At 38.0% G+C, this 70,918-nt stretch overlaps 3 protein-coding genes across 6 annotated transcripts in view; 2 read left to right on the top strand and 1 right to left on the bottom strand.

Annotated features, from left to right (window-relative positions):
- Positions 1–4,007, top strand: part of GRAMD2B (GRAM domain containing 2B) — a 72,121-nt gene extending 68,114 nt beyond the window's left edge. For all 4 annotated transcript variants that reach the window (XM_072416018.1, XM_072416019.1, XM_072416020.1 and 1 more), the window contains 3 exons: positions 761–841; positions 1,643–1,733; positions 1,952–4,007. In XM_072416018.1, coding sequence (XP_072272119.1) covers positions 761–841; positions 1,643–1,733; positions 1,952–1,993 — 214 coding nt within the window. In that variant the 3' untranslated portion in view covers positions 1,994–4,007. The remainder of the gene's footprint in view (positions 1–760; positions 842–1,642; positions 1,734–1,951) is intronic.
- Positions 4,008–13,921: 9,914 nt separating this feature from the next.
- ALDH7A1 (aldehyde dehydrogenase 7 family member A1) lies at positions 13,922–34,815 on the bottom strand. The gene is made up of 18 exons (XM_072416017.1): positions 34,604–34,815; positions 30,389–30,442; positions 28,430–28,495; positions 27,595–27,675; positions 25,742–25,865; positions 24,325–24,457; positions 23,822–23,866; positions 22,834–22,911; positions 22,428–22,525; positions 22,091–22,132; positions 20,210–20,304; positions 20,043–20,127; positions 18,884–18,990; positions 18,670–18,786; positions 16,633–16,730; positions 15,542–15,615; positions 15,343–15,418; positions 13,922–14,403 (listed from the first exon to the last, which is right to left on the bottom strand). Exons 1-18 carry the CDS (start codon positions 34,793–34,795, stop codon positions 14,349–14,351), a joined length of 1,620 nt encoding a protein of 539 aa, XP_072272118.1. The 5' UTR covers positions 34,796–34,815; the 3' UTR covers positions 13,922–14,348.
- A 7,951-nt stretch (positions 34,816–42,766) lies between these two features.
- On the top strand, positions 42,767–52,808 carry PHAX (phosphorylated adaptor for RNA export). The gene is made up of 5 exons (XM_072416016.1): positions 42,767–42,928; positions 44,661–45,259; positions 46,703–46,823; positions 48,399–48,482; positions 50,404–52,808. The coding sequence occupies exons 1-5, from the start codon at positions 42,818–42,820 to the stop codon at positions 50,671–50,673; spliced, it is 1,185 nt and encodes a 394-aa protein (XP_072272117.1). The 5' UTR covers positions 42,767–42,817; the 3' UTR covers positions 50,674–52,808.
- The last annotated feature ends 18,110 nt before the right edge of the window (positions 52,809–70,918 follow it).

Here is a 70,918-nt window from a genome sequence, read left to right as displayed (position 1 = left end):
AGGGGGATGTCATTGTACACACCCATTTGTACACGCCCCGTGGTAGATTTATTTCACTGGTAGATTTTTTTCATTAGAACACCGGATAGGGAATCCCCCTCCTCCGCAGTGTCTTGGGAGGAGGGGGATCCCCCATCAGAGATCTTCCCGCGGCAGCCGAAGGGAGCCACAACAAGGAGGCTGAAGAGCCGCAGGTTGCAGACCCCTGCCCTAGACCACTCATACACTCTGAAGTTTTTTCAGGAATTGGTCAACTTATCTGCTAGACCAACCAACAAAATACAATACTAGTGAAGAGAAGTTCTTGCAGAAGGCTTTCCTTTTAAATCTTTTTGTTAGCTTTTATATAACGCCTAAGGAAAAAAAATGTTTGGCTTTAAAGTTACTACAGGCATTAGATTCGTCTTCTAATTTATCATTTGTTTGGCTTGTATGGGTAATGTTTCATTATTTATGGATGGTAGCATGCAACAGACCAAACAAAATTGTGCCTGATTCACTTCCCTAGCACAAGAATTGTCTGTACTCCCAAAACAAGCGCAGAAATTGCACATGAAAGCCTAACTCTTTGTGCTCACCTCTAATTGGGGGACCATCTTGTGTATTTTTTTCCTTTCCTACATACTCGGATTAGCTGTACAGTGAGTGTTGTATAGTAGTCTGTAGTAGTATTAGTATATACCGTGCCTGTCACCTGAATATTAGTAGATTTGTACTGTGCAATGTTCATGTTATTGATGATGCCTTTCTCTCTACATAGTGTATGTCTGCTGATTATCTCCACCCTATATATGCAGTCAAGGATTGTGTATCTAGAAGAGCGACTTTCTGTCCAGACTACGTAAGTATTTTTTACAGAAAGGGATTGTTAGTGGTGGAATATTTGCCAAAGAAATGTAGTAGCCCTCAAAGAACCAGTCAGCCATTGGCATTTGTGGTAGACTAAATCTACAATATCTAACCTATCGCCATAGTTCTGGGCTAATAAATTACACTGTCATGGCTGCAAAAGCAGACTAAACTTTTTGTTGTCTTGCATGTGATGCTGACAACACTTGTGCCATATTGCAGTGTTGCAAGTGTCTTATCAGCACAAAGTACAGCAGGAGATAAGATGGGCATACAACCTGGCATTCAGGCTGACGCATGTAGCGTAGAAATAGATAATAAAGTCAAGCAAACTGAGCAATGTCAAAAATTCTAGTGCCACAACTTCAATAATCCCCCCCCCCATTATGGACAGTGGCCTTGGTAAACATAACTTTGTCCTACATAGGAACAATCTTGTAAAATATGATACTGCTACAATCACATGAGCAGTGGCATGATCATAATGTGTGATTAAACTATGAATGCAAATGTTCCTCCGACCTGAACCTGAACTGCTTTAGTTGTCTAACAGTAGAACAAAAGCGCAAAGCCTGCCTAACATCAACAGAAAGAATGCCAAGTGCATATATTGCTATGGTGACCAGTAGGTGGCATTTTATAAATGGAACACCGGTGAACCACTGTGTTTTGATTGCATAGTATATTAAAATGGTGGCAAATATGGAGTGCACATATACAGTGCAAGAAATGTTCTATTTGTCTAACCTTGCATTTATTAGTAAACTGCTGTTAATCCACTTCTCTTTTCTAGGTTGTCTGCGGAGCAAGGAATGAACAATTGGCACATTAACACAAACTTAATATGTGAAGAGCTAACGGCCAACCTGGAGAAGCTGGACAAGGTAAAGCTTTCTTGTTCTTTTAGTTCTAGGCAGTCTAAAAGTGAATATAACCTAACCCCAGTGACATGCCTAGGCTATATGGCACCTTGAACATGATGGATAGGTCTTAGAAGTATTCATTTATAATTAAATGGTACTATGACTTTAAAATCCTGTGTGTCCTGTCCTGCCCCCCCCCATCTTTACAATACTTATAAGCTAATTTTTATTTCTTGCAGATTCAGAGAAGCTTACAGAGGCTACTGGAAGAGGCAGAATAAATAGTAGCATGCTTACTTGGATGGTACACCTGTCTCTGCTGGACAGAGGAATTATATTACTGAACTGCATGGAAAGCCAGGAATTTCATCTCAGGAAAGCCTTTTTTTTTTTTAGTCCTGTCTACTTGTTTTCTTTTGTAGCGTAAGCAATATGATGGGAAATGCCTCCTTACATTCCTTTCTTCTGACTTTTCAGAGAGAAATATTCTTACATTTCACTGTGAAAGACTGTTTTGCACACGTTTCTTTAACTTTGTATTAGAAGCACTCCTCTCATTACTGTTTCATGTATATCAAGGGCTTTGTTTGCTGGAACTGTAAACCAGCATGGCGGAGACTGAATGTTTCCAACATAATGCTGCCACCTTAGATCAAGATACCAAGCATTGTTTAGGCCTTCTTGACTATTAAAAAAAACTGTGGGGATCGGCCATCTTGCTGCCTACGTTAACGTGAAACACGCGTACTCAGGCAGGCACCAAACTAACTTGTCTTTAACCAACAATAAACATTGTGCTATCAGACAGGTTCTGTATCCTATTCATCCTAAAACATGCTTAAGCATTGTTCCTTTTATAGGAGCTGTCCTGGACAGCATGATTGGGGAAGATCAATAAAGGTTACAGAATCGATTTCTCTTGAAGCAAGTCTAAATTGGGGGTTTATGCCATTATGGTTGTTGCAGTTATGTTTTAAAGTGAACCTGTCAATCACTTTGATATAACTGTATTACCTAGTAAACACTTTACAGTGCTCCTTTTTTGTTTTGTTTTTTTCTTCTCAAGAAGTCTGACTTCTTTGTGCCTTAAATGTCTACTGATGTACTCTCAATGGGGGAAAAAAAATGTTAGTTGGGCAGTGCTTAGGTAGAAAGTCAGGCCTCTACTCTAGTTACTAGTAAATTGTGCACAGAGGATTGTTTTCTGGACATGGACATAAAGGCATGGCACTTTATCTGCTCGGAGACAGATCTTTTTAGTAATATATGGTTGACAGGTTTTATAAAAGCATGTCCTCGCCAAGCTCCCACAGATAACTACAGATTTCTACTTTCCCGAGACCCCTCTTTTAATAGGACTATTTGGCCTGCTCACTGGCAGTCAAAGGGGCTGATCACACCACAAACACTTGTTATGGTTCCCATAAAGGTAATTAGGAAAGTGACAATGTACTGTGATCACACTGATGCAAAAACACATTGGTACTTTTTTTTTTTTTTTTTTTTTTTTTAGTAGGTTTTATCTTTAAATCCACCCAAGTAATAATGTATATGATGATTTAATCCTCTTACATAAATTGACTTGTTTATAATGCTTTGGCCAATATACTGGCAGACAAAATCATTAACATAATCCCCAGCTGGTTTATAGTTTTCCAATTTTCTTGGTCAAGCTCATATCATAAACTTATACACAATGAAAATGAAGATCCTTTCATTGAGGCACAGTTACTCATTTTTTATTAATCCACTTGCCTTATTTCTATTGTGTGGATTTGACACTTGTTTTTTTTTTTTTTTTTTGGGAGGACTTATACCTAATATTATTTTAAACTAATCACAAACACTTTTTGTTTACCTGACATTGGCCAGGATTTGGTAAAGAGCAGAGTTAGACCAAAGAGTATTTGTGTAATAGTTTTCAATGAATGTAGCAGTTCTACTGTGACTTTAGTAATTAGTGTTGGTTGGCATGTTGTGTACCTGTGAGTGAAAGTCTTTGCTCTTTACTGAATTACTGTCGATGTATTTTCAAGATTACTAGAAGAACTTTAATACCTGGATTTTTTTCTTTCTTGTTTGGGGGGTGTTGTGTGTGTATATTGCATCAGTTATGCCATAACCTTTACCATTCGTCTTACAAAACGGGTTGAATTGTTCTGAAATGTTTGACTTGTTCTGCATCTAAGCTATGTTTATATGGTATAACTATATGTGAACTGTAGTTTTTAATCATTTCTATGAAATGTTTGTCATATTGCTAAAATATTAAATAAACTTAACTTATACTATGCACCTCAAGGAAATGTTTGACTTTTCTTTTGGTTTTAAAAGTAATTACAAAAAAAAAAAAAGAACATTGGCAGAAACACCATCCCTTTGGGATGAAATGCAGAATGATGACATTAATTGCGTTTTAAGTGCAAAAATGTTCACTAGGCCTAAGAAATGTACCCGCTCAACCCTGGGTCCGCGAGATTGCCATTATCCTGTGCAGTCCCCATGGCCCAGGCAGCGTGGCTGTCACAGGAAGTCATCATGAGAAACTCAAACTTGACATAAAATTGCGGCTTTTAGGCAAAGCAGAGCATCCAGAAAAAAATGCACAGGTTTTACAAAGATCAGTGGATTTCTTTATTGCCGTGTTTGTTGTCATGTTTTGCCTTTAGTCTAATAGAAGGTTTGTGGTTTACAGAACAAATAATAATATTTAAACCCTTCAGCTTACATCTTTTAAGCCACAATGCAAATCTTGAACATAACTTAGACTCTGCACCTTCGGGATGTTTGCTTAGCAGGATACTTCATGTTTTGTATGTACTAAGCAATAATATCTGATTTGCTTCAACAATGTAGCCAAGCTAAAGCTGTCATTTTACAGCTATAGTCAGTATAAAGGTAAAAGTTTCTAGATTAGTAGGCAGTGCACCGGAGTTAAAACAGTTATCGTTGTGTAACTTGTCTGGCAGACGTGAAAGCCTTTGTAGGTATTGCAGGAAAAAATATTACACATGCCACACCTCTCAGGCAAAGCTATAGCATCAAAAATGAAATAGAACTGGTTTTTAAACAAAGCAAACCACTTCCAAGTGGACATTTTTTCAGAGTCTACACCCATTCCCATATGACATGTCGCGGAAGTTTGTTAGAAATGTCTGGTTTTAGTGCATGAATCGATGTTTCAGTAAATTGGAATATATCCCTGCCATGCATTCTTGCATTGTATACATGGCTTGTTTTGAGGAAGATATTTCCAGCCACTGTTGTGTCACTAACAAACTCATTTTTTAATTTGGTTCTGAATGCGCTTTTTTATTTGATATGTTGTATTAGATCTATAGTCATGAAAAATTCTGTGGCTGCTACAGAATGTTAAAAATGTGTCATTGTCTGGGCTAGGAATAAACACAAGAAAGCAGCTACTGAACATAACAATATGCAAGATTTTGTTTTACGTTTTCAAAGCTGAACTTCAGGCAAACGGCTTTCACAGATGAAATGCATGTATTGGAGCTTTTACCTGGGGAAAAAAGGTTTTGTCTTTCTGAAGCTTTGACAGTACTGACCCACATCACAGACCAGTCTACCATGGGTGAGGAACTGACCTTTTGTAGAGTATTATTTAAGCTGCATAACACATGTGTAGTTTTCAGGAAAGATCATTTTCGGCGACAAAGATCGACCGATAAATGAAGGAGCACTGTACACACAGCTCCATTCTGTTCTATGGAGGATAGGAAGCTGTACCCCACTAACTGAACATCCCAAACAGTCGTTCATGGATCCATCCTGACAGATCCCTGAATGATGTTCAGCGACTGCTGTACACATATCCGATTTTAACTCGAGACTAGCACGACTGTTCTCATCAATGATCATCCTCTGACGTGTACATAGTCTTACACTTAAAGTCCCTCACCCATCCTGTGCCTGGACAGGGAAATGAGATGTAGGAGACATAAGGTAATCTGTCACTAAGGCTGTGTATACACACACACACACACTCAATAGTTGTCGTTGGAATGGATCTTTCACAATCCTTTTTAACAACAAAAAACTGAACGAGTACTGTACATACAGCAATAGAACGGCACCCCACTGCGCACTTTTTTTCCCTTCGATTATCGGCGTTCGTGGATCCGCCAGGTCGGATCTATGAATGATTGACTACGAGCGCTGTAAACACCCCAGATTCTCCACCCTGAGGCAAATATAGGACAAGAATCATCTGACCCCTCCCACAAAAATAGGCAAACCTAAGTAGCACAAACATTTTAAAACTGTATGCTGTGGAAGTAGAATCGTACAGTTGTAGATGTGTGTAAGTATATATTTATTACACACACACACAAAGTTGTGGTGTGTTGTCGACAAAGGACAATAATACAGTAATGGCTTGAGTTGGCATGTTAGTTCATGGTAAATAGAACAGACTGACCATGGTGTTAAAGTGGGTGTGACTTCTTTAAAGAGTTTAAACTAGTAAACCTTTATGGCTTAGTCATTCTGACCCTGGTAAAATACAAAAGGTAAAAATTGTAATGTGTTCCATAGAAAAAAAATTAAAGTGCATCTGTGACAGAGGTAGACACAGCTAAAAACAAGCCCTGTGGACTTAATCAGCAGATGGAAGTACAAGGTCTGGTTTGCTATGCAGAGTGGCCAAACCAGACACTCCACATAGCACACAAGTTAGAAATAGATGGCGGTTGTGTAAAAAAAAAAAAAAAAAAAAAACACGCACTGTCTAGTGCAAACTGGATAGGTGTCAGCCATCCCTTTTATCCTCCATAAAGCTCAAGAAGCAAAATTGCCAACTGTTATTTTTTTACTGCTTGGCAGCTGTAGGGTTGCACACAAAATGTTCAACTGTGTTGGTGATAATTCTATGACCTCTTACAGTATGACAAATGCTCTTCCTGCTGCCTACCTTACCTACCACTCCACATATATCCATAATATCTCCGCTTTAAGGAGCTCCAAGTGTAAAGTGCAGGTAATAATTTAGTGAAATTGAGTCACAAACTTGTTTACGGTGGGTCGCAAGTCAAACGGCTGCAAACCCAGCTATCTGCAGATGGCAGGAAGAAAGATATTGCAGCAATAAACTATTACTGTAGTGTATGCTGGTAGCAGTGTCACCTAGTGGTACCATACTGCACTAACACTCCTGCTACTTTTTTAATTGTCATATTTCTTCATCTTTCAGAAGAATAAAGTACATCATCTTTCAATCCCAAGGTTTTACATATCAAGACATAAAAAAAATCATCTCTTTTTTTATTAGATTCCAAATTTATTTAAATCTAACCTCAGGCATAAAGCAACATACAACAGATTACTTTACAAAAATGAAGCCCAAATGGGAAAAGCCACGTGTGAAAAACATCTCATGATTCAATAGCTTGTAGAACCACCTTCAGCTCATTTTTCTTTAACCTTCCTGGCGGTATTTCCAAGTGGCTCAGGGTGGATTTTCCATACCAAAAGCAGTAACCCCAAGCCACACACGCCATTCCAGCGGCGTCCTTCAGCGATGCCAGGCATCTTCTTCCCCTGGTGCTTGGATCCTGTGACTGTAAAACAAAGCTAGATCACCACTCCTCCACCACAGTGCTTTAAAATTGGTATAAACTATTGGTGCTGATGCCGTTGATGCTTTGGATTTTTGCCAAATGTGGCATTCTAGCCAAACATCCCCGCTCTGGTCTCCTTTGTCTAAAAGACATTGGTCCAGAAGTCTTGTGAGTTGTTCAGAAGCAGCTTTGCAAGCCTAAGCTGTAGCACCAAGAGAGAAGTTTTTTTTTTTTCTGAGCATTGCACAGTCTGACCTTGGGGTGAATTTTTGGAATGTCCACTCTTGAGAAGAATGCCTTAAATATTTTCCACTTGTGAATAATCTTTCCCTGTAATAATTTTGAACTGTAGAATGATGTTTGGAAATAGCCCTATAACCTTTCCCAGATTAAAGGGCAGTAACAATTGCTTACCTGGCATCATCACTAATGTCTTTCAACACCTGCATGCTCCAGCACAACAAATTGCCAAAATTTCAGTTTTTATAGAGGTGATTACGCTGTTGAGCAATTAATCAACTGCATTTTCTTATCCTGGCTGCTACTTACCCTCTTAAGTTCTATAAAGGTGGTAAGGGTGTACTTTTTTACACTCACTAATTAACCACATTTTCACACACTGTTTCTTTATTTTGTTCAATTAAATAATGATAAATAATAGTGGTGTAGTATGTCATGAAGTGTTGCTCAACTAAAGTTGTATTTACCTAATTTTAGAACATGCTAAGGACCAGTTGATTTTTTTTGTCCTGAGATGTAAAACCATAGAAATGGAAGAGTGTACTTTCTTTTTTCTGTGTGTGTGTGAACTCTGCATTCTTTGTGTTATTCTTGGGTCAGGATTTATCCTGATCCCTTTAAAGTAGAACTGTCAGAAAAAATATAAAACACCACTTACCTTGATTTTCACAGAGCCTCCGATCCCTCCACTCATGGCCTTCAGTTAATCCCACTCCGTCCTTATATTCTCTTTTGTCTCAGCGTGGAGTAAGCGCTGGGCGCCGCCATCTTTTTAGTCTTCTTCTGCCTACATCACTCGATCATGCACTGTGCAGGCGTGATAGGTGACGTAGCCTGCTGTAAATGGGAAAAAAAAGTGTGCATGCATGAGATCTCATTGTAAGATAAAGCCCCTTCATGCTCACAAGGAGCAGCCCAACGCCTCTTAGGATACGTCCTACAACCTCTTAGGTATCCCAGGAGGCTCGGCACTCCCATTCAGTTTTAACCACTGTGGTGGTAAAGACAGAAGAGGAAGGGCTTCCTCTATTACAAAAAAAAAAACATAATTTATTTTTTTTAAAAGGTTTATCTACTTTTTTATATAAAGTAAAAATTCCAGTGATCAGCTTTAGGCCTCTACCAGTGACTTTATTCAATTTGTTCACTCTCGTCGTTTGTGATTACACTCAACACATTGTTGCTTCTCCCAGCAAGCCTAACGGTGCCCTGGAACTTTAACAAATCTAGCAATAGCCTTTAGGGGTGCATCCAGTTTCTCACAGCCCCCAAACAAACTCCTGGTGAAACAGGAAGCTGTGACAGAGGATATTACAAAGCATTTATTGAATACTCTCCCAGAGACTGTTACTAAAGTGGTGGCCAGAATCCAGAAGTCAGATTAGGTTATCGGAGTGAACCTAGACGATCAACCTAAACACTACACTGTGTCCTTTCCCTAGGGGAACTAGGGTTGGGTATGCTCTTTTAACCAGGGTTAGCTAGGGTTAATGGATATGAACGAGTGCACAGTAATGCACCGCATGTCTTCTGTGTGAAGAGACGCTTAGATTTTATCACAGTGATGGTGTTTAGAAGCTCACTTGTTGCCAGGAATTTATTTAATCCTGGAACATTCAGGCATACATACTGAATACACAGAAGAAAGATTATTAGATGTATATACAATATCATGTTCCATCAAATGATCCCTATTTACCTTCCATCTGTTGTATTTAAAACTGTTTTCTATGGAGATTATCAAAAGAAACCAAACTGATTTGATGCCTAGATACTGAATGCTTGTACCCGATTTCCTCATAGGTAGTCTACATGCAATGACTTTATTTCGCAAGTTGGTCCTCATATCTTTTTTTCTTGTTTTTTTTAAAGCTGAGAGCACCATGTGGGGCAAGGTTTGTGAGCTTCAGGTAGCAGGCGCACCTGGGAATATGGCGTACATTTATCTCATCCAGAATATCGGAATGCAAACCTTCACTCAATTCCAAACTTGTAAAAGTTATGAATGAGGAAATACATCACAATATGCCTGCTGTTGGTGTTATCAGATAGAAAATACTCCTCCATGGCCCTTCCAAACCAAGTTTCACTTTTATGGCCCTACCAACAGTCATTACACATTCTAATAGAGATCTTTTACTGATCACCATGTCTAACTGCACAGGAGGATTGTGGCTGATGAAAGAAACTAGATCACAAGAGGAGTACAAGTACTGGGTCACAGTCTTTTTTTTAACTAATAAAGGTAATAGCAGGCTTCCTGTAGTGTCTGCTTTTTGACATTGCAACAGATAAATGTTTTCATGGTAAGTTCAGCATGCTACATAATGTGTTTATTACCTTAGTCAGCTGGCACAGCGTTAATACAGTCAAGTAAATCCTACCTGGTGCATGTGCTGTTCTTGACTGTGTTCATGAATCTCTGATACAGATAATCCATTATAATCTTTATGAGAATATATTAGTTAAAAAAAACACATTTGGTACACAAGGAGGACTTTCCTAAACCTTCCCCAGCTGTGATAAAACAAAATAAAAGTTCCTCTTAGTTATTTGCATCCAGAATCGGTGATTGATGAACTTTAAATACAAACTACTGCCCATCACTCATTCTGTAGCAAACACTCACAAAGCAGGTTTTACAGTAGAAGAAATATCTAATTTGATTAAAACTCACATATGTGAAATAGGGAAACATAGTCATGACACATGTAAACAATTCCAGGAAGAGTTTATAATTTCAAGTAAATGTGCAGGTGTTGTGTGCATTCCATTTTCAACTGCTCTTGCTGGCTTAAAGCACTTCCCCTAAACTGGCAGTACATAAAGCTAGGGTAATCTGTCAATAGCTGGACCTCATGGAAAATCATGATATGTGTATCACAAAATGTTTTTTTTTTTTCATGGGTGGGTTATACACAGTCGGTAAACAAGACTCCTTAAGCTATGGCTATAGGTTTAAACAAACACTATCGGTATAAAAGACAATTAGATATCCTTCAGCAAATTGCTGCAAGCAAAAAATTGCCTCATTCCCAGGGAGCATATGTTTATTTTATTTAATTTTTAAGGTCAGGTCTTTTAGAGGCCAAAAAACATTTTTTTTTCTTATAGTTAAAAAAAATGGTTGACAACAATTTATTTTGCATAAATATACATATAAAAAAACAACATATTGCATTGATCTCTCTAAATTGTCAAAAAGTCTTTTGTCTTTCCTCAACACGGAATCAGACCACTTCATCAGGAGGAGACTTGAGAGCTGCAAATCATACATATTACTACCAATAAGGCAAAAAACATATAAATATAATAGAATCAAACATATTTCAAAACATGATAGTCAACCCCATGAATGTGTAGTCCCCTCAGGAACTTGGCAGCAGGGATCAAAAGGAAAGCGGTAGCTAAGCAAGATCTTTGGTACAATAAGGCAAAAGGCAGATAGATACAAATAACCTTGCAAATATTCTTACATTCTGGCATTCATTCCTATTCTCTATCTATACCAGAGCAATTATTGGCAAGCTCTGTCAATTGGCAAGCTTTTCCACCAAAATGTGTATATATATATATATATATATATATATATATATATATATATATATATATTGTAGTAACTTAAAGATCCATACATCTAATATATACATGTCTTTTAAAACAGATAATATAATGCAGTATTCTCTTTGCAACTAATTTCCTACTAATTAATAAATTACAAAATAATACTTATTGGGTTTTTTAAATGAAACCCAATTATCTTAAAATCACTAACCACATTGTAATATGTTGTAAACAAACACTGTGTAATGCTCGTTGAAAGTGTGAAAGTATACCCGAGGTCAGGATGTCCCTTTTAAATATTAGGTATGTGAGAAGGAGTATAAACATTAATCTGGTAGCTCCATATATCAAATTATCTAATTTCCTTTCTTCTTTGTTTGGCTCCTAACTCCAAGGTGATCTCACACCTAGGCTACGTAAACACGTGCAATAATTATTGTTGGAAACGAACAACTTAAGACCAATCGACCGATAAACAAAAAAGTGCACAATGATGCCGATGAACAAGGAATGTCACTGGAAACGAATGACTGTCCTGGAGGATCTGATTGGGCAATGATCGTTCGGTATCTATTGTGTGTACGGTCGTTCAGTGATCATGGATTGTTCTGTGATACACTTTCTCCTGTACATGTCACTTCCTGCATCGTTCAATTGTATCTAGTGTGTGTACAGTATTGGTGGATTATATTTGAACAATCGTATCGTTTCAGTACAGAATCGTGCACTATATGATCATTCAAAAAATTCATGAATAATTGTTGATCGGTTGTTAATCGTTCGTTTTCTAACAATTATTGCACGTGTGTACATAGCCTTGCTGGCAGTTAATAGGACAGGGTGGTAGGTTCAGATTTATTTCATGTGAAAGAGACCGGCCATTTAGACTTTAGGTCTGCTTTAGGACCAGGGTCCAGCCAGGGAAGCTATCCTGCATTGATGGAAAAAAAAAAAAAACAATGTAAATGGTCCAATTGCTTAGTTGAAGTCACATGGAGTATGGAGTCTTTCCGCCTCTGCCCAGCAAAGAGAGAGAGAGAGAGGCTCCTTCTTCATGTCACTGCCTGGTGAGGTAGACATTTCTTATTGAATTCATCAGTCCTAAAAACTCCAGCGATGACAAAATACTTGATTCAACTGAAAGTCTGAAGTGACTTCGCCCAAAAATACAACAAGAACAATTCTGTTCAGAAAAAAAAAATGGTAAAGGGTTCAACCTTTTCAGATCGGCAGACCACTAAATTTTACGGCTCCAGACTGGCATGCGCAGGGAGCCAGGTGTCACTTCCCCTTTAGTGACGTCATGATACCAGAACCCACCTACTCTCCCATCACATGTTTGAGCCAGAGACACAGCCCACCGACCGCCCTGACCCTGCGAGGTCTCTGGAAGACATGGTCCGCGGCTCTGGCCGGTGCATCCCCCCCAGCAGGGTCCTTCCCCTAACCCCACTCAGGGATGCACCGGCCAGAGCCACAGACCACCAAAATTTTCCTGCAGACCACTGGTTGGCAACCGCTGGTTTAAAGACAACTTTTACTAAATGAATGTCACATTTCAGCTGTGAGAGCAAACTTGATAGTAGCAAATTAACCTTGTCTTATCAATAAGCTGTATAACACAGATTCAAATAGGATGTTAAAACAGAACCCTTAATAGGAAGTTTAGTAAATCTTTTTAAATGGCCTGTTTTTTGAAAGAGACTTTGTCTGCAGATGAAATTAGATACAGCTGACTCAAGCAATAGGATTAAAAATGTAAAAAGATAATCTTATTTTCAGAAAAAATCTGTTTTGTTCTATCCTTTACATAACATTCTTTATGCAAAATACAGGAACTTTATAATAATATTTCGCTCTTGTATTTCCACTTTTTTAGTTCCAAAAGCATCTCCAAGAACGATATCCTACTCATAATGCGTTAATAAACATAATTCCTAAAGGTCTTATGGTATTTAAGATATAAACGCAAAAATTTCCCATTTGCAATGCCAGCACCAATCTCTATTCCAGTTATATCCGTACATTCCCGTATGCCCAAGAATCTGCTCACTAGCAGATATGAAAATTATGTAGTTATTTACAAATGGTGGTAGCAAGTTACAATTTCCTTCTCCTCTTCCATCAGTACACACTGTGTGCTAATCCCTACTACCCCCACTAGGTATAATCAAAATGTGCAGTACTGTAGATTTGATCAATGAATTCCAAAATGTCCTCCTACCATTTGGATATTTAAAGGATTAGCCAAGCTGGGTGCATTGTTTTCTTTGCATTTTCCCCCATGGGGTAGGATATAAATGGAGGAAGGTATTCTTGTGCAGGGTTTTCTAAACTGCACACCAATGAGATCTAGTGGGAAGAGTATGGTTAAACCATGTATATGTATGACTAGGGAGAGGATAAAGGCATTGGGATGCATACATACAAAAGTGAATGTCACTATTACAGGTTGTGAGAAAGTTCATGTGATTAAAACATGGGAAAAATAATGTCTCCTAATGTTGATAACATTGTTATTGCACATTGATTATTTGCATTCAGTACGTGGTTCACCTGTTAAAACAATTTAGCACAATATATTTGGCTTTTAGCATTGGGCATTATTATTCAATTAAAATGTGTATGTGTGTTCCTGCCTGTTCACTACCCAGCTGTCAAATTTTGCCAAGCTGCAGATGCTCAACTTTGGCTGCCAGGTCAATCCCAGCACACAAGAGTGGCATTGCCTATCAAGATGGGCAAAGATTTCCCCTTCGGGAAATGCAGATAGTCAAGAAAACCTATCGATATACAATTCTGTAAAACATTTAAACATGCACAAGCATATTTTTTTTAAAAAGATTTTTTAATTTTTTTTATCCCTTTACGAAATAGGCAGAAGTTTTACTAAACATATAAAGTACAAACTGTGTGTCAGCCTCAGAGCATAAGGCTTTGTTTCCATATCCAGTGTTCAGATGCTAAAACATTAATGACCACAGACACAGGAGATGGTGATTTTCAGGAGCCCAACAAGATACTCTGAATGTCTGCTTTAGAAAGGCAGACACAACGGTCTTCTGTAGTGAAAAGGACTACAAATTATCTTTTTTCTGCAAAAGTTTGAGTCATGAACACTTTTGCCACATTTTATTAGGAACATTTTTTACTCTGAAGGGATCAAATAGTCTTTCCCATAATTGTCTGCAATGATTGACCTTGAAGCTTTTCACCACATTGTTGTAGAACTAGAAGACTGCCACCCAGTGGCCATTTATTGGAACTTTATGCCTTGTGCCAGCGGCAATTCCTTGCTGTAGTTGATGGTACTGAAAATGAGAAAATAAAAATTGAGCTTTAGCAAAAATGACCTTTTATAGATTTAAAACTTTATATACATTAGAACAGCACAAAGGACTGGGGCAGTTGGGGGGGGGGTTCAAGAAAAAAACACACACAGCAAGGTTATACTCTAACACTGAAGCTGTAGAGGATTGTGTCAACAACCCAAAAGAAAGAGGCTACCTAGATTCAACAATCTGGGGTATTTATGACTAGTAAAACACTGACATGGATATAATGCATCCCTCATAAGAGTAGTTCACCAAAACTGCTGCTGAATATTATGATCATGTCAGTGGTGTTCAGCTCCTCAGTTTCTTCCAGCGGAGACATTTTAGCCAACAGTGAAAATGCCATTTATTACTGAACATGCTTATAACACAGAACTAAAATAAAAAGAATAAGCGACTTCTGCAGACCCCTCTGGAGCAGTCTTCCATACGGTCCCATGTTGTTCTGGTTTCATGCTTTGTCCCAGCGCTGTGCATGTGTGAGATTAGCGCACCCTATGACTGAAAGCTCTTTTTGCGCATTATAACTGTGGTGGTGAGACCAAATGGGAGCTCAAAACCTCCTGGGATATGTCTTGAATCCAGAGAGGCTCTGAGCTCCCATTCAGTCTTTACCATCACAGTGGTAAAAGAAGGTTGGGTTTTTTTTTTTAAAAGAATAAAAGTAAAAATGGTTTTTGTTTTTTCAATTTAGAAGTTCACTACCAAAAAGCCCTTTAGAAACAGTGCAGTTGTGTATAGCCGCTTTATTTCCTGCTAAGTGATGAAGCACATTGTTGGCATTTTACACTAACAAGATCAGACATTTTATGTTTTTTATCATTTGCAAAAGAGGTTTTGTATTATTTGTCAATGCATAACAAGGGTTCCCAAATGTAGTGCAGAGAAAGACAAAATCGCACATGGTTTACTCACCATGTTGACCTTCTCATATATTGTTTCCAGGAATCGCTTCCAGACTCTCTCCCACCACCTGTATGTTTCTCACCACCTTAATTTAAAAAAAGAAAAAAACATCCCTTTGGTAAAAAAGGAAAAGAAACCAAGCAGGATATGTTCAAATGGAACAAATTAGATTCCTGTCGAAATCAGACTATACAGAACTGACACTTACCAAAAGCACCACCAATTTCAGCTCCACTTGTTGGAATATTGACATTTACTATGCCACAGTCTGATCCCTTTGGCCTAGGAAGAAATAAAAGGCAATTAAAAAAAAATGTTGATAACATGATCCAATTCAATCTGGATTTCCACTGCTTATAGAAGTTTTGGAAGCTGTTAAATTTGTAACAATGTATTCTGTTGCAGATTAGTGAATCAATGCACTGTATTGACCAAGACAAGTAACATCTATCCCAGGGGTGGGTAAACTTTTTTAGTCAGGGGCCACAATCTGAAAAAAATTTGCCACAGGGGCCGGGTCGATGGTAGAGTAGGCATGGTTATGCCATTGTGACGCCATGATGGCATAACCCCACCCACTCTCCCATCGCAGATCTGAGCCTGCGATGGGAGAGTGGGCAGGTTGTGTGCAGTTACACAGCCCACTCACTCTCCCATCGCAGCCTCAGATCCTGGGACGTGTTCCGCGGCTCTGGCCGATGCACCCAAAGGGCTGGAGAAACAATCCCATTTAGCCGTATACGACCTGCGGGCTGTAGTTTGCCCATGCCTGATCTATCCTGAACTGGACTAAAATGCCATTGAACAAATGTCTAGTTATGTTAAAAATTCTAGTTTTTTTTTTTTTTTTTTTTAAACTAGGTTCAAATTTTTAAAGAGAGCTGCAGTACAATATACCATCTTACCAAAACACAATAAAATTTCACAATCTCATTTAGGGGATATTTTATGTTTATTTAGGGTTAAGACTGAATTTACGGGGTTATTGGCATTTATCTGGTGTTTAAGTCAAGTTACCTTTGCTAAACCATCCAACTTAAAACCCAACTCCCTAAAGCAAAGGTTAGGTTCTTGACACCCTGTGCTCATAGGCAGTGGGTTAATACGTTTGGGGCATCTTTTACAACTCAAAGTTGTAAGATGGTGAATTTGCAGGAGATTTTTTTTTTCTTAAATCACCCTAAATTTAGAATGAGCACAGCCAAGCACAATTCCAAGAATGAACCCTTGGCACCATTTATACGAGTAATTTTTTTTTTTTTTTTTTACACAAAGACACAACAAAATATGAACTTGTACCCAAGCCAGCGGAAAATTCTTCCCAGGTCCTTTGTAAAAATGCTGCTTGACAGACCTTGTTTAACTTCATTGTTCCACGCAAAGGCTTCTTCTTCAGTCTAACAAAGAAGGCAAATGTAAGAGATCAAAAAGGGCAGAAGAAAACATTTTGAAGCCCTGAATTGTAGACTAGTTGCATGTGCAGATCAGTACGGGATGGTCTAGCATTCAGCTTGTGTCCCACACTGGTTGGTAGATGGCAAGGTAATAGACAACCAATATCAAAATGGCATATACACAGCCACATCAATAACCTCAACTGAGATTAGTTTTAAAAAGTATGTGTATATTATGTGAAGGTTTTCACCCATTCAGAAAAATAAAAGTTTTGCAGTGGACCGAAGTGTCCAATTATCAAGTCTCCCACCCTAAGGCAGACCAGCTAAAGAAGGGATCAACTTGCTCACTCTGCCCTATGCAACTATGCAGTTTCTAAATATGCAAACACAACAAATATAAAATAATTTTGTCAGTTGCTCTTTTCTAGCTCTAAAACCCCATACTTTATTAGAAACATATTACTAGTATTTTAGGACAAGTGTGCAGCCTTTGTGTAATGAAACATTCATTTCAAAATCCAGTGACCTTTTGTAATCACCAATATTACTTCCATCATTTAAGAATGCAGCACATTATCTAGCTGAAAAGAGAAAAAACTAAATTTTTCTGAAAGAAAAAACTGCTATATATTTATTTAACATTTTAACATGTTTCTTGTCCAATGATTTTATTTTACTTTGTGCAAAGTGGTGTATGCTTTTATTTTAGAATAAATGACCTACTAATGACTTCCTCACTCAACCTCATCACATGTGTGGCTCCAAGACCTTTCTAGAGCTGCCCTGACTCTCTGGAATGGTCTTCCACGTCCTATTAGGCTTGCTCCTACTTTCTGCTCTGCTTACCTGTCTTCTTCAGTCTTTTAAAACCCTCACTGCTTACTCACCATTCCATATTACCCCTTCTATTGTGCGATACCTCCCACACCTAGATTGTAAGCTCTTTAGGGAAGGGTCCTCTCCTCTTCCTGTGTCACTGTATAATTTGCAGCCCCTATTTAATGTACAAGGGCTGCACATATGTTGGCCCTAAATAAAGCCTCAATAACAGTAATAAATATTTATATAAATATTATGTTTACACACATCATGCAGATATCAGCTGTTCAGACATGCAGTTTATTTTGATCAACCTGCGAGAAAGCAACCACTGTGCAGCACTGCTAAAACTTGAATGTTCCAACCTGGAATATACTTCTCATTTTTTGGAACCCCCTTCCCATTTCCCCCAGTATGTGGTGTCTGGACCTATTGGGAATATGCACACACTATTGTTGGTTCCATATTTGTTTTACTACCTTCAAAAGGTTAAATAAATAAAAAATCTGCACACAGGCTATGGACACAATGGGATGCAATTGCAAGAGTGATTTGCTTTCTATTAAATCAAATCATAGAAGTTCTAATTCTTCCCTGCTCCACTAAGGTGTATTTTTCTGTCTTGATTGGAAAGATTATTGACCTGAAAAAGTTAGTGTACAAATTTTCCAAAAATGGAAAAATTTTTAAAGAGGCTCTTACCTTCCCTGACAAAAGACACCAGCACAAGTGTACCTCTTTACCTGTAGTTTATAACCGAGCTTGAATGCATTAGAGTAGAGTTACTCAGCAGTACATCATATATCTGGCACATAAGTTAGTTTTCTATACTTGGAAGGTATAAAAGGATAACTATAGGTAAATCTGCATTACCATTACTGAAAAATGGGCACCCTGGACTCCTCCTGAGGTGAATTACAACAACCATAGGCTCAGCCTAAGACACCAAGTGGCACTGATCATGTAAAAGTGCTGAAGGAGCCCTGGAGCTTTGTTTTGCTTATGAAAAGCAAGATGTTCTAAATCCTTTATTAAACACATTCTAATGCTAGCTATTACAGTGCCTTTCTAATAAGCGGACGTTCATTACTACAATCTAGAGGAAAGAAAATGGATTTACCTTGAATTTTATTATGTAGAGTATTGGAGCAAAGGTTTCCTTGTGAACGACTGGAGAGTCATGAGCAAGGCCGGTGATGATGGTTGGTTCAACAAAATTCCCAGGAAGATCAATTACCTTTGTTAAGGATAACAGGGAAAAAAAAAAAAAAAAATCAGTTATTATTAAACAAAGCTGTTATTACCACACTAATTCTCAGCTTCACTTAACATACCTTCCCACCACACACAACGGTACCACCTTCACATTTTGCTTGTTCAACAGCAGAAAGGAACATTTCTGCAGCCTGCTTGCTGTGTAGAGGTCCACATAATGTCTTAGCTGAAAATATATACAGGGTCTTTAAAAAGCGCAGAAAAACGTCATCATTTGATATATAAAGACTTAAAGAAATTAAAACCTCCCATCTCCAATTCCCTGGAGATGGAGGTTTTAATTTCTGGCTTCTAACAAGTTGGTAAACAGTTATGTTTGTTCACTTAAGGCCAGAAAACTTCTGTGGTTCAAGTATACAATTGTGTTCAGAATAGCAGCTTGTTTAAAAAAAGTAAGTAAAGCTTAAAATTTTTACAAATTGCTTTGTTTTTTGGAGGTAAAACCAATAGGCAGCGGAATTGTGGAATGCAGTCCAATCATCCTGGACAGGAATTTATGTTCACAGGTGCCAGAAGTTGGTCGACTTCATGCAACAGGGATGTGCAGCAGTTCTCAGAAACAGGGAATCACTGAACTAATATTTAGTTGTATAAGCAAAAGGAAAGAAAAATCTTTAAACATATTTAAGTTTATACCGTGAATGCTGCTATTTTTTTCTGAACAGCCTAATATTTTCTCTCTTTTTTTTCTCTAAAGGAACACCACACATTTATAAAGTGTTGGAAATAAAAACCATTTCAGCTTTATTCACTTTTTTTAAACAAACTGCTATCATTCTGAACACAACTGAATGTATAGTCACCTTTTGTTAGTGATATAGTGGAGGAGAACTAAAACCACTGCATGTTTCTCCAAAGGGGAAAATGTAATAAAGGAGGTAAATTCCCATCTTAGTTGTCACCAAATCATTTGTCCCCACTGGATCATCTCCCAGCTTTCATTCTGAACAATAGTCACCAGAATAAAAGAAAGCTTTTGCTTGCATGCTTACAAGTAACACAATTGTAAAACATGTAAGTCTATCATAAATAACCCTTCAGATCCCTACATCTGAGGCAGTCAGATTCTTATTAGACTAACTAGTTAACTTACCCTATGCTTTTTTATAATATATATTATATTTCCACAAATAGAATACAAACATGTAAAACATTTAGATTGTATGATAAAACTACAATTTACTAAAATTGCACATGTTCCTTTTAAATATTACTTACGATCCCAGGGGTCTCCAATACGCACTTGTGCATAGGCTTTGGAAAGCTTCTGAACAATTTCCTTATAGATTTTCTCATGTAAGAACTACAGGTAGAGAATATTGGGTAAGGACACAATACAACACCAGCAACCAACCAAGTCACAAAACTAGTTAATCAATTCTTACCAGGCGTCTGGCTGTAGTGCATCTCTGACCTGCAGTGCCCACCGCAGCAAACAGAACAGATGGGGTGACCAGATTAAGATCAGCATCTTCAAACACTATAGATACAGCCAGAAAAGGGAATTTGCATTACAAATTTCTTAAGTCAATTAGTTACTTACAATAATTTGTTTAATATTTCTTCAAAGGCATTACAGTCTGCTGACCCACAACTAGAATACAAGAAGTCTGCCTTATCACAGAAACAAAAAGAATTTACACAGCACCAAGAACTCCCGGCATCACTCGCGTCTCCAGACCAGCGGCCTCTCTGCCTATGCGTGGCCCCGCATTTTATAAAAGCAAGTGATGCCGAGAATTGAAGTAGCACCATCACTCCTGTCTATTGAACAGCAGCCTCAGCACTGACCCCATGAAGTTTATACTGACAGGTAAACTCAATAATCCGGAATTATCATAGAGCTATTGCTATATTAATTGTTTTACTGTGCCAGAGAAATGTGAAAATAAATGAATGTAGCAATGTATCTGGTTTCACATTGCATTCTCTGGCAAAGTAAAACAATTAATCTAAATAGGAAGATACAAGAATACATGAGAAGAGCATGCAATAATATGCAGTGGATTCATCTAAATTTGTTCCTCGGCACAGTAACCCTATTGCCACATGATATCCTGATCCAACATTTACTACTATGGTTACAGATATAGACAATAGTGGGCACAAATATTCTTGCATAACATGTCCTCTGCTGCTTTACATTTATCCCCGGTTGCTTAAGAGATTATTTCAAAGAAAAACTTTTCTGTGAACAATTAGGAATCACATGGTGATACTTGTTATTATTTTAGTGAGGAGGGACTTCCAGCCACTAATAACATTAGGCTGTGCATTTTTTTTTTTTTTTTTTGAAGCAGGGAATTGTAGTAGCGGTGCTATTTCAGTGAAGAGGGAGTTCCAGCCACTTATAAGATTTAGCCCTGCATTGGCCATGTCTGACATTTCCAGCACTCCCCTCAGCTACACATGGGAGGTGCCAGAGTCTTTTGGCATTACAGGGGCTTCAAGTTTAGTGCAGGCAGTCAGGATTTTATAAAATCTTCCGCGGTTAGTCAAGATGCACAAGCGCCCCCTCCTCTGTTGACATTATTATTATTATTATTAAACAGGATTTATATAGCGCCAACATATTACGCAGCGCTGTACATTAAATAGGCATTCATTAGCGAATAAAGAAAGAGGCATAAGATTTTTTCTTAAATAAAATTTTTAAAAAATCTTAGGCCTTTTTTTAACACGAGAAAACGTGGTAAAAATGGGGGAAAACGCAGCATAGACGTTTTAAAGGGAAGCTCTAAAATGCTAATGAAAACGCATAAAAACACAAAATGCAGTAGGAACGTTTACATGCGTTTTTAAAATTGTCTGTGTAGACTTAGCCTTATAGTTGTTTGATTCTTCGAGATGTAATACCATGCACATTCCCATGCAAACATTGCTATTATTTGAACTATGAATGTATACTATATAGACACAGGTTTATGCCAAATTGTATCAAGGCAATGACTGCAGATGTGCACACACTTTTTATGTACAGGTATTTTATGCTATTGTAGATTTCTTCAGCTTGTTTGTCTAAAAAAATATCTTTTACAAGATATTATTGTAGAGTGAAGAACTTTAAAAAAAAAAATACATGAATAAGAACTTTAAACTGTTACCTTAACCCTACTGGTAGTAAAAACCTCAGAATGGAACAGAGTATAGTGTACGGGCATAATATGCAATTAAAGAACTGACCATAAGTATCACAACATGCACAGGGTTTAAACAAATTGATTTAATTTTAAGTTCTGGTGTGGTTTTTTTTTTACAATACTCACCAATGATTGCGTTGTTTCCCCCAAGTTCAAGTAACTGTCGACCTACAGAATGTAAAACACAGAATATTAGCTTCTCTACAGTCTGGCAATGTGATACTAGAAGAACTCTGAGAAGAGCTGGTTTACAGAAATTGATCCCACCACCGGTGAGTTGGAGGCTCATTTATATGTTTTATGTTGTAATGGCAGTCATGTGTACAAGTATTACAAAACTTTAAAAGTGCATGCAGAAGCAAAATATTTCAAGACAAGGTTTTAAATATAAAAAAAAAAAAAAAAAAAAAAAAAAAAAAAAAAAAAAAAAAAAGAGAGAGAGAGAGAAGGGTCACAAACTCACCAAACCTTTGTTGAACCTTTACAGCTACTTGCTTCCCCACATCTGTGCTACCAGTGAAAGACACCAAATCCACACGCTCGTCTTCAGCTATAGCATTGCTGGAAAAATACCACAGAAATGTCAGCTTCATCTGAATGGAGTACATTTTATAAGTGAATGTGGGATATACAAGACATTTTTTAGTTTGTCTACATATACTAGGCTATACTAAATTCAACAGTCATCTGCCCAATACATCAGTATGTTAATATAATCTAACCTAAGCGTAGTTATGTGCTAACTGGTTTAAAATGCTATCTGGTTACCATGGTTCATCAATGGTTTCTTCAGAGACATGCTCTTGGGAAGTTGTATAGGGACTAGTCTAAAAAAAAAAAAAAGTATCAGCAATTATAGATGAGCTTACCCAATGTCAGATCCACCACAGGTCATTGAGCAGATTGCGCCAGGCAACTTATTGTCCTCTAGAACTTGTGCAATAATTCTATAAAAAAAAAAAAGGCAAAAATAAACTTGGAAGATCAATTTATGTATGGTGAGCCAATGTAAATAAATATATGTGATTGGGGTAACCAAATCATCCAACTGCTATGGGACCTAGGGCCAAAGGAAACCCAAGTTCTTCCTCCTTTCCAGAGAATGTCTGTGCAAATGCATTTTTTTTTTCCAATTGCCACGTATTAGTATCAAACAGGAGCATTTATCCATACAGATGCTGCATGACGGCGACTAGGCTTTCTGAAGAGAGTCGGATGTGTATGCAGGGTCAGGAACTCCCTCAAGGTTTACATACCACAAGAATACATTTTAGCCAGCTAAGCACAGGGATGACTAGTTTTTTTTTTTGGGTGGGGGGGCATTGGTGGGAGGGTTTACTTACTTAAAGTGTACCTAAATTTAAAAAAAATTTACTTTACATAAAAGGGTTGTCAATCATTTTATGTAAAGTGAAAAAAACTGTTTTTTTTTTTTTTTTTTTTTACACTTGGGATGGATGAAAAAATGTTTTTTTTTTCATCCTACATCACCTGATCTTGCGCCTGGGTCAGGTGAGGTAGGATGAAGAACCAGGAGAAAGAGAAGATGGCCTGCTCCGGGACAACGCGGGACCCGATGCAAGACATCGGATTGCCAGTTTTTAGTTTAGTTCCTCTTTAAGTAACTTTATGGTTACTTTAAGAGTTGTTATATAAATAAAATGCCATAAAATGGCAATTAACCAAATGGAAAAAACAGACCATCCTCTGTCACTGCATAACAAATGTCTGCTTGGCTAAATGGTTTTGTACATTAAATAGTATCTGATCAATTAGGTCATGTCATATGGTCATAGGTAATGATTTCCATTCAGCATGAAAATAAAAACAGGTATTCGTGTCTAGACTAGAACTTACTTTGTTACTGCCACACTAGTAAGGGATGTGGTTGGGGCTCCTTTCCTAAAAAAGGAGTAAGATAAATTAGATATTTTTTTCTTTTTAAAGCAGCGCGCACACACAGAACATTGGCTAAACTACGTTGCATGGTATAGAAGAATAATGTATACTTTACAAAAATAAAACCCCTTGTGAATAATAAAACAAACTCCCAGCTTACGGCAAGAGATCTGTATAATGCAGACGTCAGTAGAAAAGTAAACATTTTATATTTACATTAATGGCATGATATGAAAGTCATTACAATGCCAACTGCTCATTTTAGGATAATATACAATACACTGGAAACCATTAGAATTTTTGAGCTCTGATGCACTACATACATCAGAGTTCACTACTATACAGCTGAAATACAGTAAGAACAAACATTGTTTATTTGGCCATAGTATATTGTGCACACTGCTTTTTGCATGGGGGGGGGAGGCACTACTGTTTATTACCCAATTTATTCTAGTCATTACCATAGACAGACATCTCCACAGACCAAAGCCAGAGCATTATTCCACCCGTACACTGCAACCGGAAAGTTAAAAGCAGTGATAATGCCAACTAAACCCACTGGATTCCACTGCTCAATCAGGGCATGTCCTGGTCCTAAAAACACAAGGTAAGAAACATTTATAAATCCATATTCGCACTGTAAAAGTACACAAATTAAAAGTTAATAGAACTGGAAAATTATTTCAGTTACAACCATAATCACTGCCTTTGGTGCTTTTCTGTTACATTAAAAATTTAATTTTTAGTTTTCACCATCCCTATTGTACAGTGCTGAATAATATGTTGACGCTTTATAAATCCAAAATAATAATATTACAGACACCAATTTGTTGAGGTGGTGATGTGTCAGTCCAATACTACAATAGTATGCATGTCAGAATCTTTTCAGGCTCCCCTTATTTCTGTAAAGAGGGGCAGACATGAGGTTCTCTAAAAACATTCACTTTAACTAGGGCATACCTTACATTTTCTGAGATGGTTTTCATGTTTACTTATGTACCTAATTTTTTGCGGAGATTTTTTTCCCAGCCTACTCCATGCCCAGTCCTGGATTATCCATTTACCTTACATAAAATAATGCAGGTAAAGCAAGAAGCTTTGCAATGGCAATGCAATTGACATTTTTACTTGTGAATATTTAGGCAGCCTGATTTCACATAGGCCTTATATGGGAATATAAAGCTTGCCATAGACTGCTCAACAGGTGCACAACCATGTAAATGATAAATATTTTACCTGGTTTCAGCCATGCATGTAATTCAGCAGGGAGCGCTTCTTAATAGGAATGTACTAATTTCTGCTTGATATTGTTTAATGTAAATAAAATGTTGCATGGTTACTACTGTACTTTGTTTCATTATTTTGCGAATATGGCATCCCTTTTGACCTGCAGTAACATGAAACTGAGTAGCAATGTCTGGTAAAGGACTCTGACAAGTTTTTTTCTTTTAACAACATTTGTTTCTATTTAATGGATGCAAAATGGTAAATATTTTAGCTTGTAGAGGATTCCCATCAGATTCCATTATAGTGCACGTTATGTTTTTAGTACCTTTACACTAATATCTTAGTATAGGGGAATATATCGGAGTAAGAGAATGTCTCCCACCCTCCTCTCTCTCAAAGCTCAGATTTAGTTTCTCAATCAATATTCAGTCTGTGATAATAAAACTGAATGCATTAAAACAGTAAAGAAAAAATTTTTTAAACAATTGCATATGTAAATATTAATTTTTAATATATGTTCTGCGTAAATGTTAAAGCTTTGCCAAGTTTTTTGTTCTGTAAATAAATTCATGTCTAGATAATATTGGTCATTAGCATTATTCATTTAGAGATGGGGGGGGGAAGCAACACAATATTAAAAGGGTAATTTACTTTCTGATGGTAGTATGGGTCCACCAATAATACGGGAAAGGCCAACCGCATAGTCACAGATGTCAACGTATTCCTGGACTTCTCCAACACCCTCTACTAGGATCTTTCCCATTTCTAAAGAAACCTAAAATTTTAAAAAAAAAAAAAAAAAAAAAACACGGTCGTTCAATCGTGACAAAATAAAAAGTCCTTTCTACAATAAACCCTAGCCCAATCACAAATTTTTAGAGTGTCTCAATACAGAAAAAAGATATGTAAGCGTATAGTTGTAGGCTGGTGAGGGTAGTGATAGCATATGGCAGGCAAGTAATCAAACTTGAAATTGTAAAATATACTTGAGTGACCAGGAAAATAAAACATGATTTCATGAAGTGTAGTCTTTTTTTATATGTGACTTGTAAAATGAACTTTAAAGCAGAACTTCAACTTATTTGTTAATAAAATTTAAAAAAAGCCTGAACTTCTGCTTTAAGAGCAGGGGTTGATGTGGATGATTCAATCTCACCTCAAGGACATATAAAAATGGCTGCAATAAGAGGTTTCTATAGTATGTCAAGAGTCTGTAAAATACTGTTGTAGTTTTTTTATAAACTACCAAATACTATTCAAATGCTAGTAAAAACTGAGATTCCTCCCCGTCCAGAATGCTACTTTAAAAAGTCTCTGTTTATACTCAGGGCACACATTTAAATCGCACTGTTCTAATGTATAGTGTAAAGGAAAGCCTTGTTACTCAAGACATTATATTTTGATATACATTTTACAAAAGGACCCAACACCAACTACTGGTGACCAACAATGCACAAGAGATCATTTAAGAGCAAGTGACCCATCATAATCAACTCCAAAGTACAAACTACACAACAAAAAAGGGGGGCTTTATAAGGGCACTAAGATTAAAAGTCTACTATGGGAAAGAAAGTTATGAGGGCCACGGGGGACCCAATACCATGTTCCAGGTGCTATCATTTTAGGAAGATTGGAACATTAAAGATAATCGGTTGCTTTTCCTTTCTTCAACCTACTGTTCTTGACTTCTTCAGCACTGCACACGTTTTTACCCTTATATCTCATTCACAAATTTCTTCCTGAAATGGGAATAAATGAAAAGCAACCGTGCCATGTATACATGCATGCCTTTGATATGCCATCAGGTAATGCAATGCAAGCTTGAAAAGAGAAAATACTGTTTATTTGTGGGTATTTTTCAATTCATTGGGGCCAAGCAAGGTCCAAGTATATGGTACCATTTTGCCTTAGACAGGGACAGGGATTATATCCCCAACGGCAACAGGGCTGTGTATGATTTATATGGAAAAAGTAGTTTGTGTATGTTATATGATCCAGGGATAGGTATCATTGTGTTTGCTTCACACCAAACATGGGTCAGAACATATAGGAGAAACATATCTGAAAGAAAGTATAGATAAGAGTACTAAAGTGCCATTTCATTTGTTTTGCAATTTTAAATATTGCGTTATATCAAAACCCTAAGCCTGATTTGGAAGCAATTATATATACCATATATTTTATTTTGAAGTGGGTATTTTCAAGTTATTTCAAGATAATGGCTCATTTTTCATTTCCTCATAGATGGGTACAAAAAAGTGGGTGTACATGCCACGATTCTCTTGCACAGGAATCACAGGTTTAGTACACATGAACAGATCTGTGGCCAATTTTGTTTTTGTCTATCTGTCCCAACTGATAGTTAGAAAATCTGAAACACGGAACACATGAAACCCTGCGTAGGGTGAGGATAGAGGGAACCACGGGTCAGAAGGGAGCTCTCAACTAGATTTACTCAATCATTCATCAAATCATTGTAAAAAAAACCTCTGGAATAACTATACCAGATTTCCAAGAGCTGTAATCTTTTTTCGGAGTGCATCACCAATCTGTCTCACTATTTCTCCACGTTTAGGAGCTGGAACCTAAAGAGGGTAAAAAAAAATTTATAAGCAAGAAATGACAGCATCATGCTTAAAACCTGGACTACACCGGAGTCACAGAAATATATTATATTTTAACACTATATTGATGGGACTTAACCTGTAAGTTGTTATCCCCATACACATGATTACCAATATTGTACAAACCATATAAAGAAACAGTGCTGCAAACTAATCAGTGTTCTCAGTATTTCTGTACACTTTAACCTCCCTGGCAATATGAATATTAAGTTTTTTTTTTTTTGTTTTTTTTTTTAAAGCTGTACATTTAAAAATACTTCATCTTTTAAATTTCCCGCCTCCCAGCCACACACTCGCACACAGATGCCCGCCCGGCATCTGCTTCCCCTGGCCATGCGTCCCCAACGTGCAGATGCTGGGCATCTCCAGGTTACACATCACTGGAGGACGCCACGGGCACCGCTTACCAGGTAAGCTTTTTAAACTCCGTGGCAATTCCGCCCCGAGTGTGGCTTGGGGTTACCGCTTTTGGTATGGAAAATTCACCCTGAGCCACACTCAGGATAACCGCTAGGGAGGTTAAAAAGCAGTGACTTTTGGGGATTGTGAAAGATGATTACCCCCAGAATAGTCAATCTTTAGCATAGCTTCTTTCTTAATTCCATGTCATAGCTCTCCCCTTCTGGTAATGTCTGAATAACTAATGACCCAGCATACCTACAAGGCACCTCTCCTAGTACATTATAAACATCAGGCCTTGACCTGTTATACTTACATCAGCCCAGACCTTCCAGGCCTCTTTAGCTTTAATAACCGTTTCATTGTAATCTTCAATATTGGCCTGAAATTAACATGAGACAAAGTAGAAAGATAGGAAATCAGCAATTTTTGTACTGTTTGTGCACTCATCTCTTCGCGAACACCTAGGTGGGGAATAATCGAGCAATCATGCATCAGGTGCTTATTGCACAATAAAACACAACTGTACATTACTGGTTAAGCCACAAAGAAGCCTGGAGCAGGTATCCAGATTGTGGCATTTTCACATGGAGTTCCAACTGTTACCCATCCCTACCGACTAGCTCCTCCTATGCCTGACATCTTTGTACATTCTGGCATGCTTTGGTGCCAGGATAACTTGTTTCTATGTGTATGTATGCACTACTTATTCCTGGTCAATATAAGATGGCTGAAGACACACAAAAGCAGGGCAAGAGGTTGCCACTGGTGAGGGAATTATGGATACCACATTGCCAAAGTTTAATAAAACGTTTCAAACATGAACTGTTCTGCTTATAAGCAGCTCGGCAATGCTCCAAACTGTCCCCTAAAAGCAAGCTATTTTCCAGTTGTGTGCGGTCATCTTGCCTCATTGTCCAATGTTCAGAAAGTGAAATCAATCTGCAAATAGTGGCCCCCACCATCTGGGACACCTCTGACCTTTATTAGTCACATGCCACTGCACTCTGCATACATCACCAGAGAAGGAAAGCTGTTAGATAGTAATGAATACTAGGCTGTTGACAGTTGACAAAGAAGACAAAACTTGCATAGCAGTAACTGTGCTGTTTAGTCTGCAGTTTTTCAGGGAAAGAATAAACATTTCTGAAAATTGACAATCGGGGATATTCTAAGAGTAATGTAATGTTAACACTTGGGGAAAGGAAAGATTTACTCCAAGAACCTCTACAGAGTATTGAAAGATGCATGAAATTTTTAAAATTTTGCATAGTGCAGTGGCTGACTACTTCCTCTAATACTTCCAAAAGATGGCACAGCAGCAGCATTTTTTGGGCATTAGGGTGAATTGCAATAAATTAGGTAGCCTATTGTGGTGCATTACAGCCTGTTCATAACATCCAAAAATTTTCTGCATTTTTTGCAGTTTACACCAAAGAGAAAGTTTGAGTTAAATAATTCACAACACCAGTGCTGGCATTGGGTGGGCATGACTTCTGATACTATAGTCTTTATTGCAGTGTCATATGCTGGAATGCAGAGAAAACTTCTACTTCTGGAACCATGCTGCCTTTCTGCAAAAAAATGTAGCAACAGGTGCGCAACTGACAGCCAACCCAGCCTGGGACAGGAGAGGCTGCACTCTTAAGAGCCAGCAGAATACAGGTTGGTGACAAAAGTAAATGAACTCCAGCATTGGTGTTGATAACTGCAAAAATATCAACACTGATATCAGTAATAAAAACCTTAAGCATTAAGAGTATGGACCTGCCACAATACCCCACAGTATGGATGGTCAATTACAAACTTGTGTCACCACCACACACCCCACATTCAAAGTGTTTTTTTAATCCACAACCCCAACCCCCTCCCGGATCACACATTGCATCACCACTTTTTTCTCCTCTATCTAGCCAGAACTTTTCTTGTTCTGTTAGTTACAGATCACTCCCACAAGAATTCTCTTCTTTTCAGTGCCAGATGTTTGAACAAAGTGTTACATTACCTGGAACCCCATAACCCTTCGCAGTTTTGGGTGCCCCATAAGTGAAGGACTGAGGCCAGGACATGGCACATGCAACATGCCCTGTTACTTCTACACACAGTCCTTGCAGGCTGATCACCAGGGATATAGTGCATATCCCACACTCAACAGCAATGGCATGTTGAGTTCTAGATTACAATGCAAATGCAGGAGGAAAAATAATTATACATTTATATATCAAACTACCAATAACAAACAAGAATACCAACAACAAACTACATTTATGCTCACCTGTCTAACTCGAGCAATAGGTAAGTTGTTTGCAGGACAGTATGATGTTACCATCTGACAAAAAAAAAAAAAAAAAAAAAACACGTATTAGCAAAAACAGAATTACAAATCATTTACCAGGTAATAAAGAAATATATTTGTTTTAGTGGTTCTACTAAAATGTTGCTATGCCTGCTTTTAATATCATTATATACGGTCACATGATAGTACAAAGTTGTTACAGAAGAATGGGGAAACCACTGGATTTAAGGATTTTAGTAATGGGTTGGTCTCTACCCCTCCAAGTATGATAGATGGTGATATCTGCCATGCCGAGATGATTGACAACACTGAAGTATGAAAAAAGGATGTGATATCACTTTATGCCACTTTATTGAGTAGCTGTTCGGGTGAATGATTTCCAGACATTTGCCTGCGGGCTAAAGATCATGTCAAGTAGTGATCAGCAGTTATTCATTAATGTCATGCCAGGAAGTCACTGCAATCCCAAAAACAATATGTGACGCGTATATCTGTTTATGAAAAAAAAAAAAACATTTTCAAGATACAGTATTTTTGCCAAGCCCTGCTTAACCCATCAAATTGTGCTACACGACAGACATTTGTGGAAGCACGCACCATTCTCACCACCTACTGCCATGACAGGGTTTTTTTGTCCATATCATTACCAGCTTCGACAAGAATGGAAGATAGTTCTCTACTTTCCAATAAAAGCATGTATGAGAATCACTGCAGACACTTTAAATTCTGTTTTATTAAATGTGAGAATATTTACAAGAAAAAAAAATTAAGGGGGGGGGGGTTTACAGCAGAAATATACCATGCGGCACTTACCTATCCACGCTCCCTCGCTGCCATCTTTCTTCAGCCCAGCAAAGATTTTCAGCCATCTTGATTGGCAAAGCCAGGAGTTCAGAATTTCCCCAACCAAAGCTGGTGCTGTACATGCAATGCCCTCAGTCCCACAATGATCCTGGTCCAATTGCAGGCCCATCTCCCTTTTTCCTGGCAGGGGCTGGACAACAGGCCCTGCCATCTTCCTCCTTCTGCATGAGTGAGATTGACACATTCAGGAAAGCGCCTTTAGCGCATGCTTGATCTTGGACATGTGCAGAAGTAGTTTCCAGAAATGTAAAGTAGGATATTGGTCCTACCCTTCAAATTTAAAGCAGGACAAAATTAAAAAAAAAACATGTTAAATTTATATAGAAGGGCTGTGTACCCTTCTATGTAAAGTACAAATGTTGAGTTTAGGTACGCTTTAAGGAAGAAAAAAAAAAAAAAAAAGGAAATTATGTTTATATAACTACTTTAGGAATGAGGGGAATACTTTGGTAAAAGTAAATCAGTTTCGGCTAACCCTAGATCTTAGATTTTCTTACATAGCCCCTTTTTCCTGCACCCTTAGAGGGACTGTGCAGCATCCCACCCAAGAACACAAGTTTGAGTCAGTGGGGTGGTGCTGGTTATGATGTTTAACAAATCTATCCTTACTGCCAATTATCCTGAACAATTCCATATATTCTAGGGAAGGTTTCCCAACCTGCAATCTATAATATTATTACCAACCTTCAATTAAGGACCAATAATCCTGTTAGGATTAGAAATTGCTGGAAACCATATGTTACTCCATACTACAGGACACTACACTGTATGCATGTTTAACTAAAGATGTATTTTATCCTTCTAAAAAATAATTACTTTGTAACACTGTATCTTCATTATTGTGGGGGTTATGGAATATGGATTGATCTGGTCATAAAACAGATCATTAGAGTGTAATAAACCAAAGGCTCACAACTGTGGATTCCAGGGGACTGTAGACTGGAGCTTTTTACAACATGCTGCTATTATCAAGTCTGCTAAGGTTCTGTGAAGAAGGCAGTTAAAGCAGAATTATATTCCCTCTCTGTTCCTATAGATTTTGCACACCATTGCTTCTTATTGTTCAAAATAAGTACCTGAATAGGTTAAACAGGGGGGGGGGGTTAAAGGTGAGCTTCTGATTGCTGTGTAAACAAACCAGGAATACTGTAGTTACAAAAGAAATGTCAGCAATAAGATACTTTTCTGTGACCTAAACAACTATTTGGCTGCTTCAAGCATTATTGTACAGGGAATTTTGTTTTTTTTCCATACAAATTACATTACTTTGTGACAAGGAAAGACAGGTTTCTATTGTGTGTTATGCCAGACTGCAATTCCGCTCCAAGTTTGTTATCCTCCTGCAAGGACAGACTCTCGCTTGTCACATGGTTGATTCTTTAGCTGCTGTAGGGCCATATTGTTATCAGACTTATGGGGGGGGGGGGGGTGAGGGTTGCTCAGTTTCATCCATCCCCACCCACCCGTTTGAGTTTTTCGAAGTTATCCATCATCATAAAGCTAACCACACATCTAGGGGCCATGGCTGCCATTCCTTGTCTGTAATGAAACTAATGGAACGGCTGGCTGCTTACGACACTAACTTCCAACTAATGAATTCATAGATTCCAGCATCCAAACATCACCCTATTCCCCATTTTTCTTCCTCTTATCTGCATGGACTTAACAAGTGTACACATGAGGGCTACCATGTCTTTAGCCTCCAGTACTTTTATCCTCATCAATGATTTAGTCCCTGATCATGCATACAAGTCAGGTGTTCCCTCATCAGACCTGTGTTTTTATAAAGGTCTGGGACTCCCTACAAAGCTTCAATGACTACTGAACACCTTAAAGCGTACCTAAACTCAGAATTTTCACTTTACATAAAAGGGTAGACAACCCTTTTATGCAGGGTAAAAATTCTGTATGTTTTTTTTTTGTTTGTTTTTTTAAGTGCAACATTTTTTTTCCCCCCATCTATGTCACCCGATCTTGTGCCTGGGTCGGGAGACGTAGGAACAAGTACCCGGAAGCAGAGGAGAAGATGGCGGCGCAAAGATGGATGCGGGACCTGATGGAAAAGACCTCCGTAACGATTGACAGCCCTTCGGGATTGAATGCAAGTGATTTTTTTTGCTTTGGGGAACTTTTAAGTTGAGTTCTTCTTTAAGGACAGCAGCAGCCCCATGTTCTTATCCTGACAGCTTCCCTTCAATACCTCCCAATAGGAAAGGGGTGCATTTACAACTTTAGGTGTAGGTGAATGTGAAATATGAATGTCGTCGTGTGGTCACATACTTCTGTAACCACATAAATGTATGCAGGTGGAACAGACTAAACCTACACATTGAATATATCCTGTGTGTTGATTTGTCTTTGTAACATGGCCATTGCAAGGCCAATACAGCAAAGTGATCTCTGGAAATTCAGCTCATGTAATGCCAAGCATTTTGCTCTCCATGATCTATGAAAAGACCAAAGCTAAATATGTGTTCCCATTAATGTGAGGCAGCACAAGTCTCTTCCTGCGGCATATGGCTGGATGGAATGAGTCACGCTGTATAATAACCCCCTGCATCGGTATTATACAACTCCATGAACACGGATCTCTTAGGACGCCATGGATAAAAATGGAAGTTGTGACAACTGTAACAAAAGAGCAGAGCAGCTGCACCCAGGGCTATGTTATCAATGATCTGTATATCATGGTGGGTCGGTGATCTGTGCGTCACCCATCGGATAGAGAAAAATGCAGAACTTAATTACTTTTTAGCTGATTCAGCAATGCCAAGCAAACAGGTGACATGCACACTTCTATCATATGTGAACCGAATGAATAAACTTTACTATAGCTAAGGTATTTTCAGTATTTAATCCAATTAGAATTCTACCTAGAGATCCTGCAAGGAGAGTTTAGCTCAGGCACTTCCTGTTACAGGTGACAACGATCTGTTGTGCTTTCCTGATTATCTTCTATGTTGTCACCTATCAGACAGGCTAGTCCGGCACACATTAGGTAAGTATGGTCGGTGGCATCTGGCATCAATGCCATGTGGATATTGCAGAAGTGGCTGCAAGAAGTCAGCTTTGCGTGGCCTTAGCAGACCAGATGGCATGCATACAGGGGTCACATCTAACCTCAGTAATCCAATCAGGAATGGGCTCTGTCTTGTTGCTATGGGTTACAGCACATGGAGCTTTGTGTGTCAGTGGCATGTATTATTATGTATGTGCATGCAGAGCAGTCATAGCTGCAGGGTCAGTGATAAAGTCCTAACAAATGCCACGTCTGTCCTCTGAGCCCATGCCAAGGACTGGCAGTGCCCGGGGCCACACAAGTGCACATACCTCTCCTCTTCCTCCCCATGTACCATTGTACACACCATCGTTTTCTTCCTTCAGACCCAGCTCTTTCAGGAAGGAATACTGCGGCTTGTTTATTAATAGAGAAGACATAGCTGCTGTCCGCCTGCAGCAGGAAGAGAAGATTTTCCTTTTCAGCAAAATCTGCGAGGAAACAGAAAGAGGTAAACGCATCATGGTGATCCCTGCCTGGCGGACGAGCCGACTAATAAGAACAGGCGTACGGGACCCGCCCCCATGAGTTCTCAGCCTGTGATTGGTCAGGACCAGGCGCGGCCCACTCGCCTCTTGTCACTACAGATTGCTGGTTGAGCTCAGCCAGGACAGGCCCGCATTACTGCCACCTGCTGGACACTGCCAGACCTCCTCCTACTTCTATATACTCCATATTATTCATCAGCATTATCTCTGCTATTGTTCAGTCTGATAAACACATTTATATGTATAACAACATTTTATATATTACATGTATATATTTAACAAACCAGTAGTTTAGTATTTTGTAGGCCAGCTTGCTTTGCATGTTTTTGCAGCAAAACAGATGAACAAAACTGATGAACTCATTCCATTGAAATACTGTATTTTTCGGTGTATAAGACGCACCTTTTCTTCCCCAAAACTGGGGGGGGAAGTGGGTGCGTCCTATACGGCGAATGCATGTTTAAAAAATATTTAAAACCGGTAACATACTTACCCGATACCGCGATCCCGCGATCCTGCGTGCTTCTCGTCTTCTACTCCTGGCTGCAGCAGACCCAGTGAGGAGAAGCCTGCACACGCGATCCCGGAAGCAAGCGTGCCCCCGCGATCCCGGAAGCAAGCCGGCGGAGAGAAACGGACAATTTTTCCTCCTTTAAAATTGGGTGCGTCTTATATGCCGGAGCGTCTTATACGCCGAAAAATACGGTACTTTCACTTGTCCCCATGTTTTATTCATTTTAAAACACTGAGTATGGAAAATGTTTGATTCTGTGAAAAATGCAATAAATTCCTTACTACATGTTTGAGCTAACAACACAGAATGACTCAAATCTTGGCCACTACCTGCATGGAGTTTGTATGTTTTCTCAATTTTTGTGTGTTACCTTCCACATCCCAGAATAATTCTAGTAATCAGTGTTCCTACTAAATTGGCCTCAAATTGTGTTGGGTATAGAAGCCCTGGGACAACCCTGTGGAATATGTTGGGGTTATAGAAATACATAATAATGATAATATATGCAATATGGAGGGTTGCTTGCAGCAGCAGGGTTTAGGCTTAGTCAACCCGGATGTTTTCCCCAGCGTTTAACTTTTAAAGCCCATGTTTGAAATTCCCATGCATTCCAATGGGCTAATTAATGCCAGGGTGTTTCCTTCAGGCACGTTTTTCTTAATCCTAAACATTGCTTGCAACGTTTAAAAAATTAAAACGCTGGGTTAAAGCTGGAAAGCGCCCAAAAACGCGGATAAACGTGAGTAAAGGCTTCCATTGATTACAGTGGGGCGTTTTCCCGCAACATAGACGTTTTTCAGCATTTTAAAGGCACGCTTTAAAATTCTAATAAAAGTGCATAAAAACGCATTAGGAACGTTTACATGTGTTTTTAAAAATTGTCCGTGTAGACCCAGCATTAGTAAAAACAATCTTCAGGCTGCTGGCTGGATTCTTTAGGCTATGTTCAGACTGGCAGTGAGGTTGAAGTGCAGTTAGCATTTGCTCATTCCAGTGAACCCCTGTCTCGGGGGGAGTCACTACATGTATCTTCTACCCATGGCAGCCCCATTTAGAATAAATAGGGGTGGAAGTGAGCGGTACCAGTACTTCTCACTGCTATTATCTCTGACGACTCTGATTCTTTAAGAACCAGCGCTGCATTGTAAGTGACTAAGCAGCTAGCAAGGAGAGCCACCAGGAGCTGCAAGGAATCACTTAATCCCTCTCCAGGTCTGAAGCTACCCTTCTCAGCAAGTTGCCAGAAAGCACAAACCTAATTTAAGATACAAAATTTGCTATGGTGAGCAACTAACAACCTGTTTTGCAATCCCTAAAAAAATCTGTCTACTTACAAGTGATGATTTTACTCTTCACATTCCCTTCCACGTTAGCTCAGGAAAGGCAGCTTGCAGATCATGACCTACATAGAGCACCTGGGCACTAAGTTCTGGTGAAGACCTGGACAGGGACTAGGTGGTCAAGGACCCCTCCCAACTTTTCCCTGGCTGGCTCTATGACCATAAAATCAGACCCTCCTCAGTTAACAAGGTCTCCACAGCAGCTAAATTGTATGATGGTGTGGAGGTTAAGTAAGTTCAGCACAGGGGCCCACTGTGGGCTGCTTTCACCAATGCCTGGAGCAAATAATACATAAAATGGATCAATATCAGCCCAGGAACTGTAACAATTTTGCAATACATCATCTTATATTTTCTGTATTTCTGGCATAAGTGGAGAGAATTCATAACCAATGTATTTCTTTCAGGTAAATGTCCAATGAAGCATTGAACCCACTGAATCAGCATAATAGGCAAGTAACTTTCAACAACAGGTTTAGCAGTATGCTGCTTTCAATGTGTTTTTCAGTGTTATCTTGCTTGCTTTCCCAAAAATTTTCTTGCTTGCAAATCTCAGTCACTGAAGCTCAAACTACACACACATCCCAATACTTAAGTGAAGAATGCATGTTGTCTGCCACCCATCCATGATGAGAGGTTTCTAATTGTTAATAGCACTGGTATTCGGCGCTCCCCTCAGGCACGTTGTCTTGGTGTTACTTTCCATTCTGCCCTCTCCTTTACCCCCCATATTCAGAACATTTCCAGGTCCTGTCACTTTTACCTACGCAAAATCTCCAAAATTCACCCCTACCTGTCCCCAGAGACCACCAAACTCCTTGTACACGCTCTTATCTCTCATCTGGACTACTGTAACATCCTTCTCTCTGGTATTCCACTAACCCGACTCTCTCCTCTACAATCTATTATGAATGCTGCAGCCAGACTCATCCANCCTTCCCACCGCTCCTCTTCCNCTGCATCTCTTTGTAGATCTCTACATTGGCTTCCATTTCACCTTAGAATCAAATTTAAGCTCCTGTGCTTTGCCTTCAAATCCCTACACAGTTATTGTCCCACTTACATTTCTGACTTGGTAAAAAAATACTCCCCCTGGCGCTCTCTTCACTCCTCCAATGACCTACTAATGACTTCCTAGTTCGTAGCTCATCTGACCGGTAGGGGCACAAAGGATACTACCGGTAGGTATGCCACTATAGGTAAGACTACCATCACTGATATATCACTTGTCCACTCTACTATAGTCCTTTTCTCCTCTAGTACTTTGTACTCTACTACATACAGTAAGATCAGGTGGTAATATATTAGAAGAACTTTACACACTGATCTGTCAACATTTGCTTACAGTTTGACCAGAAAAAAAAATATTCACCAAGGAATTAATTCATCCAGGGATTCAAATTGCAATATAAGCAGTGAACTGTGGCCAGTTGAATTATTCAGCCAACAGAGATTTTGGCTCAAAAGTTGCAGCCTCAGCATTGCTCATTGAACTTCCTTTCACTGTTTTCCTTATTTGGGACAGAAGAAATACTTTTGCCAAAAAAAGTTTTAGTCATGCAAACTATCAATTGCAGACAGCTGTGTACTCTTAACAGTATAACAAAGTATACCTAATACATACATTTTAATCTGACAGAACCATGCCCCCTATGCTCTCCTTATTTCCTCATTTAGCAGCATCATGTCTCCTGCCTTATTGTGCACCAATAGTGCCATGTCCCTCATGCCCTCCTTTCTCCACCATTTAAGAGTATCACGTCCCTGACTTCTCCACCAGCACCATGTCCCTTGTTTTATCCCATAGCCATCAAGATGCATTGTTTATTGTTACAGTATACACCATATGACCAGTACCATGCTGACTTTATTATCCAACAGCACCATGTCGCCCATATCCTCCTTCTTTCATTCATTATTCAAGAGTATCATGAAAATACATCTTAAAAGACATTTGCTCTTAATGTTTTGAATCCCAGGACCATATCCATTCCAGGTTAGCTGGATCACCCAGGGTCCCCCAATATAGTCTATCGTTCCCAGTCTTGGAGAGCCCTAATAAATCAGGCCCATTATGTCCTTCTGTCCTCTGTGTTGTACATTGATTTATTTCTTTCCCTGTTTACATAATACCAAGGGAATAAATTCCTTGGCAGTGCTTGTCCTTAAAACTTCTATTTAACATTTTTGGTAGTATGTTATGTAGTGGGTAGAATTTAGGGGGTAGAACTTTGTATAACAACCATACCTTGTAGTGGAGGAAGGATGGTTGAAATGATGATTATGGATGGTTCCATGTAGAAACCATGTGAAAATATAACACAAAGTCACCAGCACTCCAAAATATGTGATTCTTGTTTGATTATAAAAGCACAGGAACATATTGCCTTGAGGATGGGACACACAGCGCCGAGGCATTAGTTTTTCAACTTGTTATGAAGGTGCTTTTATAATAAAGCAATAATAATGTATTTGGGACTGGAGGTGACTTTGTGTTCTGTTTCCTTGGTCTTTTGGGGGTTCTTCTGTTTAGGATGATTTATGAAAGGTTTCCATGGCAGAGTTGTGCGGTTTGGCCCGTTATTGGAATATAGAAGCAGACAAATGTCCTCCATAGATAAGCAGAGCAGTAGGAGGTTTGTTTGCTGGCTATACTGCTGCTAATGTGAGTTACTCCTGTAGGCTGAATCTTCTATGGGGAGAAAAGCATGTGAGTATATGGCCCAGGGATTGGAGGAGATTGATGCAAATTTTTGGAGGCCAATTTTGTGTAAAGGGACAGCAGACAGAACTGTGACACAACATGTTATGTGAATACTGGGACTGCATTGTATAGATTGGTTCTATAGATTGGTGTGAAAGTTAAACCTTAAATTCAACATAACTGCAAGAGGAAAGAATTTAGTAAGCCGGATAAATAGAATTCTGGGAACGTAATATCCTGCAGGCAAAGATTTGTAGAAAATTGACAAGCAGCCAGTATAAAACAACTGTGAAAAGAAAAGCACTTATACTGAGGCATTTTAAGATTTATACATAATAAATATATATTCTGTTGTTGTTTTGTTTACTTTTACAGTTTCTATAAAAACTTTATTTTACAAATAAAAAGTACTGCAGAGTACACTCATAACAAAGAATTTTATAACACTGTGCATTTTCTAAACAGAGCTCACAGCAGAAGCTCTTATGTCGCATGACTTTCTGTATATCTCTTTCATGGACTGTCTCCTATTGATTGAACTTTATACTTCTTGTCTGAAAAAAGAAGGCAGGGAGGATCATTGAGTCACAGCTTTGTGTGTAAATCTTAGCTTGAGCTACTGGGTTATGTATATACCAAGATTTTTTTTATAGGTATCTAACAATAGACATATCAGTATGAAATATTCATACTTATTCATTCATATTTATGTGACAAAAAAAGACAACATACTAATAAAGAACATATAAACACTTTTTTTTCCTTTAGTTTCATTTGGTAATCTTCCTTCATGTCTACAATGTAAAAAAGGTGCTTGAGCAGTAACACTGAAGGGAAGGAAAATCAAAGTCCAAATGACAATGCAGGAGGAAAGTATTACTGTTGAATATGTAACCACGGTTTTCTTTTTATTTGTTGATTAACTATTCTTAAATACAACAAAACTACTACAAAAAGTTCATAGTAAATGAAGAAACAAGTTTATAGATCCAGACCTGTTCTATAAAAGATTATATTACAGACCAAGCACTGTTCTATAAAAGATTCATGCTCAGCATTAATACCCCCAGCACTCTATTAGATAGAATGCCTTCCAGTAGGCTGGATGACATAGGATGACATCATAGTAGGTGTGCATGTATGAATACAGATACAGGTTGACAATTGAAAATTCGGCCATTGATAATCCAGATCCTTCAGTTTCCCGGCATGAATTTCAGATCACATTTTCAATACAGATACTGTAGTACACTGTTTAGCCACAAATGTTTTGATTGCGCTGTTCTGTGGAAACAGCTGTTAGGTCTTGCTTGCTAAACTAAATACACATTGAGACACCCTGGTGCCTGCTTCCTGGAACTGTGCCAGATGTCCACGATGCTGCGAGAGGAAGGCTGGCCTGTGTGTGGAGGTAAGTATAAAAAAAAATCCAGGATTTTCAAAAATCCGACACTCCTTTGGTCCGGAGCTTGCTGGATTTTTAAATGTCAACTTGTACCTTGCTATAAATGTAAGGAAAAAAGGCTTCACATCTGTGGAAATCACCTGACCCTACTGCCAAATTGTGGTCTAGTAGGTAAATGGCTACTGTAGTAGGCATCAATACCAGTACAAATCCATGTGGCTCTGGAAAAAAAATAGCACTTGTGCCTATAGATTATATTGAAAGGTAAATGGGTCAAGGTTTATCGGAAAGACAGGCTTGGGTACAAGGATTATATTTAACAAGAACTTAGACCAGTTCACCATCCTTCCCATTGCTTGGGGGCTAGCAAGAACCCCAATAAATCCTTTCAAAAGTACGTTAGATTAAACCATGCACCTTACTGAGCATGGGGAGCCTTCTGGTGGCTCTTCTTTATTAGTAGACCTCCATGCACACACAAAAGTATAACTATATACCAGAAATCTGTAGAATTTACATACACACTTCCAATGGTTCTCGCCCGATAATCGTCTCAGGGGCGATATCGAACAAGAATCTGGAGGGTGTACAGCGCGCGTTGTTCATCGTCCGAACGGCCATCCTGGCAGATCTACGTACAATGAACGTCAAACAATTGTAATGCAAGTGAAGGGGGAGGGAGCGCAGCAGGGTGCCGCTTCATCGTTTTTCCCTTTCCCTCTCAATAGAGCAGAACAGTGCGGTATGTAGAGCATCGCTCATGCATCGTGCAGTGCTTAGTCATTGGAAAGGATTGTGAAAGATCCTTTCCAACGACTATAATTGCAAATGTCTATGCGTCTTAAGTCTACATGGACTGTTTCCCCAGCGTTTAGCCTGAGGCTTTAAAAGCCCATGTTTGATATTCCCATACATTCCAATGGGCTGATCTATACCAGGACGTTTCCTTGAGGCACGTTTATGAGCATTTAAAAAATGAAAACGAGAAGTTAACGCTGGAAAATGCCCAAAAATGCTGGTACACCCTTCGATTGATCTCAATGGGACGTTTTCCCGCGTTTATAAGCACTGAAAACATAAATGTGTTAAAGACGCAGCATAGATGTTTTCCAGCAAGCTTTAAAACGCTAATAAAAGTGCATAAAAATGCATATAAATGCAGTAGGAACGTTTACATGCGTTTTTAAAAACGGCTGTGTAGACCCAGCCTTAATAAAGCTCTCCAAAACTGGAGAAGATGGACTATCATGGGTTAACCTTGGTGATCCAGCAAATATGGAATGAATACCTTTAAAATAATTTGCTATTATTTGGCAAATGTTTCCTGATCCAGATCCATTTCAGGTTTCCTGGATCAACCAGGTTCTTTGATGATCTATCTTCTCCAGTCTCCAGAGAACTTTATTAAGTCAGTGAGCACCACCAGGAGCCCAGACTTCAGAAGCATTGATTCAGAGATACAAATGGTTTCTGAATGGATGAAGGGGGTGCAAAATCTACACTCTAAAATTTTTACCCAAGATTTACCCAAACACATGGTAGAGAATTGAGGTACAGCGGCCCAAATGCTATAAATGTCATCCAGGTATTGATAGTTATTAAAGCAGTATTTGATGTCCTTTATATATACCCATGTGTTTCTATAGTACAATGTACTATGAGATGTATGCCATTATACACAATAATTTGATGATATAACTCACTTTTATAATAAAAACTTGTAAAACACCCTTTGCTATTAATATTTGGTATATATGCACTGTGGTAAATATATATATTTCAGCTTTTATTTATGGGTTACTTATGCACATTGTACACATACAGAATAAATGGTTGATACTGGTATTTGCACGTGTTAGCCCCTCTATACGGGAATTACGGTAGGATTATGTAGCCGTTACATCCATTGCCTGTTGTACCGTAATATGTGTAATATTCCCGCATCTTGTAAGGCGCGCTCTGAGCTCTCCCTCCTCCCGGAAGTAAGCGGAGTCCCCGTTGTCTCCTGACGTGATTCCGCTTTCTTTTCAGTGTCATGGCGCTGGAGGCCACTCGGGGAATGATGGAGGATGAAGTGCTGGAAGATGGGGAGCTGAGCGGCTCTGATACAGATATGAAGGTGTCGGCGGACAGAGCCCCGCAGCAGGTAGCTGGCATTGTATGGCGGTGTGTCCGAGCATGGTGCGCAGTGAGGGGCAGCATGGGGCTGTGTATCTACCAGTGCCTTGTGTACCCCGCTAGGGGGCAGAGTGGCTGCCTGATGTCATATATGGAATGTCAGCTGTCTGCCCCCCAGCATTGCCAGGGCTATAGAGAATGTAGAGCAATGAATGGACCCCAGGGGCCCCTGTATCCTGGTCATGGGTGCTCCATACACAGGCCCATGGCTGGGGTGGGAATATCACAAGTGCTGAATAAATAATTCCTGCAATGTATGAGAAAATACTAATTCTTGTTCCCATTGCTCAGTGTATATCAGTGTACATGGCGCCATTATCCCCACACCTCCATGTCTGAAGGAAACATGCATACAGAATGGATGGTTCATGGGTTGATATTGGTATTTCTCCTCGTCACCCCTCCATATTCCATGTCGATCAATGTATTTTTGTATCGCTGACATGTTCTGCAGCGCTGTACACAATCTGTGAGGTTAGATGGTGCCTTGGGGAGAATCCAATGGAGGTGCTACAGGATTGCTGCCCTTGTCTGATGCCCTCATGGCATTGATGTGCCACCCAGCTATTCTGCATTTGTATAATAGTGCTGGCCCATACGAGTACATAGGGGGTGTTCTGGGGCATTTTGCTTTCTAGATGGATTGTATGCAGATATTGGTGCTCGGATATCCCATAACTCAGGGGTGTCCAAACTTTTTGCAAAGAGGGCCAGATTCAGTGAGGTGAAAATGTGTGGGTGCCAACCATTCAGCACATGCCCACCAGGGTGACGTGAGGGATTCCCTGTGCAGGAGTCAGTGCAGGCTCCGTGCAGGGCAAGTTCTTGGAATCAGAGTGGGGGTGGTCCGTGCGGGTCTGGCACAGCACACGCCCACTATAATGGCGTAGGGGATTCCCTGTGCACACTGGACTCCCGTCCTGCGGATTATGCCCACCGAGTAGCGGGCCGACAATTGCAAGGCTGGTATCAACTCTAATGAAATAGAAAATAGCTTTTTTGTATTTGTTTATTTTTTACTGTGGTCAACAGTGCTGGCGGGCCGCATATTATTGATTGTATGGAAAGGCTGCGCGCCGGTGGAAATCTGAACACGGGCCACAATTGGCCCCTAGGCCAAACTTTATACATGCCTGCATAACTCATCCTCATTGGGCTTTATAGATGTTTTGTTACAAAGTCAGCAAGAATATGTATTTTTTTTTCTGCTCATGATGGGCATATTGCAGCATCTTCTCTGTTTCCAACTTAGTGCTGTTTTTTCCAAAATAGGAAACAAATCCAAATGCTTGAATAAGCCTGTGTATATCTCTGTGGCAATCTGTCTTTTAGATTAAAAGGTTAAAGAATATATAAAATAAAAAATGACTTATTTACAACAATATGTTTTGGGTAAAGAATCCCATGGCATAGTCTTTGGGTGTTGCAGGCAGAATGTCCATTATCTGCCAAGTCTCTGCCTCCACCTGGAATGTTCTGGTTGGGAAGATCAATGTATATCTGTGAGGTGACTGCAAGCAATACAAACCTCTGCATTCAGCCAAGTGCACACTTTAGGACCTGGCAGGGTTTCTGTCCTAGAAAAGAAGCTATTATGTCCTTTGTAGGACTTTTTAATTATATGAATAGCTTTCTTAGACCTTTTTGTTTACAGTAACTCTCTTGTAAAATGTTTCCTTGTTATAATTGTTTGTCTGCAGAAACTTGGTCTACCCGATGCTGATGGCTTCAGAAGCAATGCAGCCGTGTCTTTAGGTGTCCCTTACCGAAATGTCCGAGGTTTGGATTCTAGCGATGACAGCTTCTCTGATTCTGATGAAGATGAGGGTTCTCCTTGGAAACGTAAACGCCAGAAATCTTCCCATCCTCCTCCAGTAGTGTCAAGACCAACAATGGTTTCTGCTCTTATTCAAAACAGACAGGCAAGAAGTACAAAGAATAACATCTGGGGAGCCGTGCTTCAGGAGCAGTCACAGGAAGCTGTAGCTGCAGAACTTGGAATCATGGACATGGATGGCCAGATAGATATGAGCAGGCAGTCAGAGACTTACAATTATCTCTTAGCCAAGAAAATGATGGAAAAAGAAAATGATGAGGAGAAGATCAAATTAGACAAAGAATTGGATGAGTATATGCGTGATGATAAGGATCACGTGTCAAAAGAAGAGAACGGTCACCTAAAGAGGAAGCGACCCATCAAAGAGAGGCTTGGTGAAAGGTTAGAAATGGACTTTAAAGGTCGATATGAATTAATCGAAAATGATCCGGAAGACAAAGTGTCTGATGAAATAGCACACAGGTTAGTTCTCTATTGTATTTGGTAAATTTGCTATATTGTATGAAGATGATGCACAGAGCATTAAAGTAATTACTAAAAAGTAAAAACACAAATTTATCGTAATTTACTATAATTGTGTTCAGGTTAAACAATCTGCTGTTTTCTATCTAAAAGGATCTTATGCTGGCCTCTAAGTTTTTCTGCAAAAATGATTTCTTCCCTGATCACAGGCCTTAAAGCGAAAGTAAACTGGAAAAAAAATTACTCACCTTTACCTTCCTAGATCTGTCAATCTTTCTGAAGGCTTCCTGGCCTGTGTTGTCCTGGTATCCTCCTTCATTTGCGCCAGGCACAACCATCTTCTTTTTCCTTCTTCCTACGTCACTTGATTTTGCACAGGGCAGGCGTGCGATCAGGTGACAAAGATGGGGGGGGGGAAATATGAATGCCAATCTCACTGCGCATGCAATCGGCATTTTTTTTTATCCAATTGCTAAAAAAGCTCTTGCTGCGCGTGTCTGAGATCGGGCATCTGCAGGAGCAGCCAGAAACCTCCTGGGATGCGTGATGTATGTATCCGTCATAGTGTGCTAGAAAAAATATTTTCGCCTATTGCCACTGGCCAGGTTTTGTCTTTCAGAAACTCCAGAAATTTGTTTTGGTGCAATTTTCTTCTTAGACCTCAGGCATTCCCCAGCCATTTTTAAAATAAATAGCAGTTCCTTTTCTGGTACGGTTCCCACAGACTTGCACCTTGTGTGATCTAGTGCTAGTCCTGTTTCAGGTTGAATGACAGCCAGCTTCACTTAACTTGGAGGAAAGCACTATGACACCCTGCACTGGCTGTACAATGATGGAGAGAACACTGCTCACATCAGTGATGCTCTGTACATCATTAAAGTTCTCTTAATGCCAGAGAAAAGGAAAATATGGTTCTATGGCATCACATGACAGTTTAAAGACATGTAAATTGGTAGATAAAAATAATAATAATAATAAAAAAAAGATAACATAATGTGGCATGATGGGGTTGGAATTTAAAGCCAAAGTTCCCAAAGCAATTACACTGATTAGCTAAACTATTAGCTGATTTTAGAGATGGAAGAAAATGTAATGCAGTGTGCAAGCACATTTCGCTCATAGAACAAATAATATGTGCACCCTTTGTTTATATACATTAACTTGCTTTGTTAAGTTTTGGGTTTATTTGCATTTTAACATGCTTATTATACATATGCAATTTAATGCAGATCCAAGCTCAAATAGTTAAATGTTTGAAGATCTAAAATGTTTATTGTAACTAAGCATTACCCTGAAAAAGTACCTTTCATTTATTTCTGGGATTCTTTCTAAAAAAAAAAAAGAAACATTGCAAAAAATAAGATTTTTTTGATACTATCAAAGCCCTGCTTCTAATAATATGGACATTTTCACATCCGTTATATATCCCTTTTTATTTGACAGGCTGCGCGAACCCAAAAAAGATCTGATCCAACGAGTTGTGAAAACCATTGGCACGAAGAAGGCAATAGAGCTTCTAATGGAGACTGCCGAGGTGGAAGAAAATGGTGGACTATTTATTATGGTAAGATTTAATTTTTTCAGTGAAAATTGCAGCATTTCCAACCACATTGAATGAAAAGTGGAGGAATCTCTTGTGGTGTAGGGTTAAAGCCATTACTAGGACTGGCAGATGCTGAGCTTCCACACTGGTTTAATTTACATCTGCAAACAGTCATCTTCATCATGCTTTTGCTGTGTTGCTGACCTGGAATAAACATATATGCAGTAAGTGAAGTGTAAACTGGTTCTGGGTCACGTAACTTGCTCAGTAGTCCACAATCAGGTTGGCAGACATTGAACTCACACCTTTAGGTCAGCAATGGCATTTTTCTTTCTAAGAGTTTTCATTTTCTATTTGTTGTTATTTTATTTCATGTGGTTTGTATTGATTTCTATCACAATATTAGGAACATAGGCAATGTTTATGTCATTTGAGAATAGTGAGGGTCTGGAGAAATTTACAGTTTGGTTTTGTGTCCTTTGGATGTATTTTACAGGGTTTATTTTCCCAGCTAAGGATTAGTTGTTGGCTGAATGTGGTTTGAAGAGGACATATTTTTATTTTAGAGCAAAACATTAGCTTGATGTTATTTAGTCTCATGCCAATATGTTTTGGTTATAAAAGCCTTGTTATATTGAAATTTAATTCATATCTAAACACTCACCAACCACTGTATTGGGTACATTTTACTAGTGCTGGGTCCAACCCCCTTTTTGCATTTAGAACTGATGTATTTCTTTGTGGCATGGATTGAACAAGGTGCTGAAAATATCCCTCAGGGATTTTGGTCTATACTGACACAATAGCATCACACAATACATCCCAAAGCAGTGATCTCCCCGGCCCTTTTTACTTGGGCGCACCACCTGGCACTTTTCAGTAACCATTCTACTGTTTTTGGGAGGGTATTAAAGAGTTGGGTCACAATACAGCTTCTGGCACCCACCTACAATTTCTTCCCATCCAGGCCAAAAAAAAATAATTGTGGGCTGAATACTGAAAAGATGCTAAGGATCAATGAACTCATTGCAGTGCTAAGCCCATACATTTTTTAAGCTAGGTAGAAAGAAGCTATAGAAGGTGGATGGCAGCCGCTGTATTGTGACCTAACTCATCAGTAACCACCCAAAAATAGCCAGGTGGTTGCTGAAAAGTTCTAGGTGGGAAAAGGGTCTGGGAACACTGCAATGTAAATCTCAGGAAACACGTTTGAGATGATTTGAGCTTTGTGACGTGGTATGGACAGATGGTCAGAAACAATACTAAGGTAGACTGGCAGTTAAATGATGCTCAATTGGTACTAAGGGGCCCAAAGTGTGCATGCCAAATTCTGACCATGCCATGCTAAATATGTGGCAGAAATGGAGACTTGTCAGGACAAACAACTCTTTTTTTTCCCGGCTCCATTTTTGATGAGTCTGTGTAAGTTGCAGCCACGGGTGCAATGAAGTCGGCATGTATATACCTTTTATGTGATGAATGGGTTCTTCTGTAGACTATTGTAAATACACAATATTTTAGCCCTAAAAAATTAAAAACTAATTGTGAGATAAACTTTAACCCTTAGCATGACGGTCTTCTCTGGTTTGGTTACAGAATGGAAGCAGAAGGAGAACTCCTGGTGGTGTCTATTTAAACCTTTTGAAAAACACGCCAAGTATTACATCCGATCAAGTGAAGGTATGTACATAGCTGAACATGAGGTATCAAAATAAATAAATTGTATGAGGTATTGGGGTTTGGAATTGGTTTGTGGTTGCATTAAGCTTAAAAAAACAAACAAAAATAAAACCAAAATATAGCTATGAGGAGGGGAGGGGCGTTAATCAGGACTTTTTTGTTTTCTGGGAAATATTAGGGTTCTTCTTATTATTATTATTTTAATACTTTCTTATTAATAATAAACAGGATTTATATAGTGCCAACATATTACGCAGTGCTGTACATTAAATAGGGGTGGCAAATACTGACAGTGACACAGGAAGAGGAGATGAACCTGCCCCGAAGAACTTACAATCTAGGAGGGTTAAATAGAAGCTGGATATAGTAGAGGTTATTTGGTACCTAAAACTGGTATTTTGTTTAAATTAACATTTTATTTTAAAGCCTTCATTTAGCCTTTACCCTTTTTTTAAGCAAAGCTAAAAAGTTAAATATTTTGCCCAAAACAATACAGAATAAAGAAATTATTCTTTGTCCTGCAAATTAGGACTGGAATGGAGCTGATGTACGGTCTGAAGCTGTTGGAATAGGAACATATCTAAGGACTAAAGTTACAGGATTTAGCTCTGATCTAAGGTCTGAAGGTGCAGGGATTGGGGTGAGCTAAGGTCTAAATGTGTAGGAAGTGGGGCTGATCTAACATCTTAAGTTGTAGGAATTGGAGTAAAAATGAAAACAAACTACACAACTAGAGGGCGCTATTGTTCATGGCATGCTTGTTCTTTGACAGGTTAGCCTCTTTTCAGATCCAAACATTGTTGTAAATAGATTAAACTTGAAAAATCTGTGACTATTGTGTGAAAACAAATCTAAACAGACCCCTAAATTAAATAAGTTTTTTTTAATGCATCTTTGTTATTTGATTAATTACTGGTTTTATTAATACAAAAAAGTACTTGGTGATCCTGCCATGATGGTCCTTGTTCAGGCACCTTCTTTAAGGTGATGACGCATTCTCCTGAACTTTGCTTCAGAATTGTTACTCTGTCATATAAAATTCTGATGGAGACTACAAGTGGCAGTTTTACCAAACATTACACACCCAAAGCCTGCTGTTATCACCATTTGGTAACCCATTATGCGAATTGTGGTGCATACATGCAGAGAAGAAATGGCTGCAAAAAGCTTAAAAAGTTCAGTAGCACTGAGATGCAACAAAGGGTGAAAAAAAGCTCACCCTGTTTAGGGTGCACAGTGCTTTACAAAAATTGTTCACATAACTGTATGAGGTGCTAGATATCTGGCCAGTAATGTACAGGAGGGAATATCCAGATTGGAAGCAAGTGCCGCAGTCTCAACTGATCAGAATGGCCCAGGATTCAGGTGCTTTAAATTATAGATATCTGCAGTTTGTTTGCTAGCTGCTTTCTTTTTATGTTCTCTTCATTCATAGAGCCACTTTCAGTTTTGTTTTGTATTATAAAGGTGTTATATAAACAGTAAAATGAATATAAAAACATTTTTATAAACTTATAGCTGAACTCTGAACAAAGTGCTGTATGAACAATTTTCTCCGCTGCTGTTTTAGATTTACTTATAGATGATATCTTCCCTATCCATGACAATGACAAGCACACTTGTGCTTAATTTATCTGATACCGCACCTTCTGTTCCATTCAACCTACTTACACTGCAGCACACCTGATTGGTGCCTTGTGCTGTTTCTCCCTTCCCATCTCTGATTCACAGAGGCTGCAAAGTTTCAATATAGGTGTCTATATATTTCCTAATTTAAATACTACCATCTGTTACTTGGCACTACTTGCATTACTGGTAATAATTTTATTATTGCATAAATAAATATGGAACTCCATTCTTTTATTTCTGTTTGGAGGTCCTAAATCCAGTTTCCATTTAACAATTTTTTTTTGCTCTGAAGGAAATATTTTACCTGGAAAACCAGAAGGAATATGAGAGTAAAAAGGCCGCTAAGAAGCGGAGGCGTCACATACTGGGGAAGAAGGCCAAGGATGCCATAAAAAGCCTTAATTTTCAAGAACATGATGATACATCAAGGGAAACGTTTGCAAGTGACACAAATGAAGCTTTAGCTTCTCTGGATGATGAAAACTCAGAAATGAAAGCAGACACTGCAGACACTGAAGATGCCATTGAAATTGACAATTCTCTTGACTTGGAAACCTTTTGACTGGAGCCTCGCAAGGACTTTGCTCATGTATCTTTCTTTACAGTTTGGGACTTTTTTTTTTTTTTTTTGCTATGGAAATGACAAAATTTACCAGTTGAGTGTAGATTGAAATTAGTAATGGAGCTGCTTATTACATGTGCCTCAGTTTTTTGGGGTAAGTTTTGATTTTGTACATTTATGTTGGTCTTTTGTCATATGTCCTATAAATTTTTTTTTATTAATAATTTGCAAGCATTCCTGGAGCACCACAGACAGCAAGTATTGAGTTTTTAATTCCTGAACAGGAGTTATGATATCCCACTAGAAGATTGATGGCTGCTCACTGTTTGCTAGAGATGCAGCCCATCTGAATAATACAAAAACCTTTTAGTAAAAGTATGTTCAACTTACTAAATACAGAATGTGAAGATAGATCATTTTTTTCTCAGCATGGTGAAATAATTTCTGTACATTATGTGTTTTACTGGGATACACCTGGAACACGGGCCCAGTCTCATCCAGTGTACTCATTAGACTTTGTCTTTCTTGCCCCATATAAAGTAGTATCTGGTAATTTGCTTTGCAGTCCTGCAGGTAAGAATTGATCCCATTTGGTCACAGGATTTCTGTCTGTTCTGGACCACATGTTATCATGTAGCTGTTCACAGTGGCAAATAATTCCTTGCATGCTATGTTACCCAGGTGGCAGCATGTTGTAAAGTTAGCTTTGTATTGGAATGTGCACCCATGCCACCATTTAACAGTATGCAAGCATTCTAAATGATCCTAAATAAGTCTTGGACCACTGATAGCCCACAAAAATTTTCAATTTGCCGATACTCATAATTTAGGAATGCTGGACCTACATGTGGCAGTTTCATAATCTTTTAAATTCCAGTTTTTGTGTTCAAATATCAAAGCAGTAAAGACAAAAAATAGTGGTTTCATTCTACAGCAAGGAGTTTCATTATATTCTCCCTGATTAATCCATCAATTAATTGTAAAGCTTGATTGAATAATAGAATAGTCCCATAAAAAATGTCATACTAATATGCAGTCCCAATATACTGAAATTGTCAATAGATGATTATTCTGATAAGGATCTAAAATCCTATGTGTGTCTGAGCCACAATGTCCTGTAAGTCATTAAGTCAGAAGTGGTAATATGCATACTTGTACTGGGTCATAGACTCCACAAATACTGAAATCATTGGCTCAAACTACTAGTATATTCAGGAGAGGTCCACTAACGCATCCTATATATATGCAGTACATGTTCTCTTTAAATACTTGTGTGGGGAAACTGATGCTTAGGAATCCTCAAGTGAGTGCCTGCTTATATTACATAGCAGTTTTGCAAGTAGTTTTACCTTTTTAAATCGTCTTGCAAAAACTGGTTTGATATTGGAACAAATGTTTTTTTCCTAGCAGGCAGTTGGTGGCAGTAGCGTTCCCACATGTTTTTTAGGTGCTATGTGCAGCTTCCAAGGCAGTTTTCTGTCTTAGCCAACTCCATACACATTATTGCATAAACACTTGTCACTTGTTATTCAAGCTTTTTTTTTTTCAAGCATCTAGTGGTTTTTGAGTGGCTTGCAATCCCTTCGAAAGCCTAGCAGTTATCACCTGTTACCTCCCCTGAGCGCCTAGTGTTTGCCAGTAGGCACCCAGCAGCAGTAAGCACTGTGAATGTATACTTTTTTTGCGTCAATTCACTCATAACATTTTTCCTTCGCTAATAATTTTTTATTGTGACAGCTGTGCACTGACTGACTGACGATTGGTCACTAGGTGGCAGGAAACTAGCTATTTTGCCATCTATTGGGTTTTCACCTTTACTAAAAAAATGCATGAAATTGTAGTGCTGTGTGCACACAGTGCCGTGTATCTAGAGAAGCAGACTATATGACAATTAAGTGTGTGTGTGTAGGTAGTTTTCCTCACAAGGTGCTTCATGTCAGTGTGCCCTTGTTACTTTATGATAACATGCTCTTGTGTAAACTGCTTTCTACATCACTTTTGGAATATTAAAATTTACTCCATTTGTCATTTTTGAAGTGCACTTTCTCTGAAACAGATTAGATCAAATCTGAATAATTGACGAATGTTGCTGCTCCTTTTTTATTTTTTAATAAACAGAAAAGACAAAGTTTTAATGCCCATGTTTAAAGGTATTGCTTGATTTTAAACATTATGTACTTGTGCCTACAGTGGGAATCTACACACTACTGAATGCTGTCACAACTCTAAAAAGAGACAATCTTCATTGACTTCTCATATCTAATATTATTGTGTTTACTTGTTGATATGTTTCCCATTTTTATCTGTTTGCTGTTTTTATGTTAAAATGCAAACATGTAGTCATTCATGTAGGCTTCATCTAATGAGGTGGTGGTCAACTCAGTAAATACAGGGTGTCCCAAAAGTCACTATACACTTTTAATTAATTCCTAAAAATTACACAAGAAACTGAGTTTATCCATTTTATTAGCATCAACAAAGGAGTCGTGGCAGTTTTTCTTGCTAGGCTTGCCATCACGTTCAAATGCCTAGACTAGTCGCTGAACCATAAGTTTTCCAAGAGCTGAGGGTCGTGTTGGTAATGGTGTAGGAGTGATTTGCACATTTCCACACGAGCATCATATCTTCCGCTTGAAGTTTTTGAACAACCTGAAGTCAGTATGGGTAGAACTTTATCACTCTGGAAGCATCCGCTGAATCGAGCTTTTGTTGTTGTTAAGTTCTAGTGCAGCCCATTGGATGGACTTTCCCTGGCTCCACGCAAACGCCTGCTCCAGTCCTTCAGTGTTTTCATCGGTGGCGGTAGTGGCAGGCCTTCCGATGTGTGGTTTGAGGAAGGGTGTAGTGACTTAAGACACCCTGTTTAGGGGCTTCAAGTGCAGCCCCCAACTTGTGAGGATTCCACATTAGAATTGTTTCCAAACATAAACTATTAGTAAAATGCATTTGTGTCACACTCAAGTGAAAATAATTTGTGTAAACCATGTACAGTGTTGAGACACTATTCATAGTAAATTGCACCCAATCACATTGTTAAAGCATCAGACTACACACCACAATGCACATGCAATACACTGTGCTCTATTACATAAAAAAAGATTTCTTTTAGTGCCTGGATGGCATATTTGGAGGAAGGTTTTATTGCTCTATAAGGCTTCCTTGGAGAGAGATTTCCTCTCCCTTCCTGTTTTGGTGAAAAAGACACATAGGAGGTTCCAGATTTCCTCTACTTTTTACTTCCATTTCAGTCTTTGCATGACTACCTTTTTATCCAGACAAGAAGTGAAAGAATTTTTCAAATGAAAACCTGAAGGAGCTTTATTTCTCTTCTCTAAAAGAACAGTTTTTTTTAAGTCACTCTTAGTGTAGCCCAGCTGGTCAGAATTTCTTTATTTTCTCAAAGTGATTTCATTACTATCAGTACAGCTAGAATACTTCAGCTATTTCATGCAAGGGTTATACTGAAAACAAGATCTGTTCGATTGGAACTGTGAATCCCTCATATACAGCAATGTGATATCTGGGTATAGTTTTTATACTCTATTGAATGTTGTAAAACATGCTTCATGGTTATTGGATAATCATATACCATAACTTGTGTCTTTATTCTTTTTCACTTTCACTCTCACACCTTGTTTTGCTGCAGGCTGTCACCACCTTTCAGTAGTTCTGGACTATTCAGTTCATATACATTCAATATGCAGCTGCTTAGAAAATCATATGCACTGAGCTGCTGTTCTTATGTCTACACTACTGTATAAACTAGATGGCATAGCTACATGTCCAACACTAAAATCATTAGCAGCACCTAGGACTTTGGGTGGTTTAGAAGTTGTAAGTTCCACCCCAGCTTAAAAGTAACCCATAGTATATTTTTTTTAAAATTGCATTTGGGTTTAATTGTACAAAAAATGTAATTAAAAATTCCGACCTACATAACTACACCTGCTTCTTCTACGGTTTTACATTTCAGGTACAGATTCTTTGCATATTGCATAGCTTTACACCAGGCATACAAATACAGGATCAGCCAGATAACATCGCCATCTACTGAGGTGAGCCAAATTTAAGCCGAGATTCTTGTTTTATACTTGAATATTTATGCATGTAGCAGCAGATGACTAATATTTCCATTTGCTATTCATTTTCTTCTCTGCAACCAGTCTTCCCTGGAAACTGTTTTTAAAAGACACATCAAATGCTTTTCAAGCTATATTGTGGCTACATTGTCTCCTAAGGTCTTTCTATAGGCCCAGGATTGGCATCCTGATGTGCCACACACAGGATAAAGATATGCATGGTTTACAAACTTCCACCTGGAACAGCAGCTTAGACCTGTAGTACATCCCACACATTTATTGGGCTGGCACATGTGTGGGTGTTAAAAGAATAATTCTATTCTTTGAAACTATGCCAGACCACCTGCTTTCGTAACTTGGTATTTGGAAAGGGAGCTGCTGTAGTACCCTCTGCTTGGTATGAGTGTCTACAAAGCTGTCTTAGTACATCAAAACTGCCATATTATGGTTTTTAGTTTGATTACTGGTTTATTCTGCACTGAACACTATTTCTATATGGCTATATGAATGAATGTTTTCTAGAATTATTTGTACTCTGGCACATCTGTAATGCTGTACATAAATTACTAACTACATTTATCCATGATGAAACATTGAAAAGCTTATTATTAAGTACAAAGAACATTTTTCAGCACACATCTACTTCCCTCTTGTGGATCTACATGCTACAGTCCCTACAACATTCACCCAAACTAATACACTCGCTACAGCCAGTTTGGCCTGAAGTCAATTAACCTGAGGGTAATGGCCAACCTTTGGACTACCCAGAGAAAAAACTATCCCCAACATGTGAAAGCTACTTTTCAAGCCGATACAATAAAGATTACAGCATCACAAGCTTTGCAGAATGATGAGATCTGTATTATATGTCAAGAAAATATAACAGCCAACAGTCATTTGATCACATAAATATGCCTATGAAAGAATTTGGTTTACAGATATAAACCTTTCAAAGCAGAAGAGTTACACAGCACAATATTGGGGCAAACCTTAACCTGGCCTTAAAAAAAGATAAAAAATTGAAAATTTGCAGGAAAATATTAGAAAAAGTTACAAAATCTTTATTTTTGCCCCCTAATGCAGCCATTTTTAACCAAGGTGCAAAATTTCTGTTGTTTTTTTTTTTGAAATGGGGGCTTGTTAATTCTTAATCGCCTAGAATAGGAGCGCAAACCTACGTGACGTAGGTATCTCGGGAGGCTCTTGGGTGCTCCTTCTGCACATGCCCGAGCATCTCACATCAAATCTGCAAGCACCTAACTACAATAAAATAGAAATCAATTTTGTGTGCTAACACTTGAAACTTCGCTCACTTAGATTGCTGTGAAACTTTTGAATGATCAGCAATTCATGTTAACAGCAAATGGCTTGAATTCTGTTTCTTGTAACAAGTGCAGGTTTCATCATTCAGGGAGTGCAGGGATGTGCTGAAACATGCAGGTCACACCTAACATTCCTCTGTAGAAAGGGCAAGGTGTTTTCAATGTAAATATTTGCTGCTATCAGATCTCATACTGCTTGCCTTTGCCATTTGTTTTCACAAATATTTCAGTAATTTGATAAATGAAAGGGTTATTTCTAGGTAGTGTTTTATGCTTTCTATTATGTAGTCCATACACATTAGTGTTTTTTCTTTATGTGTAATATTAGTTAATTAATAGTAATAAATACAAAATGTTATAGTAATAAATTATTAGTTTTATAATAGTAATATAATGTAGTAATAAATATAAAATGTGATATCAATATATTTATAGTTATATAATAGTAATAAAATGCAGTAATATGCATAAAATAATATAGCAATATATTATTAGTTGTATAATAGTAATATAATGTAGTAATAAACATAAAATGTTATACTAATATAATAATAGTTATATATATATATATATATATATATATATATACATATAATAGTTAATATAATGCAGGTAAACTGGACTGCATGTAGTAAAATCCTAAGGATCTGGGACAATAGATATATAGTTTACCAAGAGCATACGATCATCAATTATAGCTATTTAATATCTAATAAACTATTCAATAAATATAGTCCTAATTTAGCTCACAATAGTGAATTTGCTAATAAACTTACATGTATATGAGTATAAGTAGGAGAAGGCGCCATTGCAGAATATACTACTTTAGAGCTATATCTGTCCATAGAAATAGTGGGTCTTATGCAGAGCCTAATATACAGTGCAAGTTTTTCAACATCTATAAAGGTCCATCCTTGCACTTTCAAAAAGAATTGTAACTCTTCCTCTTTGTGTGACACATGGCTCCCCGTGCATGCACGGTCTGAAGTCCGTAAATTTAGTGGTCCGTGAAGTAAAAACAAGTTCGATTATTTGTCTAACTGTATTCAAAAGATAATGGCTATATACTTATATACTATATACTTATACCTGGATCAAATAGGTTTATACTTTCTATATTTGGTAATTTTGGTTAGGGAGAAAAGGTATGAACTGGTTTTCTTAGAGGAATAAAGTAGACTGGAAGGAAGACTGCTTCAGAACAATGATATACTGCTAAAGTCAGTGGGATTTTACTGACTTGTGATTGATGTGCATTCCAAACCTATGTTAACCTCAAGAAACATTACCTGTTGTTATGAGATCTGAAGGTTAAAGCATTCACTTCCTTCCTAAAATAATTGACAACATTGAAAACAAAAATGTTTTTTGTAACAAGAGTAAAAGTGATATCTTCTTTGCTGTTAGGTCTGCTATATAGCCTACTTATATGTGATAGCATACAATGGTATCTCAAATTCAAATGTATTATCACTTGAAATAGAAAGAATTATCAGATTATTTTATTGCAGGGTGTCCACCTTTACCCACCCGACCGTTAAACCCGACCTTGGTTCGGGTTTAAAGATTTTGCAAAAATCGATAAACCCAAACTTTGTCGGATGGTTAAATCCCCTCACTTACCTGGTCCCCGCTGTGATGATCCGTTCTGTTCCAGCGTCGATCTCTAAAAAAAAATACTCACCTTCTCCCCGCAGCTCCTCCGGACACGTCTTCTGTCTTCATCTGGCGACTGCAGTGACGATCAGCGGGGTTTTTTTTTAAAGATTTTTTTTCGGTGAATTATAAGTAATTATTGAGTAATTTGGTGAATTATAGCCTACAATCTAAAATAAATTTCCATGCAAAAAAATTAACACTTTTTGCATGGAAGTTTGGAAAGGATTAGAATGCCCGGCTTTCGTGTACGTGTCCCTCGGCGATTCCTGATGATGTCCGTGCGTGCGCCCGTCGATGGGGGTCGTAGCGGGAAAATTAAATATTTTGTATTGGATTCAATACAAAGTCCTGTATCCAATCCAATACAGTTTTGTTCTGTTTGTTTTTAGGTAGAACAGGCTGTCTTGTACTACTTTGTTCTGTGTTGAAATACAAATATGCATTTTTACAATACATCCAACACCCTATTTTCTTTTTATTTAAATTTTTTGTTTTGTATGGGTTTCTTGGTTTAGGAGTTACTGCTTTTCTTCTGCCTGTAACAGATGAACTGTCCTGCCACAGGTAATGCATACAAGTATTAGTTTTAATTAGTTTTTTTAGTGGGCCTGTTAGGCAAACCTCATTGACATTGCTAATTAATTATTATAATCCAAATCAATAGCTCAAAGGGAGATTAACTATCACAGCACCACATCCCTTAATTACAAGTGTTGTGGGGATTTTTCAGGTGCCATGCCAATACTAAATAAAAAAGTTAAAAACAACTTTTATCATTTATTATGTTACCTAGCTTAAAAAACAATCATATGTAGAGCTTCTATACACAAATATCAATAGTTAAAGTGTTATATAAGTATAAGTGTTATCATAGTTGAATTATTTTACATCAATATTTATGCATATTTCACCACTTTTTATTGCCTGCAGCATCTGAGAGTTAGTGATCCAAGAATTTATTGAAAAAGACCAAGGTGGTTAACACTATAGTCTCAAAGCTTATTGGACTTCAAGAAAACATAAAGCTAAAGGTTGTGTCTTTTTTTATTTGGTTTCTGATCACTGTGGTGAGAAGTTACTTGGACATTAAACAAGTGGTGGCAATCAGCATGGAGAGGGGCCACTATACTCAAGGCTGCAAATGAAAGTCAATAGCATTATTGTGAATGTTTGGATGATCTAATACCCTACGGGTGAAACGCAACAAGGACGAAAGATTGAAATATGAATAAATATTGCTGTAAAATAATTCATCTATGATAAACACTGTAACCATTGAAATGCATGTATAGAAGCTCTACATATGATTGTTTTTAAGCTAGGTAACATAATAAATGATAGTTTTTTTTTACTTTTGTATTTAATATTGGCAAAGCACCTGAAAAATCCCCACAACACAGAAAATTGTTTTATTACTATTAAGTTGCAAATGCTGCATGCTTAATTACAGTCCCATACAGAATAACATGAGGAATGCCTGCAATAACATTGCAGTAAAAAGAAGGTATTATTCAAATATTGTTTTTACTCAGCAGTAGCAGAGCAGTTTTTCTGTACAGGTTACTGTCATCGAAAACAATTGCCAGTGGTCATTTCAAACTACAATTACTGAGAGGCTGTTGAAGGCTTTAGAACTTTCTGTTCCCTGTCTTCTGCTCCTAATATTCCTATCACTGTACTTACCTACCACTAACCACCAGGGGGCGCTTGTATTTCGAAACAATTCATTAGTGCTGTGCATGTTTGAATAATGCAACCAGTCATAAAAATATCTGTGTCAGTTTGAAATTGTATCTTTTAAAATGGCCTCATCTGATTGGTGTAAATCTTAGTTTACAAATTTGTATTTAATCACTAGTAATTATGCTATACTAATATTATTTTTATTTACTTTAGACACTTAATAACAAGGTATTCAGCAATGGTTGCACAATTCAGCCATGGCATAATGTTCATAATAAAAAAAGAGTTTACAAATATACACATACAAATCATATGTACATATATTAAAGTATAGTGACTCACCTGACTAATGACTTGCAGAGCTGAATGCATCACAAGAATGGCTGGCCTAAATTTAAAATTGTTTGGCATATAAATTAAAGGTGTAAAGTATATCTAACTTTTTTCTCTGTTTTATTTTACTGTCTGTGCCCCATGCAGGAGATTTTCCTTTACAATTTTCCTTTATCTTAGCACACAATAGTAAGTGAGTAGTGCAAGTGTCCAGTTTTCCAGGTCTGCAGGCAATGGTCTGCAGGATAAGCAATAAGGGTTTAATCTTTCTTGTAGGGACACAACCTGATGTATGTTCTAACCCTACCCTACCCTAGTCAAACCCCCTAAAAATTTAGATATATTTTAAATTTGAGTTTTAGTTTTTGTTGTCTTACAGTGCTACAGCCCTTGCTGCTATCTGACCCGCATTAAGGTGTCCTGCTCCCAAGCTGTGTACAATGGTTGCTGTGACCAATCCCTCATTATGGGACCTTGCAGGAGGAAGCACAGCATGAAGAAGTTCCCTAGCGACAGGTTTGCTTTAAGCTTTCCTTAACTGTGATAAAATGTTATTATTACACAGTATTTATAAAACCCTGACATGTTACACAGCCCTTCACAAAGTCCATAGTCTTGTCACTAACTGTCCCTCAAAGGGGCTCACAATATAATGTCCCTACCATAGTCATTTGTCATTAAAACAAACTAAGGCCAATTTCAGGGGAAGCCAATTAACCTAACTGCATATTTGTGGAATGTTAGAGATTTCTAAAGCTAACAGGTTTAAGCTATAGCCAAGTTTTTTTTTAGTATGCTAATATACTACTTTAATATTATTTACTGCAGAGTACAATAAACAGTAATGAACATAGGTTCAAGTCAGCTCAAGTCAAATCACACATCAGCCTCAGGTTCACCTCATCTCACATCTAATAAATCAGGGTTATGTAGTATTTACAAATTCTGCCCGTGAACTCTTCCATTTCATTTTATCAGACAATCACTAATTCTTACAGTAACTATGGCAATTCTGCTTCAAGTTGTTTAGGTTCATAGGTGCCAGAATCAGAGAAACTACACTGATCACCAAAACATTAAAGTTGCCCATTCAGCATGTTTTTAAGTTTTCCTTACCTTGTGAAGGATGACATTCACCTAAATTTACTGTCCAGGTTCATTGGTCCATGACATTGCTGTTGTGGGTCTTGAGGACCACTGATCCAGTGCTGTAGAAGCACCCACACCAGTGAATCATGATTTTGTAGATTCCTATTTTGTATTCTGAAAAGGAAATTGAAAGTGACTACATAATGCCATTAGGACTTTGATACTTGAAGGAGGACCCTGCCGGAGAATAACAAAGAAAGAAGGAAGGCTTAGGCTGCACCTCAATGTAACAGCAGCTTTAGGTGGGTAGACTTCCCTCTCCCCATCATATCAATAAACCATGAGCCTATTGTTGGTGTCCTGGTTGTCTGTCTTTGGGCCAGTTTTGGTAGGTAATGTTTCCATACAAAGAACAACCCACAAGACCTGTAGTTTTGTGCATGACCGAGTTATATCAAGGCATCACAATTTGGCCCTTGTAAAAGTTGCTCACATCCTTTTGCTTATCCAACAGATCCCCATCAAAACTGATTGTTCACTTGCCTGACTGCCTAATAATATACTGGCACCTATCAAGGGGTGGGATATAAGATAATCACTGACATTCCCTTTATCGTTTAGTGATTTAATCTTTTGTGGCTGATTGGTGTATGTGGAAATAGAAAGGTTCTGAACAATGTGAACAAACCTTTTACAAATAAAGAAAAGTAAAAAGTAACAATTGTGTCTTGTTTTCTGCAGCCCCTGACTACTCTACTACTACTATCTCTGCCGTTGTAGACATTTGAACTCTCACCATACTGCAGTAAAAACAATGGAAGGTATTTCCAAAAGGAAAAAAGTCAAAGAATTCCATACATAGTTTGGATACAAGACCTGATGAAGGTTTGTTTTTCTTAGATCCCGTGAAGGAAAATGGCATAGTTCATGTTTTTTCAAATGGAATATTTGATGATAGGCTACAGTGTGCAGGCAGGCTGATATTATTCACCTGAGGATTGGATATCTTCTGAAGAGATTTCTTAATGTATATACAATGAAATGTTGTGACACATCAAAAGTAAGATCAAAGCTGTCGTATATTAATCAAATCTTTTTATTGTAGAAGTAAGGACGCTAACATCTAATGTACATATTATACATAATATCACTGGATCAAGGTGGTACTGGGTCAATTTTATATATTTTTTAGTAGGTTTATAACATTTTAACCTGATATATATTTAAATATATATATATATATATATATACACAGTATTTATGTTTTACCATTGTTGCTGTTTCTGAAGTTTTTTAATTTGAAAGTTTTGAACACAGCATGATCAGAAATTACATTCCTCCCACTATTCTCATAGAACCAAGTTTCTCAGAACTACAGTGAAAGTGAATTGAATCTTTAACAGACTATATTTATTGGCAATTGCATGTTCTCTATCCCCTTTATGTTCACTTCCTTAAATTTATTCAAATAAAACCACCATGTTCTGTTCTCACCTTCTTTATTGTATATTATATATTATTTTTGTTTTACATATACAGCAGATGGTGGCTCTCAGCACTAGTCAAATCTTGTCCAGGACACTATCTATTAACTGGTAGGTTAACTAGCTTCCCCGAAAATGTGCCTTAGACTATATAAATAACACATGACATATGTTAGGGACAATAAATTGTGTGCTATCACATTACCATAATGAAGAAATTGGAAAATTGCAAAAAACAAATTACATTCATTTTAGGTACTTGTGGCTACATGGATGATGATGTAAGTTCGCAGGGCAAGGGAGCACAGAATGAACTTCACCAATGTAGTAAAGTATATATATTGTATTGGGCTATTTGGCAGAAGCTTTCTGCATAACTGTGTTTGCAACTACAACAAATATTTAAACCCATCATATGATAATCCCCATATAATATGTACAATATAAATAAAAATTAGGTTTACTGAACTGTGAAACAAAAATCAATAAAACATGCTTTGCAGGAGAAGCTAACTTAAGGAAGACCCTGAGGCCTTAGAAATAATTCAAGTATATGGCAATCAGCCAAGCCACTAACAAAAGTAAGATTTTACAATTATTAAGCCAAACTTTCCTATTGACTAGCACCCCAATATCTTAGATTGTAAGCTTTGTTTGGGGCAGGGTCATTGCCTCCTCCTGTGTCATTCTTTGTATCTATCTTTTGCAACCCCTATTTAATGTACAGCAGTGCGTAACATGTTGGTGCTTTATAGATACTATTTAATAATAATAAAAAGTCAATACTAGTATCATTATTAATCATTTACAGACCATCCCCCTCCGCAGCTGACATATTAGCATTGTGTAGCAATCATCATATGAATGTATGTATATACCTGTGTGGTGGTTTTCACATAATGCACAGCAACAACCAACTTAATTTCACATATCACACAAATGTGAAGGAACCTTTAATTCAAGTTCACATATGCATGCTGTGGCACCGTACATGTTATCACATTGTATCACATTAATAACAAGCGTTGGTGCACTGCTGTGCCATTCAATCTGAATGGTATCCCAATGCACCTTGCAGGCCAACCCGCAGTGTGTTGCAGTGGGAAGGTGGACAACAGACTTTTTTTTGTGTGCTGCTGTGTGGTAGGCATCCTATACAAACGGATAGACTTCCTGAGCCAATGGCAGCACAAAACACATGAATGCCACTGATACCCCTATTTAATGTACAGCACTGCGTAATATGTTGGCGCTATATAAATACTGTTTATTAATATTAATTTAATAATAATAATAATAATTGTGAGTCCATGCCTAATGTTAGGCTGTGACCAGTGGTTAGGTAATTCTGCCTTTTATAGATTTTTTTTTTTTGCCTAGTCTTTCTTTAGTTTTCTGTCTTTGCTGCCTCAACTTTTTTTTGTTAACGTCTCTGCTGAGTTTAAATACGGCACACCAGGAAATCTAGAGATTTTTTTTTTCCTACTAATTCATGTGACCACCTAGAAAAAAATCTTCAATGGCCTTTTATGGTTAAAATCTGTGTAGAGTCAGCTGAAGGGTCATACAAAATGCCATTGAACATGCCAGTGCTGTACTGAACAGAGCAGCCTAACATGCCTATGGAGCTGACGCTTACAGTAGATGGTAACAATAAGTCTACCATCAACATATGTATAAAAAATAATTTAAATTTATAATGAAAATTAACAGAAATACCATAATTACCTTGAAATAGGTTTTAAATAAGCCTGACAACAAGCATTAATGCCACAGAACATCTGTTCCTTTCCATCCCCATAGAGCTCATTAGCCATGACTGACACACCAGTCTGGATTCCCATTTAAGGCAATGCACCATCACAAATCACTATTCACCATCTGAGCCCATGTGTTCCAAGATACACACTTAGGATTCACACTGACATGTTATGGGGGAGGAAACAATCCAGAAACATGAACTCCACAGTCCATATTTTGTTGTTCAGTTGAATATTTAATATATTAAACTTTGCATTTAGCAAAAAAACATGTATTTTTTTTCAAATAAGTCTATAAATTTTACAAACATTTTAGGCAAACCATAATAATATATTAGTGATGATCAGATCATCCATGCAATTAAAATCCATCCTTCATTCAGTAAAACACCAAAAGCCACTACACAATCCAAACAGACAAAAGATAAGTGTTTTGACTACAAATCAGATCACACCTTGTGGTTGAAAGCGTATCTCTTGTTCATTTTTTTTTTGTCTTGTGGCTAAGCTGTGTTTTTTTTTCTGAAAGAATGAAATGTAATTATATGGATTGGCTGATCATCACTGCTACATAGGTTGTGTACCCCACTTCCAGGTTTCCATAGAATGCATGGGGATGAACTGTTACCTTCATAGTAATATTTATGAACTTTATTATTAATACTCTGTATTTATATAGCGCCGACTTATTATGTCATTAACACAGGCTAAGGTCAATTTGGGTGGAAAGCCAATTAACCTAACTGTTTATTATAACCGGTATATCATATTTATTTATAATATATAATATACATTATATTTATTACTATTTATTATTACTAAATTGATTTTCTAATCCATGATTTTATAATGAGTTGAAAAGAGTCATTACACAATATCTGCAAATAAAATTAGCCAGGCACATTGATATCTAATAAATGCCTGTGCTATGAAATTACATATAAGCTAGGTTCCCCTCAGAGGGCTATTTATCAATGTCTGAAATGTATGTCACAAGCTGTTACAAAATATGTAACAGAGCAGGATTTTCCAACCTATGCAGGGGTCTAGGGCCAGGAGAATCCCCAGCTGAGACAGCTACAACCTCTTGCACTAAACCAGGGGCATAATGTAGTTGGTCAAAACTGTGCACCTGTCTGTCACATTACAAGGGGTATGTACTTGTAGGCAGTAAGTGTCTGATGGGAAAGTGCCATGGCAGCGCTGGCCAAGCCAAGGGGAGGCTTCCCTGTACCTATTGCAATCCTGGGAACTAGACTGCAAAGAACTGGGAACTAGTTTTATAAATAGGCAAATGTAGCAAGTAGATAAAATGGATTTGATTTATTAAAAGTCTCCAAGACTGGTGAAGATAGACTATCATGAGTGAATCCAGGTGATCCAGCAAACCTGAATCAATTTCTTAAAAATAATATACTAATAGTGGGCAAATATTTAAATTCCTGCAGCCGTTCCATTCCAGGTTTGCTGGATCACCCAGCTTCTTCCATGATAGTCGTTCTTCTCCAGTCTTGGGGAGTTTTAATAAATCAGGCCCATTGAGACAGCGTGAAATAAGTAAAATACAGCACAGCATACAAAATGGGACAGTGTGAGATGAGGAATGTACAACACAGTTTGCAGAACGGAACATTGTGGAATAGAAAATATACAGTTCAGCAGAGTGTGGAATAGACAATGTGCAGACCAGCATACAAAATGAGGCGCTGTGAAATAGGAAATACTGGCAGAATTAGATGGTGTGGAAAAAGAAATGTATAGCACAGTGCACAAAACAGGGTTATGTGAAATATGAAATGTATACAATGAAACTGCACCACTCACAATGCTGTGCTCTATGTTACATAACTTGTGTTTCACTCTTTATGCTATTTATGGAAGAAAGGAGACAAATGCCTCCCAGACCAGCCATTTTCTATTTTTCCAAGAGGTATCCATGCTACCTAAGTATACCAAAAGTCAAATTTTCTGTAGAGTAACACTTAACTCCATAACCTAAGGGGGAGGCTTGCTTCAATGCAGTAGAGGCACCACTGTCAACTCCACAAAAAAATTGCAGAATTATTATTATTATTATTATTATTATTATTAATAAACAAGATTTACATAATATGCAGCACTGTACATTAAATAGGGGCTTGCAAATGACAGACAGACCCATACAGTGACACAAGAGGAGGAGAGGACTCTGCTCAGAAGAGCTTACAATCTAGAATTAACAGACACTTGTTGTACCTGCTGTGTTTTATTTACTTGTCAGGAATACACTTTAAAATAAAGTGGAGGTTCAGTAAACTAGTGTTATCCTGTGTTATTAGTGTAACTAGGCAACATTTTACAACTTTTCTCAATGACAAGAACCTAACAGCCTCTTATCCCTATACACAATGACCAATGTTAGAGCAAACATAAAACTACACAACTTAAATAAATAAAGTTATAAAGTTTGCAAATATTGTGCTGAAGTACCACACCTAACCTTTCTGCCGATATTATCACAGATAAAGATATCTATTATATTGGTGGGACTCTACAAGAGGCTTCTACGTTTGTTAGTAATTGCAGAATAATGCATTACAATGTGTGTTTGAAGACTGATTTTATGTCAACATGGTAACAGAGGACAATGATGAGCACTTGAGGATCATAGGAACCCAAAATGACCTTTGCTTTTTTCATGAAAATGTACAATGTGTTTAGTTCAGTCTCCCAGTCCTTTCTGTAATAAGGCAATCTTTCTCCTTTGGTCTAGGTCAGGGTCGGCAAATTTTTATGGCCACTAGGCCATTTATGGGGTGGGCAGGAGCACACTAGGCCAGACCCGCTCCAATGGCTCCGCCCACCACCAGGGAACGCCCTCTGAAGTGAAATCCCTCTCCTCTGTATGCATTGCGGAGAAGAGGGATTTACCTTCAGGGAGCTTTACCGATTTACCGCGGTGGCAGAATGTAAACGCCGGCTGTGGTAAATAGGGGAGCAACAGCAAGGAGGCGGCACCGGAGCTCCGGCATTTTACAATGCCCCCTGGATCAGCCAGGGCGTTAGGCCAGAACGAACTACCGGCTAGGTCGTATCTGGCCTAAAGGCCGGAGTTTGCCGACCCCTGATCTAGGTAATAACAGTTACACAAGACAAAGCCCATATGTATCACATATGAAGGAATTTCACAGGAAGTCCAGCTGCATGACAGATTTCTTCAATGACTTCACTTTATTTATTTTTTTCTAATATAAACAGAGAAATCCTAGTTTGCCCTGAAGGATCAGTATGTATTTCATATTTAATTCATACCAGGATAATACAGTTCAGGAAAAGATATTTTCTGTAGCTCCCAAAGAGCCTTATGTTGTAGGAAATATGTAGGTTTAGCTGTATAAAATCTAAAAAAAATTTATATCAGTAATGTTAAAGAATTACACTTTGCTATTGTGATGTCCACAGATGTTTAAAATATTTTATAGACCATGTCCTTTATTACCACTTTGTGAGTCAACACTGGCAGATCCCGGGCTGTGGTAGATCTGTTGGTCCAATTCTACAAGACTGTTGTCCTTTCCGTGTCAGCCACTGCAGACATTGCGGACCCTGCCAGTGGACAACCAATTGTAGTTTTCAATTCATAGTTTTCCTTGACAAGAAAGCCAGGATCCTCTTCCTCAATATGGAAAACTTAAATGGATACAGAAAACTAACCTAAATATAACATGGAAATTAGCTGGAGGTGAGAAGGGAAGGAAGGGACTTGATTTCAGTTTTTACGGGACACTGTAACCCAAGATTAAAGAAGGCTGACAAATAAAAGTTTTTAATGAGCATTATGGTGTGCTAGTGACATCCACCGATCAGTGGATCAGTGAAATTGTACGAAATAGTGTAATACAGTAGGTCCCAACAGGTGGATCACAATCTACCGGTAGATCTCAACGGCAACTCAAGTAAATTACAGAGCCCTGCCTTTCAAAATAAACTCTACCGTGCACAGGAGTTATTAAGTTCAAGTTTTTATTGTTGGTAGATCATTTTGACTTGGTCATTTTAAAAGTAGCTCACAAGCCAAAAAAGTGTGGGCACACCTGCTGTATTATGTTGTTTTGTCCTAAACAAGATCCTCTGTCTATAGGTCCGAATACTACAATGAATTGGAGGATTTTCCCTCATTTCCATTTAGACAGGATGTAATGATAAATGTCTCAAGCAAAAAAATAAAATCACAACATTAGTGGCATGAGAAGGGTTTAGATCTTCCTACAATGACAATTTTTATACGTCCATGATTTCTTGTCCTAATGTTAACTGATCCCTTCGTTTTAGCAGGCACAGAAAGTGAGGGTAAATTTTCCCGATGGATCGTAAATGAAGAAAATGATCACAGCAGAAATAACTAGAGTTAGGTTTTACAGTAAAATAAGTCTGCAGCTAAGATAAAATGAAAAAGCCACGTAGAAAGGTAGCACAAATTTTGGCTGTGTACTTTTCCTTTCTTGAACATTAAGGAAAATGATATATTGATGAAGAAGCAATAACAACCTTGCATGCCCACAAGTGAAACTGGCACCCAATTTTTTTTGGGGGGGTGATTAAAGCTTACTTTCAATTTCCTCATGGGGTATCTAAAGTGCTTGTTCTGATCCAGGCATTCTCTTTTAACCCACATGAAATGAGCACATCTAGTGCAGCAGATAAACACTCCTTGGCACACCGTAATTGTATTCCATTAAAGAGAAAAACCCTAGCATTCACCCTTTACTTTTTACCACCATAACTAATTGCCCAGGTTAGTGTTACCTGTCACTACAGGGTAAAAACAACAAAAAAGGCATGCCTGTAAAAAGAAGAGGCATTAAATCTGACTAGATTATACTTACAAGGCTTTCTAACGGCACCTTAAATATTTATATGATATTTAAATAATTATAAACTGTTATCAATTTCTACACCACTAAAAAGATACTTGTGAATTGTGATTCCAGAGTAATAAAATGTTTATTTCTACATCAAAAAATGTTAAAGTTCATATTTATTCCAGTTATAAAACTGTGAGGTAGGTGATACTTGTCCTATTATTCTGTAAATTATCAGTACTTGGATGCTCAATAAATCACTAACTGTAACATATTTTGTGACATCCAGACAGTAATCAGTAGATAACTGTTAGGGATTAGTTTACAGTATCAATAATATATCTTTGGGTCATCATTATCTCAAGTATACGATTCCACATCTTAGGTGATATCACAATGGAGGAAAAAGAGCTTTTAATTTGTTAAATTATTGTACAGCTACAATGTCCAATATCCAGTATATTGCATATGCTAGTTCCTGAGAAAACTCAGATACATCTACATACCATCTATTATACGTAATAGCCTATCTAGCTAGAACAATTTTAAGTCGCTGTTAAAGTTTTTTTTATGTCCTTCAATCTTGAGTAATGGGGCCCACTAAAGGATCCTCCAGTCTGACGAGGTCCACCTAAGCAAACCATTCAATATATGTCTAATCTAGTAAATCCTCCCACACTTGGCTGTAAAATTTGTGCATCTGACACATCAAGTCTGAAACACAAATCAGGCGGTATGTAGTTGGCATAAAATAACCTAAAATGTAAAAAAGAAAAGAGAAATTGTTATACTCTGGTGATCTCAGTAAAAGCAAAGGTATTGTTCAATAGACAATGCATTTAAGGCAGTGATCCCAATTGTCCCATCTCAACCTTCCACTCTAAGGTGTCCTAACAGGGCCTAATCCTAGCAAACCTTAGAAATTACTTGGCAATATTTAATTGCTGCCATATATGAGTTTCATCAGTGAATTCAATGCGCCTTGAGTTTACAGATCATTTATGCTTCTGTTTTTTTTTGAATAGTAAAGTGGGTTTTGTAACAGGTAGTAAATTTGTGTTTGCATATAGGTTTGCATGCTTTTTATATTTTACATGTGAATAATACATGCAAACAGTACACAAAATGAAAACATCTAGATTATAAGAGTTTATTTGTTAATTTCAGGAGCCAGAAAAACATTTTCAAGATCTTAGAAACATGACACTGACAATAAAGGTAAGCTGAAGGACTGAGATCACAAGACTCGTACAGACCTGATTTAACAAATAATACAAGTTTCTAAACTTCAAAAAGATTTAAATATAAAAATACCAACAAGTACTGTAGGTACAATAAGCAGAAATAATGTGATAAAGTAATTATTTCTTTTTACAGTGTCATGTTTTACAGACAAAAAAACACTAGAATTTATTTGGTGGGGCCTTTAAACTATTAGATTCACATGAACAAAGGTATATAAGAAAGCTGACATACTAATATTTATATTAATGTTATATAACACAATTTACAGTAATTACTCATAATGAACTTTATTTATGGGTGGATAGTGGGAACCTTAATCGCCCTGAGACTTCACACAGAACTTGTTTCACAAATCAGCGGTATTAATGCTACCATTTGGGATTAGATACTTCTCATGGTAGCAGTTATTTTGAACAATGATACTTTTATAATCCAGTATTTATACAGTGCTGACATAATAAGAGTGCTTTACAAAGTCCATAGTCATGTTGCTAACCGTTCCTCAAAGGGGCTAACAATCCCCTATGTCCCTGCCATAGTCATATGCCATAGTCATTAACATCAAGATCAATTTAGGGGAAAACCAATTAACCTAACTGCATGTTTTTGGAATGTGGGAGGAAACACATGCAAACACAGGAAAAACCTGCAAACTTCACGTAGATAGTGTCCTGGCTGAGATTCGAACCTGGGACTTAGTGCTGCAAAGGCCAGAGTGCTAACCTGCCCACTTTAAGTATAACATAAGTC

The sequence above is a fragment of the Pyxicephalus adspersus genome, chromosome 6 (assembly GCF_032062135.1).
Source record: "Pyxicephalus adspersus chromosome 6, UCB_Pads_2.0, whole genome shotgun sequence".
NCBI lineage: Eukaryota > Metazoa > Chordata > Amphibia > Anura > Pyxicephalidae > Pyxicephalus > Pyxicephalus adspersus.
The sequence above is the reverse complement of the archived record's forward strand: the minus strand, read 5'-3'. Positions and strand labels throughout refer to the sequence as shown.

Coding starts and splice junctions, on each gene's coding strand:
- ALDH7A1 (XM_072416017.1), bottom strand. CDS start 34,795: ATGATGCGTTTACCTCTTTCTGTTTCCTCGCAGATTTTGCTGAAAAGG. Junction 28,496..30,388: donor CTATTGCTCGAGTTAGACAG/GTGAGCATAAAT, acceptor TGTTAATTTCAG/GCCAATATTGAAGATTACAA. Junction 20,128..20,209: donor GCACTACAGCCAGACGCCTG/GTAAGAATTGAT, acceptor CTCTACCTGTAG/TTCTTACATGAGAAAATCTA.
- PHAX (XM_072416016.1), top strand. CDS start 42,818: ATGGCGCTGGAGGCCACTCGGGGAATGATGGAGGATGAAGTGCTGGAA. Junction 42,929..44,660: donor CGGACAGAGCCCCGCAGCAG/GTAGCTGGCATT, acceptor GTTTGTCTGCAG/AAACTTGGTCTACCCGATGC. Junction 46,824..48,398: donor ATGGTGGACTATTTATTATG/GTAAGATTTAAT, acceptor GTTTGGTTACAG/AATGGAAGCAGAAGGAGAAC.